A 61081-nucleotide genomic window follows, 5' to 3' on the forward strand; every position below is an offset into this window, starting at 1 on the left:
CTGAAACATGAAGTTTCGGCTTTTACAACAAAATTGTGGATTCTGGCTTCAGAAAGAAAATAAAACTAAAGACAACAATTTATTTATTTATTATTTATTATTTATTTATTTATTTATTTATTTATTTATTTATTTATTTATTTATTTATTTATTTTTATTTTTTGGAATGGCACTTACATGTTTTTGCAAATAAATGTACAACACTCACATATGAGGAGTTCGTCTAACTGAAGGACTGCTGTTTTTTTTTCAGGATGTTGATATTGTACATTTTTCTTTTCAAATCAACAATTAAAGAAAAGAAAACGGAAGCTCATACTTACATTTTTGAAAAATGTAAAGAAGATAAAAGGAGAGGAGAGAGGAGAGGAAAATGAAGTGAAGGAAGAGAGAACTGAAGAAATGGAAAGAGGAGTAGAGGTGAAGAGGAAAAAAAGAAAAGTGAATGACGCAAGAAAGACAGTAAAAGGAGAAGGAATGGAAAGAAGAAATGAGATGAAAAGGGGAAGAGAATGATTGAAATATAAGAGAAGAGAGATGGGAAAATGGGACAGCAGAGATGAAAAGAGAAAAGATGAAAAGAAGAAAAGATGAAAAGAAGAAAGAAGAGAAGAAGGGATGGAAAGGGTTTGCGGAGGAGGAGGTGACTAAGGTTGTCTGTCAGTCTATTTGATATTGAACAAATGTAAGTGTGACTGTGTGTGTATGTGTGGTACACACACCCACACACCCACACACACACACACACACACACACACACACACACACACACACACACACTCACACATACTTTGCAAACCACAAACCCCTCCATAAAGGGAATTCTTGTCAAGCAGCATTTGGTTCCTGTGTGTGCGTTTATGTGTGTGTGTGTGTGTGTGTGTGTGTGTGTGTGTGTGTGTGTTTGTGTGTGTGTGTGTGTGTGTGTGTGTGTGAGTGAATGGGTGGATTTTATTTACGTTTAGCACTTACACATCTGTAGGAATACAACAGCTCAATCTCACCATCCGTTAACGGGTAACCCACCCAACCCACACCCAACACACACACCCACACACACACACACACACACACACACACACACACACCCAACACACACACACACACACACACGCCCCGAGTCCCCTAACTCAAACTGGAAACCCACTTTCACTTCTGTATTTGATTTCCCATCAGCGTATCTGCTCTTACAATAAGACAGAGGTGTGTGTGTGTGTGTGTGTGTGTGTGTGTGCATGTGTGTGTGTGTGTGTGTGTGTGTGCAGGGGTCTCTGTGCAGACTTCCTCTTTTCGGTGAAGGCTCTTGTGTTTCAACTGAAGTTTCACAGCAGCCGCCTGATAAATAATCAACTCCGACACACAGCAGCAGAAAAACCACAAGATCAACTCAAGTAAACAAAATGTCACTGAACCAAAAACTAAAGATTCCTAAACCAAAAGCTAACTGTGGTTTTTGGTTTACTGTCAGGAAACCAGAAACTTCCCTAAACTTCCCTAAACTAAACTAAACTAAACCAACCATTTTATATTGGGTTTTTTTTTGTTTGTTTGTTTGTTTGTTTGTTTTTTTGGCTATTGTTTTATATTTACTTTACTGTATACTGTATACAGTTTTGAGTTGACACGTTACTTATTTATTTTTATTTTTTGATTATTTTGGAAGCAGTTGTTACTGTGAAAAAAGATGCTTGTTTTCTGTTTTGAGCTTTGCAGTGGAAAATGCAACGTTTTGTGTTAAGTATGTTATTGTGTTGCTGCTGATCTGAAAGCATGTGCATATGATGGAAATGTGTATCCTTTTGTCATCAGAGTTACATTTTGACAAAGGATTTTTAAGTTTTGATGACAGTGTTTCAGTTTGCCATGAATGTGAATGGTTTATTTCCAGGTGTTGTGTCTTTTTTGCTTGTGTTTAGAGGTTTGGCACAGTGAGCAAAGCATTTGCAAAATGAGTTCAAGCAATAAAAAAAAAAAAAAAAAAAAAAAAAAAAAAAAAGCTGTAAACTGAACTAAACTAAACTTAACCAAAGACTTCCTTAAACTAAACTAAACTAAACCTAAAACTTCCTCAAACTAAACTAAACTAAACCAAAAACTAAACTAAACTAAACTAAACCAAACTGAACCAAAAACTTCCTAAAACTAAACTAAACTAAACCAAAAACTTACTTAAACTAAACTAAACTAAACTAAACTAAACCAAACTGAACCAAAAACTTCCTAAAACTAAACTAAACTAAACCAAAAACTTCCTTAAACTAAACTAAACTAAACCAAAAACTAAACTAAACTAAACTAAACTAAACCAAACTGAACCAAAAACTTCCTAAAACTAAACTAAACTATACCAAACGGAACCAAAAACTTCCTAAAACTAAACTAAACTAAACAAAAAACTTCCTTAAACTAAACTAAACCAAACTAAACCAAAAACTTCCTTAAATTAAACTAAACCAAACTAAACCAAAAACTTCCTTAAACTGAACTGAACTAAACTAAACTAAACTAAACCAAAAACTTCCTTAAACCAAACTAATCCAAAGTAAAATAAACCAAACCAAACTAAACCAAAAACTTCCTTAAACTAAACTAAACTAAACCAAACTAAACCAAAAACGTCCTTAAACTAAACTTAACTAAACTAAACTAAACCAAACCAAAAACTTCCTTAAACTGAACTTAACTGAACTAAACTAAACCAAAAAATTCCTTAAACTAAACTAAACCAAACTAAACCAAAAACGTCCTTGAACTGAACTAAACTAATCTAAACTAAACCAAACTAAACCAAAAACTTCCTTAAACTGAACTAAACTAATCTAAACTAAACCAAACTAAACCAAAAACCTCCTTAAACTGAACTTAACTAAACCAAACTAAACCAAAAACTTCCTTAAACTGAACTAAACTAATCTAAACTAAACCAAACTAAACCAAAAACTTCCTTAAACTAAACTAAACCAAACTAAACCAAAAACATTCTTAAACTGAACTAAACTAATCTAAACTAAACTAAACTAGACCAAAAACTTCCTTAAACTAAACTAAATTAAACCAAAAACGTCCTTAATCTAAACTAAACTAAACTAAACCTAAAATTTCCTTAAACTAAACTAAACTAAAAACTTCCTTAAACTAAATTAAACTAAACTAAACCTAAAACTTCCTTTAACTAAACTAAACTGAACTAAACCAAAAACTTCCTTAAACTGAACTAATCTAAACTAAACCAAAAACTTCCTTAAACTAAACTAATCTAAACTAAACCAAAAACTTCCTTAAACTAAACTAAACTAAACTAAACCAAAAACTTGCTTAAACTAAACTAAACTAAACTAAATCAAAAACTTGCTTAAACTAAACTAAACTAAACTAAACTAAACCAAAACTTAAATGTTACTAAATGTTACAAAGCCAAAAGTCAATCATTAGCTTCATGTGTGCGGTCGATTCGTTGTGATTAACTTTATTCACCACTGACTGAACTGATCTGCCCATTCAGCAGCTTGAAGTGTGTGTGTGTGTGTGTGTGTGTGTATGTTTGCAGCACCAGACACCAGAGTCTGCAGCCTAGACATCAGCCTGGCTATGTGTGTGTGTGTGAAGCTCAACTAAACCAAACTTAACTAGACCGGTGAACCCCCTGTACAATGTAAAGGTCATTTTCACCTTTGAACAAGCAAAACATTGCACCTTGTAGCTTCCTGTGTCCTCCTCTGACACTCAAACCACACAGACTTCCTCCTCGCCGTGTTTAATGAAGTTTACAGGAAACGTCAACCACCGCTAACCGATAAAATCTGCTCATTCAGGCAGAACATGTTTAGCTTTCACCCACCAGGGAAAAAGTGCTCATGGCAGTGCATTCCCTTAAAAATCTTAAAGTCTTAACGCTTGTGTACGTAACTTTTTTTTTTGAGAATTTTGACAAATCATCGTCATCAAACAGAGACCGATCCAAATCAAATGCAGTGCGGAAAAAATCCGTTCCTCTGAGCTGATCCTGGGGCTGTGATCTCATTTGTGAAACAACCAGTCGTGTGCAGGAAATGCCACAATCTCAGTCCGATCACACCTCGGGCACACGCACGCGCACCGCCGCCGTGCACGCTCGCTTCCCCTCGAAAATATAGGTCGGCAACCTTTACCTTTAGAGGAGCCATTTCCTCCGTCTTCCACCAAATGAAATTCACCTGGAGCCGCAAAACATGTTTGATAACACCCCTTTTAAAGTTTTATGTACAGTTATGCTAGTTTGTTGCATTTATTAAATTATAGAACAAAAAAAGAGATTACTGTTAGCTTTATTCATATTACAGCACATATTTTAGAGACCCCCCTAATTTCTTGCATCATGTTTTTAGGGGAGCTCATGTCTTATTAACCCTATAAAGCCTGAACTATGAAAGAATTGGCAGCAAATTCCAATTTTTTGAAACTGAACCCTTTATTTAGTCCTATAACAAAATGTAAAAGAAAGAAAATTCAAAATATATGGTATTACACTACACTCTACACTTTCTGTTGTATGAAATATGATATGTACTTGAAGTGTCAATGGTATGGTCCAGGGTGAACAGGGGAAGTGTTCAAAGATATACAACAGTATTTTGGTCAAGTATTGATTAAAATGAAAACAGAATGTGTGAATTGATAATGTGTATCATGTATGATACAAATGGCTTTACAGGGTTAAGGGGAGTTTTTATTGATCAACCAGCTGCTTTATAGTCGACCTGCACTTCAGTTTGCATTTAACCAACCCATCTGACGGTCCAGCTGCTGGACAGAGGAAGGACAGGTATTTTTTCGATTCGAAAAGTGGCAGTCTGGTCGGGTCGGGTCGGGGGTGTTGGGCTGGACAAGACAGAGGACGTCAGGTTAGTCCTTCAATCCATCCTGGGACACCTGTCTGTTTACACCTCTAATACGATGCGGACACAAGTGTCCCAAACCATGCCTGAATGCATCCTGAGGTCCGGTCACTCAGGATGCATCGAGGACGCATCGCTGCTGTTTACCCCTGAACTCAGAGGAGTCAGCATGAATCCGGATTTCTCAGGCCGGATGTTAAAATCAGGCGGGAACAGCCTCGTCGTGTCGACATCGGCGCCTCGCACACGAGCGTGCACGAGGGTGGGAGGGGCCTGGAGGACAGGAAGGTCCTGCTGAACCTCAGGTGGGTGTTTGAGCTGGCTCGCTCCAACCTGGTGGCTTAAGGCTTCACCCAAAGCAGCTTTCAGCAAAGTGGCCTTGCCTCGTGTCGCTCTGCTGACACACAGATGACCCGCCCACTTCAAAAAGGGGAAACCACCGTTTGACAAATGCCTCCCTCCCCCAGTGTGACAACGTGACCGAGCTGCTGGGGGGGGACATCTGTGTGTGTGTGAGTGTGTGGGTGTGAGCATGTGTGTGTGTGACGACCTTAAACTTTACCTCAGTTCTTCCCCAAAGTGTGAGGCCGACAGATGGTTGATGCTTTTAGCTGCTTGAGCAGACAAGTGCAGCCCGATGCGATGACCCCGTCACCGAGCCCCCGAATTATGTGTTTAATCAATGGAGTCTAATTTTTTCAATTACTCACATTCATTTAATTCATTTTTATTCTATTCATTTAAATGCTATTATTTTATCATTATATCAATGATATATGTTTTATATGTATATAGATATCAATTTTTTGGGGTTTAAGGCAATTTTCTTGTCGTTGAATTTTAATTCTATAATCCTAAGATGAATGAATATACATTATTAAACTTTTTCGGGGCTAATTATATGGTTATTTATGGTGTTTTTTTTTCCTAACTTGAATTTCTTGCACTTTATATTTAAACTTGCAGTAAACAATTTCATAAACTATTAACAGTCCTGAAACTAAACTTTATGGAGACGTTTGTGCCCCTAATTATATAATTTGACCTCTGACAATTTTACATAGTGCACCTTTAATTAAAGGTTAAGTGAAACAGCTTCAATACTGACTGCTGTAATATATTCCACAGCTACAATTCTTTCTATATTAACAATGTTAGGAGATATTTGCAATTTTTTCCTTCGTCTTGCTGTATTTTCCAACAGACACCATGTTAATGTGTCAGGTCGGTCCCAGTAAAGAAGAGAGCAATTAATTTATTTTATTTTGGGGTTTTCTCTCGGCTCTCCCGGCATTCTTGAACGCATCTCAGCATGAACAAGCTGAATTATTTTTTTCAAAAAATAAAAGTTTTTATCTGGATGTAATCACTCTGATGCAGCTCTGCAAAATGCAACTGCCAGCTTCCTGTTCACACCTTCACCTGAATGCATCACACGTCTGCGGGGTCGTGAGCTGTTGTCTGTGCTGGTTGGAACTGGATGGAAATTTAGAAAAACTGATTAAAAAAAAAAAAGTCTTGAATCATAGAGCATGTGGCAGAAACTGGTCACAGTTATCGTTACAGGAACAGAAAATGTAAAAACTGGACCATAAACTCAAATCACAGTGGAATTGTCCTTTAAGTCTATAAAAACCACTCAATACGACCGACTGTGGGGCTTTGCACTTCGCACAAAAAGACTGTAAAATCTTTATGCTAATTTTATTTTACTGTCTATCTTGTCTGTTTAATGTCTTTTAAACCAAAACACGTCCGGGTCTCTGAATCTCTTAAAAACCAGCCTGGAAAGTCCTTGAAAGTCTTGAATTTGATGTGCAGGTGAGAGCGGGAAACCTGGATTTGTCAGATTTTGTATCTTTGGAAACCTTTGGATCTCCACTAGGATTTCAAATAAAAATGATTTAAAAAACTGTAATGATAAATCCAGTGATGGGAGCGTGCGAGCTGAAGTGGCTGAGAGCGGTTTTATCGCCGCAGTTTGTACATTTTGACAAGTTAAAGGGCCAAATTGAAACGAGAGGCTCAGTGGTTATTAATCCGGCGCCTGTTGGAGACTCATCCATCCTGATGTTTTATCATCACAATAAACTCATGAATATTAAACCCTGTAATAAATGATAAATCTTCAGTATTATGGCTCAAACTTGGAAGCTTTTTGGCCTCAACTGCGTCTTCCACTAAATCACCGAATGTTTTTTCCATTCAGATTTATCACTATCATCATCTGTTTTTATTATTATTTTTTTGATATATCTGTTTATTTTATCACTTCTGTTTATTTGCTTCGGCTGTTTTGAGCGTTTTCCTCCTGTTGGTGACCATAAACAAACCTCTGATTCACAGGATGAGAGGGAACAAAGTACGAGCCTGGTACATTGAGGCGTAAAAATTTGAGCAGGAAAATAAAATAAAACAAAAATAGAAAGAAATGCAAACAAGAGCTCGGAAGAAAAACTGAATCAAGACGAAAGAAGAAATGATCAAATCAGCTTCATCATATCAGACAGTGCTCAGATATTTGTGTGTTCAGGGAAAAGTGGTTGAAATATTGATGCATTATTTTATTCAAGGTTCCCAGACCATTATCACCACAAGAAACCAGTGATGTCACATTTTCTTTTTTCTTTTTTTTACTCTCTCGCTTCTCCTTTCCCCTGTTCTCCCCACTCAGGCTGCAGCAAACGGAGGTGAGGGGCTCTGGGGGATTTGGAGGGTTTTTTTCTTTCTTTCTTTCTTTCTTTCTTTCTTTTTTTGGCGTGAAGCGACCTGCCAAATTGCTCGCTGCTGTTGTTTTTGAAGTCTGCGTGTCTGTTTGTTTCCTGGAAGTTGTAAAACAGCTCAGGAGAATTTACAACCAGCTGAGCACAACTGGCCAGAGAGGAGAGAGGCCGTCCCAGGCCGAGGAGACGCTCACCGCTTCCCTCTGCCTCGGTTTTCCTGCAGGACGACGAGAGGAGTCGCACCGATGCTGTTGTGGCTGAAACACACCGTCTCCTTACAGTACCGGCATGTTAAAACACAATCTTTATTGTGTTTTTTCATGCAAAATTCTTCATCAAATGTCAAGGATTCCTTGTTTCCGCTTGCATTTTATTTCTTCGCGGAACAGAAAGTCTGCAAAAACAGCATTTAGCAATTTACCAAACCAAAAGTGTGCTTGCATTTCTATTTTTTCTTGTCTATATGATAATTTGCAAACTCCACATTTCATTACAAGCCATTTACTCCATTCACTCCATTACCCAGCACCTTAACTGTTTTTTATTTAGTATACATCACCCAGCACCTTAACTGTTTATTTATTATTTATTATCTATATATTACATCCTAGGTTAATTTACATTCACTCTGTTTTTCAGTCTGGAGGGGAAGTGGTGATTCCTTAAGAGGCCGAATCAAGTCGGTTAGTTCCTGAATCCCAGTACCCGGCGTCGGGTTCTGCCACTTGGTTCTTGGTTTCGTGGTTTCATACTAACTCTCCTTATCTATGCAATCATGTATATACTTAATTCCATCTGTATATTTCATTTTCATATTCATTCATGTATATTTTTAGTTTTTAGTCTTTATAGTCTTTATTGTATATATTTAGCCTTTATTCTATTTTATTTAACTTTATTATATGCTTCTACTGTTGCTGCTGGAACACCAGAATTTCCCTGGTTGGGATCAATAAAGTATATCTATCTATCTATCTATCTATATATCTATCTATCTATTTAACCTTCGCGTCATTAGATTCAGGTTCAGAGCTTCTCGTAGACAACCAGTGTAGGATTGAGCATTTGTACAAGCAGCATGTCATCAAACTGCATGACGTCCATCACATCCGCCAGGTCAAATCAGTGTAACCTGAACACACTTAACCTATAAGCAGCTAAATCATTAAATCACAGTGTCAGGACAAAGGATGGAAAAATATCCCGATGTCCCTGAAGTGATCATGCATGACAGAAAACAACTACTTTGATCGTGTTGGAGTCTTTTTTTTTTTTTTTACAGGAGGAGGCCGGGGTTTACTGGAGAGACATGCGGTGTCTTCCAGGAGGACGTGACGAGCTGGACGGCCCGTCTCTCTGTTTCCAGGAGCTCGTCTCCGTGGTATTTTGGCCCGAGGAGACGAGCACATCACAGACTCGTGCGGACGCAAAGCTGGAAAATGAACTACCGTGACGTAAAACAGGGATCAGCCGAAACTTGCGGTCCCACTGGAAGTGTCCTTTAAATAAAAAAAAAAGGTCATGAAAATAAAAGAAAGTGGGTCAGATTCAAATTTCAGAGCCCAAAACCAAAATTACCCGACAAATGCGGAGACGTTCAGAGCTGTAATTTTCCTATAAAGCCAAACAAAAGACTGCGAGTTATTCTGGGTGTGGCGGCTTAGCTTGTAATCTGACTGAGAATAATGCAGAGCCTGAGGCATCACACACACATACACACACACACTCCATGCTGGAATGTCTTCCTCCAGTCGACGTCCTGTTACTTTGTTCACAGTAAAACTCAGTAGCGGTGAAAATGTGGGATTTACAGTGACGTTGGTCGTAAAACTTGTCGAGTTAATTTTTTTTCACTGAGCCATGTTCTCAGCAGAATTATTGCAGTTTTGTATTTTTTTTTTTTATCTTAATTTTCCACTCAGTTCAGTTTCAGTTTAGTTTCCAGAGTCGGTTTGCTCATTTCAGTTTAGTTTTTATCGTTTAAAAATGTTTAGTTTTAGTTATTATTAGTTTCAGTATTAGTTTTAGGTTGTTTTTTTTATTCTAATCTGAGCCGCTGTTTGTCAGAACAGGTACTGACCCTGTGAAGGCGGTGTCCACGTCCCAGTCTCAATAAACATCAGCACCAACACACACTCCTGCTGCTTGTGACCAAACTGACCAACAGCAGCACTGAACACATTCACTGTACACTTTTATTTTATTTTAATTTAGTTTTGCAAGCGTGTGATATTGTTTCGGTCAATTTTTTCTTTTTTGTAAAGTCTAGTTTTTCTATTTATTTCAGTTAAATCAGTTCAGTTAAATGTTTTTTCACACCTACTTTTAGTTTTTAGGTCAGTTTTAGTGAACTATTAAAACCATTAAAATGTGTCTTGTGGACGGTTCAGGTGTTCAGGTGGGACTGAACGCAGGACCCACTGAGCTCAGGCGGCTCAGCCCACGCTCAGAACTCGTCTGGGTCACTTTCTTTTGGCGGTGTGTCCATGAACGTGTCCTGGGACTCTGACGTCCTCTGTGTAAGAGAAAGTACAGTGGTCCCTCGTTTATCGCGGGGGTTACGTTCTAAAAATAACCCGCAATAGGCGAAATCCGCGAAGTAGTCAGCTTTATTTTTTACAATTATTCTAGATGTTTTAGGGCTGTAAAACCCCTCACTACACACTTTATACACTTTTCTCAGACAGGCATTAACATTTTCTCACTTTTCTCTTTTGTTTAAACTCTCAAAGTTCAAACCTTCGTAGAAAAATAAGTCCAGTATTATAGAATGAACGCATTCTGTACTGTACAGGAGACACGGCACGGAGGAGATTGATTGACAATGGTATACAGTCCCTTAGCCAATCAGGACGCAGAACACAATGTGCGGGTTCTCCCTTAGCCAATCAGGACGCAGAACACAATGCGCTATAAAGAAAAAAAAAGAAAAAAACATGCAAAATTGCACTAAAAAAAAATCCGCGAAACTGCGAGGCCGCGAAAGGTGAACCGCGTTATAGCGAGGGACCACTGTACTTTCTCTTTTACGCACCAGCAGCATCATATCCAAGAGCAAAACACCAAGAAGAGGCAACAACAACAGGCACCACGCCGACGTCTTTGCAAACTTCTTATTATTCCTGGCAGAACTGAAAAACAACATTTGTAGGGTTTTTCTTCAGTGACACGTTTGTCAGGCCAAAGTGAGCGGGCTGCGGCGCCGTCACAGGGCTTCGCCATCACTCATTGGTCAGAGAGAAACTGAACAGAGCTTACAACCAGGAAGTCCCTGTAGCGACACGGGTGAAAGTTGTACCCTTGTCAATCTAACCTTGTAAAAAAACAAATAAAAATGAAGCGAATCTCCTAGTTATACCAACATTGTTCACGTGAAGCAGCCGTTTCCAGTTGGTCTTGTTGATCTTTTGATATCAAAACACAATAAAACGTCGTCATGGAAACAGGACTCCCATCCGGGCCACGCCGAGCAGAGCCAGGCCGGGGGGCACGGTGTGTGTGTGTGCACGGAAAACAACAAACTTTGTCTCTGCAAAAGTAAACGATGTGTGGGTTCATTTGCATAAACAACAGGGAAGTGAGAGCCCGTGACAAAGCGGTGGCTGGAGACGCCTGTTGATGCCAGGTGTGAACGGGGCCATTCTGACAGGACGGGGCCACCGAGTTCAAACTGGAGTCTTTGAAGTGGAAAATGGCTGGCGTAATCAGTGTGTGTGTGTGTGTGTGTGTGTGTGTGTGTGTGTGTATGTGTGTGTGTGTGTGAGCCTGAGTGAGAGTGGGACAGAGAGTGAGAGAGAGAGAGATAAAGGCTGCAGTGAAACATTTTTGTGCTGAAACAGATTTTGACCGATGTGGCCATTCATATTAAGTCCAAAGGCACCCAGAAAAATAAAATGAACTTAATCTGAATTAAATAAAATTGGCATAAAGCCTTTGTCTGGGCCCAAGCTGGTGCTGTGAGAATCAGATGCAGAGCTCAGTGGCTGCAGCCTCTGGCGTAAACTGGCCCCAAAATGGGACCCACATATGTGCAGGTTGTTGTTTTCAGGGGTTCCATCTGAAAAACAGCACAAACCCCCGGGCTGCTGAAATAATAAATGGTCACTGAGGGGCATGACTCCCTCCCACTCCCTGTGCAATATATATTCTCATGTGCAATTTCATGTGAAGTTACATCCCCCAGTGCAATATATTTATCCCCAGTGCAATATATTTATTTATTGTCACTTTAACTTACTGTATATGTGTTTATTGTTTTTCTTTTTTCTTCACTTGCTGTTTTTGTTTTTAGTCATTTCTCCTTTTATTCTTTCTGTTGAAACACTGGAAATGGAAACAATTTCGTTATGCTTTAGGTGTAATGACAATAAAGATTTCTGATTCTGATTCTGATACATCACTGTGCCCTTGCTCTAAAATCACATATAAAATCACATATAATGGACCTTGAAACTTAATAAAAATTGTGTCTGATCACATTTCCCAGCGGCACCAACATGCACTGAGAATAAAACACCAAAAACACATTTTAAATCCAAGGTGTGCAGGTTGATTCCACTGTTTTCAGGTGAAATGCTGAGCCGCTACACACCAGCATCGCTCACCGTTTTCTGCTGAGTCACATGAGGCCGGGATCGCAGCGATCTGACGTCTGCTGTTGATTCGACCCTTGGCGTATCGACGACGTCGTGCTAAAGGCAGGTTTTGCCGCACACACGTCTCGCTTCACCGCAATTTATCTCTGTACACAAACACATACATGTCATACGTGTAATTTTTCGGCATCTTTTTCTAAAGCGAACCATGCCAGGACTGAAGTCACTGTAACGTTTGTAGAAATTACAATAAATGCTGTAAAATAGCAACAGGAAAAGAGTAAAATTCAAAATGCCGTATCACTGTAGCAGACATGTTTCATTACGCTCAACCAATAAACAGCACATCACTTTAATTTCAACTGTAATAATAAGCAGAAAAAACACACTTTTACATTTTGGGTAAAATGAATGGGGAAATACCATCATTTCAAAAGCGTGTAATTACTTTTAAATTAACAGCATTCTGTCTAAATTACATATTTTGCTTTGGTGTGCATTTAAATTTCCAGTAGAAAACTTTTCTCCATTCAGCAAAAACATACCTGAACCATAACTGTAATATACTGTAAGCAGGTTTATATTACAGCTGTTTTAAAGAAAGTTATTGTAAACAGGTTTACATGTGTTTTTGTCAAGGTAGTTTAACGTAAAGGAAGAGTAAGTTTCACAGCTTTTTTCTTTTTTTTTTTACAGTGTGAATAAATGTCTAATTTGATCATGACAAGCTTTAAAATCGTTCGCCGTCGCACCGGAAGTTCCAGGACAAAGCGAACAAAGATGGCCGCGCGCTTGTTGTCATGAAATTAAGGCAGACCCCCCGCCCCCTCGGCCTGGCGGTTGGCACTCAGTCGATGAGTCACAGTGTTTTCCTGCTCGTGTGGACGGGGGGTCGGGGTTTCCCCCCCGCAGCGCCGTGGTTTCTCCTGCTGCCCTGGTGGCGTGGCAGTTAGCGTCATTAGCAGGGTCGCCCTGTGTCTCGCTCGTGCCTGGGATAAGCTGATCTGTGAAGCCCCGCCCCCGCAGAGCACCTAAAGGTTAAAGGGCCTGTTTGAGCCCCCCTCCTGTCCCCCCGCCCCCTTAACCCCAAGTCTGGGACAACTGACCCTGCCCCCCCTCGTCAGCGGCCCTGCTCATTAGCATCAGCAGTAATATTACCGTGCTTCATCCATTTCACACACACACACACACACACACACACACACACACACACACACACTTTTCCCATGCACATACACAGGTGTGCAAAAACATATGCACATACACACTCACACAGTTTAACAAACAGCTTCTCCTTGACATACACACACATTTTCAGCCTTTGTACACACTGTTGCTCTCTCTCTCTCTCTCTCTCTCTCTCTCTCTCTCACTCACACACACACACATTTACATAGGAGGGGTTTTTAACCACAAAAGAAAAGATATGACTTCTCTTTATGTAGAAAAGCTGTTGTGGGGAAATTATCTACATTCATTTTTCCACTCTCAGAGATGCGGCGCGGGACGTCCCCTCCTGGCTCAGTGAAATTGGGCTGAAAGATCACTCGAACAAAAGATTTGCCCCATTACAATGAAAATGAGTCACAGTTTCCTGGATCATGCAAATCAAATTTATTGCTGAAACTGAGATAGTAAAGTTGAGATTGTCACTCATCTCATGTGTCCCTCCTGTGGCAAACCACCGGTGGGAACGGCAGAGCTGAGCACGGTAAAAAAAAGAAAAAAAAAAAAAAAAGAAAGAAAAAAAAAGCAATCGATGCCCTAGCCTCAATGATAATAAAGTTCATTCACTATAATTAATTCAGGCCCTATTCTGAGAGGTTCTTAAGCAGGAAAATTACAGTCTGAAAAAATATAACTAAAAAAATAACTTTAGAGAAACTCTGATTCATGTATGTTTAAGTTCAACAGTGCAGAGTGTAGAGTAACAACAAAACAAGCTGTAAATATAAATATTTTACTTATGTGCTGTATAATATATAAACAGCTGTACTGTAAGTTCAGCTCAAGAGAAAATGGTGAAATCATGTTGTGTTTCTGGACGTTGGGCAGCACTTCTCCATCTGTGAAGAACAAACTATCAACTTTAAACTAGCAGTTAGCCTGACTGGCACTAGATGGCGCTGTTGTGCGGCTTGGCTTATCAAAGATACTAGCTAAACATTACAGAAACATAAATTAATTATAAAAATTAGATCCGTCAGTTTTCTGAAAGTGGGTTGTTCGTGCAACGTCACGGTGATTCGTGCGAGTTCGTGATCTACTAACATTTTTAAGAATTGCACGTACGAGTATTCTCAGAGCGAGCGAAGCTGAGCGCGACTGAAGACGACGTGATGCTTCGTGTTCATTTCATTTTTTTTCCACTGCACTGCCAGATTTAAGGAAAAAGAACGTGCAGGAAGGACACCATAAACACTGTGTGTGCACTCAAACCTGCACACACCGGAGTTTTGGGCTGCAGGCTGATGGGAAAGTGGTAGAAAACAACAGGGAAGGGGGAGTTTACGTGACTTTATTATTATAACATCATTGGTTCAATACACTAAGTCTCCTTAATGACCAGTTTCAATGTGCAAATATGACTTTGTACAAGCATCAGCCTTCATTTGTGGCTGATTGTGGCGGCAGGCGGCAGGCTCGTGCTCATGATTTTCTCTGTACACACACAGATTTGTAGAATCTCCAATCTTGAGTTTTATGCATCTGGCCGCAGGAGAGTAAATATCTCTGGGGACAAAAATATCTCTGTTTATTTGATCAGTTTTTTTATGTCATTGATTTATTTCTGACACTCATCAGCCAGTCACCGCTCGGAGACGTGCCGTGAAATTTCCCAAAAAACATTTATCTTGTGTGTAAGTGAAGACAAGAAGACATTTTCTCTGTATAAAACTCATTTACCAGGCAAATTACAGCCACACACACACACACACACACACACACACACACACAGGAAGACAAACATACACAAGTGTACACAGACAGGCAAACACACCCTCCACAGTTACACTTTCTTAGGATTCCCACTGGCTATGCTGTAGCCAAAAGGCACACACACACACACACACACACACACACACACAGAGTCCAGCTGAGGATCTCGTGCCTGTGACAAAGCTCTGATATAATAACCCCATTATGTTAACTTGACACACACAGACAGGAAACGTCATCGTCGGAGCTGGCCGGCGGCCTGGAGGGAGCTCCTGGCCGCGCACCAGAGCAAAGCCTTCTGGGTAATGGCTTCCAGATGCAGGGATGTAGGCCGGTGACTCATGCAGAGAGAGAGAGAGAGAGAGAGAGAGAGAGAGAGAGAGAGAGAGAGAGAGAGAGAGAGAGAGAGAGAGAGACGAAGACGCGAGCAGAACAGAGGGAGGAGGTGACTCACAGCTGATTGTTGGACGTGGATCTTCACTTCCAGAACAGCAACAACAGCAGCAGCGTGAATCACCTCCAGCAGAGTCCCAGTCCCAGTCCCAGACCCAGACCCAATCCCAGTCCCAGTCCCAGTCCCAGTCCCAGTCCCAGACCCAGTCCCAGACCCAGTCCCAGTCCCAGTCCCAGTCCCAGACCCAGTCCCAGTCCCAGTCCCAGACCCAGTCCCAGACCCAGTCCCAGTCCCAGTCCCAGACCCAGTCCCAGACCCAGTCCCAGTCCCAGTCCCAGTCCCAGACCCAGTCCCAGTCCCAGTCCCAGACCCAGTCCCAGTCCCAGTCCCAGTCCCAGCCCCAGCCCCAGACCCAGTCCCAGTCCCAGACCCAGTCCCAGTCCCAGTCCCAGTCCCAGTCCCAGCCCCAGCCCCAGCCCCAGACCCAGTCCCAGTCCCAGTCCCAGACCCAGTCCCAGTCCCAGTCCCAGTCCCAGTCCCAGACCCAGTCCCAGTCCCAGTCCCAGTCCCAGACCCAGTCCCAGTCCCAGTCCCAGTCCCAGTCCCAGTCCCAGCCCCAGCCCCAGACCCAGTCCCAGTCCCAGACCCAGTCCCAGTCCCAGACCCAGTCCCAGTCCCAGTCCCAGTCCCAGTCCCAGTCCCAGCCCCAGCCCCAGCCCCAGCCCCAGTCCCAGTCCCAGTCCCAGACCCAGTCCCAGTCCCAGACCCAGTCCCAGTCCCAGTCCCAGACCCAGTCCCAGCCCCAGCCCCAGACCCAGTCCCAGACCCAGTCCCAGTCCCAGTCCCAGTCCCAGTCCCAGACCCAGTCCCAGTCCCAGTCCCAGACCCAGTCCCAGACCCAGTCCCAGTCCCAGTCCCAGTCCCAGTCCCAATCCCAGTCCCACTCCCAGTCCCAGTCCCAGACCCAGTCCCAGACCCAGTCCCAGTCCCAATCCCAGTCCCAGTCCAAGTGTCAGTCCCAGCCCCAGTCCCAGCCCCAGTCCCAGACCCAGTCCCAGACCCAGTCCAGTCCCAGTCCCAGTCCCAGTCCCAGTCCCAGTCCCAGTCCCAGCCCCAGTATTTACCTTTATACCTGAAACTGGATTTGTGTTGCTGTTTTGTGTATGTGGATATAATCTGTAGTGAAAGAGGACGGTGACTCTGAGTTACCTTTTTAACGCCAAAACATGAAAAAAAAGTCTCGTTGTTTAGAGGCGTTGGTGTTGCCTCTCATAAAATTAATCATAATCAGCAAAATGTTCTAAAACTGGCCACTGGCGACCAAGAGGTGACTAAAAGGCTTTCTGTTTTTCACTCGTTTTTATTTTTATTTCGTTTTGACTTTTTGTTGTCAATATCAGTTTAGTTTTAATACAGTTTTAAAGCACGCTTGCTAGTTTTTGTTTCGTGAAATTGCTTAGTTTTAGTTTAGTTTTTTATTAGTTTTAGTCTCTTTTTGGTAAAATGGGCAGTTTGGAGCATTTGGGTGTATGGAGCCGGGGTGGTGGTGGTGGATGGGGGTAATACTCCAAAAAAAAAAAAAAAAAAAAAAAAAAAGGAGTCATAAAACTCACACACTTACGAGAAAATGCGTGAAAATTCTGAGATGATGATGATGATGATGATGATGATGATGACGTCTCACATTTATGAGGAAAAACGTGAGAAACAGGCCTGCAGCTGATGACCTCATCAGATTCTCCTCCTGTGGGATTCAGTCCGAAGGAGAAGCTGCTGATCTGAGTCCAGAATCACCGACTTCAGAGTCCAGATGCTGCAGCAGGATTTCCTTCTGACTGAATCCCACAGGAGGAGAAATTTAAAATTTCCGACTTTAATCTCGGAAATTATGTTTTTCTGTCCTGGGAATATCCCCCTCCTCCTCCTCCTCCGGCTCCGTATTTTTTTGTTCTTCCAACAATGGCCCTAACCCTAACCGTCATACATGGTTTCCTAGACTCTCTCTCTCTCTCTCTCCATTCACTGCTGCTGTCTCTCGCCCTCTTTCCATCTCTCTCCTCTGTTTTTCCGTCTTTCCTCCTGTCCTCTCCTTCCCTCCCTTCTTCACTCCTCGCCTCCCTCATCCTTTAATCCTTCCTTCCTTGCTCCCTCCATCCTTCCCTCACTCGTTTTCCGTTTCTCCGTCCAGTCACTCTCGTTATGTAACTCCAGCTGTGTGTGTGTGTGTGTGTGTGTGTGTGTGTGTGTGTGTGTGTGTGTGTGTGTCAGCGATCAGAATGAATGAATCAGACAATGTAGGTCACTAAACCACACTACACACACTCACAGAGTCGGCCACTGTACAGCACACCCACCCACCCACACACACACACACACACACACACACACACACACAGGGTCTGGTCTGTTACATGAACATTTGAGTTGTTGTTTTTGTGCGTGTGTGTGTGTGTGTGTGTGTGTGTGTGTGTGTGTGTGTGTGGTGGTCTGCTGACGACATCATCCACCTCTTTTCCATCAGCTCTTTTTCATGCACACTCTGCCTCATCGGACAAAAATGTCAAATTTCCAATAAAATCCCCCAAAATGTGACAAAAAGTGTTTCTACGAGTGCCTGACTAATCCCAAGAGCGCTATAAAAATAATAAAATAATCCCACTGGTCTCCAAAACGGATCCATTCCAGAATATTTCTTGAATCGGGTGTCATTGTCTTCCGCCTTATTCTGCCTCGTTTCGTCAGATTTACACCAGCTCCCGTCTCCTGTCCTCCTTCGTGCTCAGGGTCCCTCTCCTGTCTGTCGCAAAAGGAGCCACGTGGGATTAACTTTAGATTTGCTGCGCTGTAAATCCAGTCCTGTCCCGGCAGAGACTGTCAGGCTCGGTTTGGTTTGGATTAGTCTGGGTCTGGCTGAAGAATTATTAAGGGTCTAAGTTTAGTGAAAGGAATACTCCAACGTTTTAGGTAAAATCCCCTTTTTCCATCTTAGCCAGGCTGAGACCAGTGGGGTTTGGATCCTTATGGGTAGCATTTTGTGTTAGCTTAGCATAAAGACTTGCAGTCTATGGGAGTCATTAGCCTGGCTCCATCAAAGTGAAAAAATAAACCTTACAGCCACTCTGAAGCTTTAAAAAAAAATAATTTAATTTGTGGTGGAGCTTCCTCTGCCTTCAGCGGTGCAGATCACTGATAGACGGAAGATTAAAAGTGTTCAGTGGTTACAGCGCCACCATCTGACTTCTACTAAAAAATAAAATTAAAAAAAAGCAGAGCTGATGTTTGGCTCGGTGGTTACAGCTCCGGTTTTGCACCAAGTGGTTATGGTTTGTCTTAGTTAAGTCTCCAGGAAATGAATGTAACTTTACGTAAAGTCAGCAAAGGTGACCCAGGTCAGTGTGTGTGTGTGTGTGTGTGTGTGTGTGTGTGCGCGCGTGTGTGTGTGTGTGTTATCAGGCGTCGCCCTGCAGCCTCGTTCATAAAACGAAAAAGTCTTATCTGTCGTTCACTGATGAAAAGCTTTTTTATGGATCTGTTAGCGGGCTCACCCTGACCTACATACCTCACACACACACACACACACACACACAGAACACTCTATTGCTCAATATGGCATTTACTGAAGTACTTGTTTACCTTAATATCACACACACACCCTCTCTTACACACACACACACACACTCTCTCTCTCTCACACACACACACCCTCACACTGCACCCATCCTTGTATTTCTCAATACTGAAGAGACTTATTTGCCTCCTTTATTTTGTAATTTGTCATTTTTCCTCTTCAAAGAATCGAGTTTCACCAAAATAAATCAATAATCCAGTGTGACTCGGTGTGATGTTTTATTTTCATGCAGAGTAAATTATAATCCATGTAAACAGGCCTTTAGCTCTCACTACATATTAAATCACACATTTTCTTTCACTGTCACTGCAGCAGATTTTTAATTTAAGCACTTTAACCTGAGGTGGGACACCAGCGGAGGAACAGGGGGGCGTTTCTTGAAAAAAAATTCATCCTGAAGCCAAACGTGAGCCGAGCTGGACGGCTGCTGTCGGGACAGGCCCGCGGGTCGTTCGCTGTCTTCTGTCAAATCTCCTCTCCAGACGTGCCGCGACGTGAGCGGGACGCCCGTCCCAGCAGAGCGGCCGGCGTGGAGCTCGCAGCGCCTCCAGGCCTAATCCGCACTTTCTGTCCTGAGTTTATTTTATCACATCAGTTGCACACACACACACACACACACACACACACACACACACACACACACACACAAAACCTGTTTCTGTAAGTCATCAGTCTTATCTTCAGAGGCAAAATCTTGTTTTACCTCCAATAAGATAAAAAAAAAAAAAAAATCTGCCCGTTAGGTGAGATAATCCCACTTGTTTCAAATCCGGTTTCACTTGTTGCAGGATGTTTTTTTTTCCTCTGTGAACGTGTAGAAATGTGTTGAAACGAGGCAGAATGAGGCAGAGCAGCCACCAGAAAAATCAAGAAAATGTCACTTGAGTCAAGAAAAATCTGGATAGAAGTGGAATATCATTGGAAACAAGTGGGATTATCTCATCCCACTGGCAGATTTATGAACTCGTTGGAAGAAAAAAACAGATTTTTACACTGAGGAGACTGAAGGACTTTGTAACATGTATTTTTTATGTGTTATTACTATGGCCATCATTATTATGTTCTCCTTGTGAACACAGTCATCCTCAGGGATTTTCTCACTGAATAATCTGAATAATCTGAATAATTCAGTGTTTGAGGATAAAATGTGATTTTGAAATGAACCGTGATGCATAAAAATCTAAATGGATTAACGTTTTGAAATGTTTTGAAAGGAAACCCTTGAAACACTGCAGTACAAGATAACACACACACACACACACACACACACACACACCCTTCCGGCACATGTCCACCTGCTCCACATGTATGCTGGAACACATGGACGGGCTGCAGGTTGCACAACACAGTTACCTGCTCCAACCTCATACTTTGCCCTGAGAAAACACATGCATATCTCTCAACCTGCACAGGTGTGTGTGTGTGTGTGTGTGTGTGTGTGTGTGTGTGTGTGTGTGTGTGTGTGTCTTGTTTGTTAGTGGAATGTTACCAGCTCTGCGCCCTGCTCACTGTTTGGTGTGAGAATCTAAACTTCAGTGCATCACATCTTGTTTGCATGTTTACACCCTGAGGTGGAGTTGAACCCGCATCCTCAGTGGTAGTGCCTTGCTCCTCCCACTGGGAGCACTAACACACACATTATATTGACATTCACTTACACCACGGTCTGGGTGAATGCTGCTTTCTGATTGGCCGGCAGGTGTGTGTGTGTGAAAACCGTGTCTTGCACACTTCGTTTTTCTGAATTTTAACCACCGCTCTAAAACGTGTAACCATGGCAACAGTAAAAAGCGTGTGCTCCTAAACTCGTAAACACGGTAAGTGCGACGTTTTCCGACGAGCGCCTGAAGGCAGCTGTTACTGTGACCGAGTAGGTTTTGTGTGTTTGTACTTTTTTGAGTTTTTTTTAAGTCAGTAATTTTACTTTTGGCCCATTTTCTTCTTTAGTTTTGTCGTTTTCTACATTTTAAATCAGATCCATGACAGAGAACAGATGATCAATGACAGACTGTGGAACCTTTCACAATAAAAGCTCAGTCAGCAAGGATGAGAAGAGGAAACCTGCTTCTACTTTGTTGGATCTACTTTTTGTCATTTTCCAAATTTCACAATAAAAGCTGCACCATGAAAAACTGCAGCGAGGACCATTTAGACTCAACGGGCAAAACAATTTGCAATAAGTGTGGAAATTTGGAATAAGGGGGGAAAATGTTGAGTCTACAGGGTCCTCACTTCAGTTTTAGCGTAATGCCCCTTTAAAAGCATGTAGTGTGCAGCGTGTTCTCTCCTCCTTTTCTAACTGCATGGAAAAGATCCCAGCTAACACAGTTACTGTTTGATAAAAGGAGCTCAGTCACTTTTACTGCCAGGACATTTGACATGAGACACTTTGGACTTTTACTGCAGGAGATTTTTACTGCACTACTTCTACTGCAGTCACATACCAGCAGAGGAACAGTACTTCTACTTCTACTGCAGTCACATACCAGCAGAGGAACAGTACTTCTACTGGAGGTACTTCTACTTTCAAAGTAAAACAGCCTCCTACACAACGGCTTCTTGCTGTTTTCCATCCATTAATATGTTCAAATATATACTAACGTTGTCCTGTCACTTTTACTGATGTTGCTTCACCCATTTTAGGCAGAGAGTGACTGGAAAACCGCATCCAAAAATCTTTTTTTTTTTTTTTTTTTTTTAAAGAAAAGGGGGAAAAAAATCCCAAAAACCCAAATAAAATTTAAGGACAAGAGTAGAATTTGACCATACTATTAAGAATTATGAATGTGTGTGTGTGTAATAAAAACCACAGACAAGCCAACTTTTTTTTTCATTTTTTAATTATAACATTAATATCAAAAAACGACCAAAAAACAAAGTGCTGCTTCGGAAACAACAGAACTCATCGTTTGTTTTTTTCGTCTCAAAATTCAAATGAACAAAAGCAAAAAAAGAAAAAAAAAAACACTAAAATAATTTATTATACATTAATAAACAAATATTTACATATTTTAGAAATCTGTACAGTAAATTTAACCTAATAAAAAATAAAGACAAAATAATAAAAAAATAATAATAAAATAAAATAAAATAAAATAAAATAAAATAATACAATTCCGAAAAAGGCCCAACTGCAGCCAGGTGGAGGTAGGTTTATCATGCTAAAAAATCCTTGGTGCTGTCGCGTTAAAACCTCTCAGGGTGGGAGGCGCTCAACTTCAGGAAGGTGGTCCTTTATGTGCAGAGTTGTGTGCGAAACTCGCCCACAACCCGTTCTACCATAATCAAAAAAAAACAGAGCAGAAACATGACAACAAGAGTGGGGGAACATGCGGTGGGGAACGTTGCGAGGTTTTGACCCGACAGCGACATTAAGAAAAAAAAACATAGACAAGAAAATATCGGACAAGAGCAAGAAAAAGTCCTTAACAAACACAGAACAGCTTTTCTCCATTAGAACACACGAAAAACAAAAAAATAGATATATATTCTCATTATTTCAACCAGGATCTTTCAAGTACACTAATGGAAGAACTCTCATAAAATAGGCTGCATTTTTATTTTTAAGACATCGGACACAAATAAGCAAACGTCTGCTATTTGAAACGTTTTCCTGACAAATAGCACATCAATGGATAAACAAGACTGAGAAGAAACGGCATTAACATTCAACCCCCGTTTATCGATATGTCCCAAACTTCAGATCCAGCCTAAAGTGAACCAATTAGGTATGAGCAAGATATTCCTGATGGACACTTTGCTTTCATTTTCTTTTTTTCGTGTCTGAAATTATACCTGATGTCACAACCCACGTCATGTCCGGAAAAAAACGGATGTATTTAACTGAAAGCAAAAACAGCCGCTCGTCTTTTAAACTGGGGGAATGTTTGTCGAGACTCGCGAGCGTCGGCGCTGCAGAAAATTCAATCGGTCACCCCGTTCAAAACTGCAACATGGCTTTCTTCAAGCTAAACCTTTAACCTTTTCGACACCGACGGCGAGAAGCGATGATGCCTCTCGACCTGTTAACGTTATGGAAGCGGAGCGGAGGCGATGCTCGATGGAACGCGGCGGCGGCGGCGGCGTACGAGCTGCAGACAGACGGGCTTTGGCTGGTTTTGCAAAGGCGGCACTGCTTTGCCATTTGGCGCCGGTTTTCTGCTTCAGTTCAGTCACTTCACTGCAGAAACATGAGCTTTAATTAATGATCTAGACAGAAAAAGTAACTGGTGAACAGCGCCTGGCGATTGATTAGTCGACAGATTAGTCGAAGCTTCACCGAGAGGCTCCGGCTTTTCTCCGATCATGTATTTATAAAATACTTTGGGTTTTTTTTTTAAGCCACAGGTCAGACTAAGACATGTGAAGATGTCACTTTGAGCTCCGATCACCTCCTGTCAGACTTTGGCTTTATTTCGACTCTGAATTGATTATTCTTCCATTTAAAAAAATAAATTAAAAAAAAAAAATCATCATCTGCAGCCCTGCTCGTGAAGAGGAAGCTCACAGCAGCTGAAGTGACTGAACAGAGAGAGCTGAGGCTGAGCAGTGTGTGTGAGTGTGTGTGTGTACAGTATTGAACCTGGGTTATACAGTGTTGTGTGTTAAACACACATGAACCTGCTGAACAGAGTGATGCTGGGTGTGCCTGAGGCCAGCGAACAGGTGAACACACACCGAAAACGTGACTTCACTTTGGCCTCCGCCGCCTCCTGAACACGTCATGAACAAAAACAATCAATCGATTAAAAACTGAAGTTCAAACTACAATTAAAAACAAGCCTCGTTCCTTCCTAATTAATTGATCGATTAATGTACCGTTCAGTGATGATCAGGTCTGACCGCTGAATTAATCTGCTCTCTCAGGACGTCGTGCCTCTAGGAAACCTGGGAAACAAAGCAGCACCACGGTGTTTTTTTTTTTTTTACGTCGATTTTTTTAAAAAGAAAATGCCGTTTTTCAGTGTGTGTTCACCTGGAGAGAGGAAACCCTCCTGACTCACAACGAGGATTAACTGTCCTTATAGAGCTACTTTAACCTTTAATAACCTCCTACCACAGTCAGCAGTCAAGGCATGAGGATGATCACCTCTGAGGAAAACTGTGTGTGTGTGTGTGTGTGTGTGTGTGTGTGTGTGTTGCATTGTTTGCAAATGTCAAGTCCAAGGTGTCTGTGTGTGTTTTGTGTTAGTTTCTGACAGAAGTTCATAAAGTCCAGACCTGCTTTTGTTACCAAAAAAAGGTCGAAGAAATGAAGGTTTGTGCGCTCGTCTCTGGCCCCGCCCACTTTCTCGTGTCTTTGCAGCGTCTTACTGTCTTTAGGAAAAGTCCGACAGGTCTTGACGAGCGGAGGCGGGGCTCAAACTCGGCTCTGCGCCCCCGAGCCGTCCCATTAGCTGCGCAGCCGCTCCAGCTTGGCCTTCAGCGCCTCCTGCTTCTCTCGCAGTTTGTCCCTGCGCGCCCGCAGCCTCTGGCCCTCGTCCTCCAGGCCGCGGATGCAGTCTCTGGCCTTCTTCAGGATCACCACCTTGGACGCCTTGTCGTTGTGCGTCAGCTCGGGCACGTTGTCGCGCAGCCGCATGAAGCAGTTCTTCAGCTCGTTGCGCCGCTGCCGCTCCATCACGTTGTGCGTCCGCCGCCGCTCCTCCTCGTCCTCCGTCTCCGCCGAGTGCCGCGACGAGTACTGGCTCCGCGAGGAGGAGGAGGACGACGTGGACGACGACGGGGAGGAGGCGCAGGAGGACGAGCGGGAGGAGTAGTGCAGGCGTGAGGGGCCGTCGCCCCCTCGCGGCCGCTTGTTGGACGAGGAGGAAGACGAGGAAGAAGAAGAGGAAGGTGGCGGCGAGGCGGGGCACGGCGCGGCGTAGTTGTGCTGCTGCTGGATCTCGAAGTTGTGGCGCTGCAGAGCTCGCTGCTCCTCCTCCTGCCTCTGCTGGCGGACAGACAGGTCGGCCAATGAGGGCAGAGGGGAGGGGCTGGAGGGACGCCGGGCCACCGTCACCACGTCGATCTCCTCCTCTGTGACAGAAGAAGAAGAAGAAGAAAGAAACAAAGAGGCGTGTTAGATGTTTTCGTCTTGTTTCGCCTGTTTGGGTAATTCCATCCTGAGATGCTGTGACGTGACGCCTGACATTTCACTGACGACTGTTGACACTGAAAACAAGAGGCAACGTATGTGCACACACACACACACACACACACACACACACACACTGAGCAGCAGTACACTCCTGTCTCCACTGCTGCTTTGAAACACACACACACACACACACACACACACACAGTCACAAACTTGGAAATAGTTTTTTAAACCACAAATTATAACTTGGTGAGTGTTTGTAGGTCACGTTGAGGAAGGCCATCAGTTAAATGCAGAGTCAGTGATAGTTAATGTCCCACAAGAGTCAAGTGATTTGGGGTTACTGGAAAACGACATGCAGTTACAATCAAATTGCCGTGGTGGTGGTGGTGGGAGGGGGCTCACGGCCAGAAAAATATAAAAGTCTGGAATTTATTTTTTTTTTGTTTTTTTTTGTTTTAGCGCTGACATAAAACATAGCAGGGAAAGCTGCGCTGCCACTTCCTGTGTCGGGATTACAGCCAGGAATGCCAGAGGGCTGACTCGCTCAAATGACTCATTAAGAGTTAATGGACAGAGCCGCAAACTGTAACCGCTGAACATGACTCACACACACACACACACACACACACACACACACACAGAGAGCCACTTATCTCTCCAAAAGCCTCTCATCCAGTCATGTCAGTCAACGGCGGTGCGCCCCCCCCTAACACCAACACCACCACCACCACCGCCAACCTGCACTCCTCCAGTTAAACTGCAGTTGACTCATTTGATAACACAGGAGGTGGGAGGCTGTTATCGCCTCCCGGCTCCTGATAACACTCCACCGGGAGGAGCACAATTCAGCCGCTCAACGCTGCTAAACATTAACGGGAAGTTTGTAAAGGAAACGCAGAGAGGCTGAAGTCTGAACTGGTGATAAAAAAAAAACTAACACGCCAGAAAAATGAAGCATGAGAAACAAAACAACTGGCTCAGATAAGATTACAGGCAATGAGGCTGAACTTCAACAGATAACTCTTTAAAAAAAAATCTGAAATTTGGATTTTCAAGCAAACATGCACCACTGAGTCAGTCACGCTTTGTTTTACTTTACTTTGAGCATCATTAATAAACAGCTGCAGACTCACCGGAGTCGCTGGAGGAGTAGGTGGACAGCTCCCCGCCGGCTGAGCCGTAGTCGGACGTGGCCTCGCTGGGCTCCTGAGCCTCCAGCAGGTCCTGGCAGTCCAGCGTGGAGCCGGCGATCTCCTCAAAGATGCTGGTGTCGATGTCGGACAGCAGCGGGCTGGTGCTCAGCACGGAGGACGCCGCCTTCTCCCCCAGGATCCTGTCGCCGCCCAGGCACCTCCACAGGCTGTCGTCGCTCTCCTCCAGGGCCAGGGGCAGGCAGGCCGACGGGGAGGTGGAGAAGGAGCAGGACCGGCCGCACTCCTCCTTCTCGGCGGCGGAGGAGGAGGAGTGGAAGAAGTCGTAGTTCAAGCCGAGGTTCATGTCGTGGTCCTCCAGCAGGATGTCCGACACGAAGCTCAGCTGCTCCTCCTTGGAGAGCGGCTGGCAGCCCCCCAGCCCCAGCTTGTTCGGGGGCGACTGGGGGGGCGTCGGCAGCGACTGGAGGTCCTTCATCAGGCTCTGGCAGAACTCATCGTCAAAGAGCAGCGGCTCCGAGTAAAGCCAGTCGTGTGGCTGCGCGAAGCTTTGCAACATGGTTCTTTTTTCCACAGAGGAGTCTGGAGGGGAAAAGTTAAAAATAACCAAAAATGAAAAATCAAAGCCAGCAGGAGAGAAAAAGAAGCCTTCAAATCCCGTGAGGCTGCTGCCAGTAGTGTGTGTGTGTGTGTGTGTTAATTTAAAGCAGCACTCAGAGTTGACAGCAGCGACGCGTGTTGTAGTGAAAGTTTACACAAGTTCCTCCCAGACTGAGACCCCGACCGGCAAGGTGCCACCTTATATGCTTGTTTACATCACAGTAGCTCCGCCCCCGCCGGGAGGCCCCCGTCCATCAACCCCAATGACACCCTACCCCCTTCTCCTCCCCCCATGACATCACAGGAACAGCTGGGAGAGAGACGAGGGGAGAAACCCAACACCTCTTTCCACAATTTACATTTTTTCCTTCACACAAAAAGTGAACAAAAACAGCCCAAACGGCGCCTGGTCACCTGCTGCCATGGAAAGTGATGCTTCAGAGTGGGAGGAGGGGGGAACTTTTCTCTGTTCTCTGTTATTTTATTTATTTTTTTAACCCCTTCAGGTGCGAGTCCATGTTAATACTTTCTACTTTATTGGGCAATCACTTTGACCTGCTGCTGCTGCTGCTTTCACATGACAGGATATTTCTGTTTCAGCCAGCCTGCAGGAATCAGAGCTCTTGCACAACTTCAACACAATACACACAAAAAAAACAAAAAACTGGCTCAGCACACCGCCTCTGCATTAATTATTTAAAAGTCACAGACGATCCTGTACAACAACCTGGCAACACATGCTGGGACAGCCTCCTCGGCATAAATAAATAAATATAAAATAAAAAGGAAAACCTGCCAGGCAACCAAATCTCACAAAGCATGCAGAAAACAGACATTATAGACGGCTCAGCTCACTGTTACCTCACAGGGTTTTGAAGTTAAGGAATGAAGGAGGAATTTCCCCGGGGGGTAAATGCTTTAAGTCTTTAAAATGTTCCCATAGGGGCTCGTAGGGTCACCTATGGCGTTTCGTATGGAGCATGACAAGGTTAATACAGCGAACAAAAGTGGCACTGTGGAGTTAAAAGCAGCTTTTCTGCACACCGGGGCTGAGAGAGCTGACCCAAATCGGAGCTACATGATCCATAATTTAACATAAAAACGCACATGGGATCAAAAATCAGCTATATCATGTCAAGTCAGAACGTTAAGAACAAAAGCATTGGCTGTAATAAAACAAAACAAATCAGCCTGTCAGTGACCGGCTCTGACCCCCTGCACACACATGAATACAGCTCTTTCACTCTTTAACTCCCCACGCCGTGTTCATGCATGAGTGCATGGAGACAAAAGTGCAAAGTCTTGGAAAAATGCGGTTTTAAAAATAGCTCTTTTTTTCCAGAAAACCACCAACCTTTTCCCAAATATAAAAAAAAAAATAACGGGGGAAAAAAAAGCTCAGCCCAGCAAGAAAACACTGTTTCTTTAACGAGAAGTCGACTTGGCTGCAGGACTGTACAGAAAAGAAGCAGCCAGCCAGTGTGTGTGTGTGTGTGTGTGTGTGAGAGAGAGAGGGAGGGAGAGAGAGCTCCATGTGGGAAGAAGAAGAAGGGGAAAAAAAGCCAGCCGGCATTCACAGCGTCTTTTTTAAAAGAATCACTCCACGGTCAAATCTCAACGTGCAACTGCGTTTGTCTATTCCAGCTTTTCTATGTGGAATTCAATTTTAATCATATCAACACCTCAATAAACTTAAAAAAAAAAAAAAAAAAAAAAAATCACTGCAAAAATCCACAGCTCAGCCCTGCGTTCAGGCTCGTTTAAAGCCCACAGGTGTTAAGCAATGCCACTTCACCTCCTGCAGCCGTTTGATCTCTCTGTCGCACTATATTCTTAAAAAATACCTCGAAAATACACGAGGAAAACACACCAAAAACCAGATTTAACCAAACACTCCATGCATGTGGTACTAATGTCAGCCTCCTCATGTGAAAATCGCCTTACCTTCAGTCGAGAAATCTTCAAAAAATCGATCAGGAACAAATCGATGAAGCGTCCAAAGATCCAATATTTCCAATTTGGGTTTTTAAAAAAAAAACAGCAACACCAACAAAAACAACAACAACAACAACAAAGGCAGCTACAATATTCTGCTGTAGTGAAATCTCATGTGTGTGAAGCTGGAGTCGGAGCACGGCAGCATGGTGTGTTCACTGTGAGTGTGCGTGTGTGTGTATGCGCGCGCGTGTGTGTGTTTCATCCCTCTCCGTGCTACAGGAGGAGTGGGTGTGGCCGAGGGAGGTCGCTTGGTTTATACGGCCGCGACGCACCGTTATCCTTGCGCCGCCAAACTCGCGCCAAAAACCAAATCGGCAACAAGGTATCAATATCAAACCAAAGTATCGATGATAGGTTGATCTCGTCTCGGCGTTTCGATAGAGTCCAAGCGGGATTGGCGCGCGACAACGGGTGCAGGTGTAATTCGGTGTGTAGTGAGGGACTATCGGCGGAGTGATATCCGGTTAGCGCAGCGGCGGCCGGGATTCCAGGAAAGTGGTGGCGGGTAAAGTTGGAACAAACACACGTGGACTCCGGCAAAAGCCGGGTGTCTGTCTGCCTGTCTGTCTGTCTCCCTGTCTGTCTGACTGCCAAACGGTGGCCGCAGCGGACAGTAAACGCACCACAGCACCGTTAGCACGCCTCGACTTGTGGCGCTTATTACATTACGGTGCGTTTACGGGAACGATATTCGCCTTGTAAATGCGAGTGTTTCTCACAAAAAGGGTGGGATTGTGTACACATGCGCGGGTTTATGCGGGGTTTATGCGGGGTAAATGGCTTCACTGTTAGCGAACTGCTGTGTAATGCGACACACAGGCTGCGCCGCATGCTTTCCGAGCCACGTCGTCCCCGGGTCGCCAAGTCTTGCAACCCGATTTCACCATCCGTGCACAGTCTCCTCCTCCATCTGATACAAACTCAGAATGGAGCGTGCAACACAAGAAGAAGAAGAAGAAGAGGAGTTGAGAGATGTGGGTTAAACCGGGATCGGGATTGTTTTATAACCCGGTTCTGCTAAAGGGGGTGAAAGGTTACGGCAGGACTCCGCGGCGAGATGCGTGAACCCACACAACCCCGCTTTGGAAACTAGTTCTGCTCTCGAGCCCTTACACGTTACATAACGGCGGGTGGGTTGGGGGGGGGGGGGGGGGGGGGGGGGTGCATCCGCCGGTCCACGTGCGCTGCTGTGCGCCAATCAGAGCGCGAGTCAGCCCCGGTTCACGTGAGACCTCGGGTGCTCCGAGGAATCTTGTAATAGCAGCTTCACAGATCTGGACCATATACAGTGTATTTATTTATACCGGAGGACACGGTTTACCCGTTTATTTATGTTTATATATACACACTCCTTTTTAAAATGCGATCATCAGAGGGAAACAATGAGCACTATGAATTAATATGAATAGAAATACATCCATTTATGCTTTATTCCAACCCGCAGAAGAGAGCATCTTTATACCCCGTGCATCAATCTGATGTGTAATTATGAGTGTATGTAGGAAAAAGTCATGATTAAAATGTGGAAAAAGCACTTACGTATGTAAAATCAATGTTTATTTGTGTAAATCAGCTCCAATACGTTTCATTTTCATCCATACATGCATTGCATTTTTTTTCCTGTCACACTGTTATTATGAATAATCATAACCCTGGAAGTGTGAGTCAAACTGGGAATGATATTTTACTGCCCATTATCCAAATTGCCATCAATCAGGGCAAAAAAAAAAGTACCCTAATCCAGTGCACAGGCACAGAGTGTTTTAAATAATTATCCCGTGTTACATATTCTAATTTTATTTATTTATTTTTGGAAGAGGAAAAAAAAAGGCCCACCAGCTGATGATGTAGGGCGGCTGGCAGCAGTACAGCGGAATAGAACATTTTGTAATAACAGAGGGTACACACACACACACACACACACACACACACACACACACACACACACACACACACACAGGGAGGTGGCAGTGAATTAGTGGGTTATTGTGCCACCTACAGGCCGACTGACTGACTGGCCTGCTTTCTGTTCCAGTGAAGATAAACCCACTGACTGACTGACTGTCTGCTGGGCTCAGTTACTTTCAGAGTAACTAGTTACGTTACTGAGTTACTCTTTAATAAAAGTAACTTATTGTGGTATTTTTTTTTTTATTTTGATTTTTTACAGCATGCTTTTTAAATCTGTGTTTTGGTGAAGTCTCTGCTGCTGGTGCAGACAGACGACATCACAGGCAGGAAAACTCAGATCTGCAGGATCTCAGACCGACTGGAGGTTTGCTGTCTGTCTGCTGTCCAGCAGCAGAAAACAACAGTCAGCAAGGTGTGTACGGCTGTTCTTTATCACCGACTGACTGACTGACTGACTGACTGACTGACCAACCAACTGACTGACTGACTGACTGACTGACTGACCAACCAACTTACTGACTGACTGTCTGGCTGACCGACTGACTGCCTGTCTTACTGAATGACTGTCTTACTGACTGTCTGACTGTCTTGCTGACTCTCTTACTGGCTGACTGACCGACTATCTTTCTGACTGACCAACTGACTGGCTGACTGTCTGTCTGACTGACTGCCTGTCTGGCTGTCTAACTGACTGACTGATTCTCTGACTGACTGACTGACTGACTGTCTTACTAACTGTCTGACTGTCTCTCTGACTGACTGTCTGTCTGGCTGACTGACTGGCTGACTGACTATCTTACTGACTGTCTGTCTGACTGCTGATGCTGGATGGTGGTGGTTCAGTTCCTGTGGTCAGTATTCCCTGTTAGTGACTGACTGTTTGTCTGACTGACTGTCTGACTGTTCACACGCCACACAGCATTACTGACTGGTTTGTTGACTGACTGGTGATTGGCTAATTGGTCGATCGGTTAAATTGATGACTTACTGACTGGTTACTGAATGGCAGGCTGACTGACTAACTGCTCAGATTGACTGACTGACTGACTGACCAACTAACCGACTGACTGGCTGCCTGGCCTAGTGAACTCAGTGGCATCGTCACCACACACACACACACACACACACACACACACAGGGACACACACACACACACACACAGGGACACACACCGTGGTATTGCCATTCCCTGGCTGTCTCTCGCTCCTGGAGTTTTGGCTCTGTCTGTGTGTGTGTGTCTGTGTGTGTGTGTGTGTGTGTGTGTGAGTGTGTGTGTGTGTGTGTGTGTGTGCGTGTGTGTGTGTACTGTGATCTCCTTATTAGGCCGGCTCATTCAGCGATGCAGCTGCCTGTCTGCTGCTCTGCTTTAATTAGACAGCAACGTCCAATCAGCTGGTACACGCACACACACACACACATCTCTGCAGCCATGTTCACACACACACACACACACACACACACACACACACACACACACACACACACACACACACACACAGTTTTACCCAGAAGTCTTTGCATGTTGAGTCATGTGTGATGAAGTGGGAATCGGTATCCAGGCCTGATAAAATTCCCAGGAATCCTCTGTAGTGACAAGAGACCGTGTGTGTGTGTGTGTGTGTGTGTGTGTGTCACGCTGCGACTCGCTCGCTGCAGTGTGTGTTTGGAGCTTATCTTTTAATTTTTTTTTTTTTTTCAGTGACTTTTGAGACGCCTCCGAGCAGCAGCAGCTTCTTTTTTCAGGTCATCCCAACATTTTTACATTTAGGTCCAATCAGCTAAACTTTTCTGTAACGTCTCACAAACTGACCAATCACAGAAGAGGAGGCGGGGCTATTTCTGATGTTGTTCTGCTCTATAGCCACATTCAAACCCAATAAAAACACAGTAAAAGTCTGCTGGCCTGTTAACCCGCCCACTAACTCAGGGGTTGACTCACCTGGGGGGATTTTGCTCTCTGGATCCTGATACGAGAAGATATTTTGATTTGGTATTAAATTGTTCAGGTGTTGAACGCTGAAAAACAGATTACAGGTTCATGTTCAAATAATCACTCGTTCATTTTTGTGCATTGTAATCATTTCTGGTGGACTAAATTACAGTGAAACTGAAACCTGCGCAAATTCACTTGATTAAAAAAAAAATGAAAACATGGGAAAAAGGTGATTAATGAATGAACACAAAAGAACATTAGTTTAAAAAAAAAAAAAAAAAAAAACAAGAAAATTTAGAACAAAATTTTACCTGAATATTGGCCACAAAATGTTTTAAAATGACAAGAAAACTGTATGTTTAATTATATAAAAAAAAAAAAAAAAAGATATATTTAACGGTCAGATGAGTGATGCTGGATCTGATTGCTTGTGTTCAAATGCTTATGAAAGGCGTCATGCATTTTGCTGAGGACCCCCCGGGAGACCGTCAAGGGCCCCCTGCGGGTCCCCGGACCACACTTTGAAAACCAGACTGATGGCTAACAGCTTGTTCAGGTTAAGTGAGCTACAAGTCAACAGAGACAAGACACTCTACTGTGTCACCGTGACCCCCAACACACACACACACACACACACACACACACACACACTCATTGGCAGGGAAATACACACACTATAAATCCACAAAAAAGCTTCTTCACTTTATTATTTCATTATTTTTAAACTCTGTAATGGATTTTTTTTTTTTTTTAATTTAATTTTTTTTTCATTCTTCCACCATGTCATATCAAAGACACACTGATACACTTATATTTTATTACTTATATTTATGAATGCATATATTTGTATAGAGCCCATACCATAATGTACCTGAGCAGATGCGTTTCCCCACAGGGATCAATGAAATGTCATATATAATTTTCAGAGGAAGTATGCTACAAAAAAATTAGGTATTTAAATGTGTAAACAAAATAAAAGCTCACTGCAGAGTTTGTAGACTTTTAATGTGAAGGTGAAGCCTGGCCGTGGATCACATGACCTTCCAATATTCACTAATTAGGCGAATTAAAACTACCACTGTCAGTTCAACAGAATGCACCAGAGCTGATGGTGTTTAGCGATAAGTGTGATTCCCAAAGGTGCTGCAGTGAAAGGACTTTGAGATTGCACGGATGCGTCGTTATCAGAAGTAAGGAGGGGGAAATGGGACAAAATTAATGGCCCGTAACTTTCATTACTGCAGGTCAGCCGGGTCACCGAGAGAGAGAGAGAGAGAGAGAAACTCGTCCTCGTCCTCCCTCCATTCCTCTGAAATTACAGCTCGCGTACAGTGTCACCGCAGGAGCTCAGCACACTGTGTAATGATAGACCGGGACACACACACACATACACACAGTCTCACTCTCTCACTCTTCTCTTCATCGTTCCATCTCTCTCTCTGCCTCTTGCCCTTTATCACATAATTACAGACGGATAATCCCACTTGTTTCCAGTGCAGTTTCACTTGTTGCAGCATATATATCTATATATAGATATATTTTTTTTGTATGAAGTATAAAAACATTGAAACAAGGCAGAAAAATGCAGATTAGCCTGCTGGCATTAAGAAAAAAAGGACATTTCATTCAAGAAAATTATGGAAACAAGTTACAAGTGGGATTATCTCATCCCACTGGCAGATTATTTTGACCTTGTGGGAAGAAAAACAAGATTTGAACCCTGCAAGATGAGACTGAAGGACCTGACATGGAGATTTATTTAATTACTTATTTGCAGTGGTGCAGTTTACATTATATATTACATTATAATATATTATGTATTATATGTTAATAGAAAATCTCTCTCTCTCTCTCTCACGTCTCCTCTTCCTCTCTCCACCTCTCAGCTCTCCTCCAGTCACCTTCATCATCCTCAGTGTTTGTCCGTCTGTGCTGGGAATCTGGAGTGCAGGGTCGTCCCGGTGGTTCGTGTGAACGTATGAAAGTCATGAAATTAACTTCCTCGGTTAACGTCCTCGGCCCCGCTGGCTGCCAGAGATCCCAAACATGCCCCGCTGAACTCCAGGGAAAGTGTGTCTGCAATGATGCACGGAGCAGGCAGATAATCTCTGTTTGATGTGACGCTGCAACTCTGAGATCCACAGTGTGGAGGTGACACCGTGCTACAGTGGGCAGGAGGGTCAAAAAAGAGAACTGAAAACCGCATCAGTCTCCAGTTTTCCCCAACAGGCCAAGGTGAGTTTCACTTGTCCTCAGTTAATCTGTAATCTGTAATCTCTGTCCTGCTGAACAGGAAGTGATGGGTCTTACGTTTCCACTTCATTTGGAATAAACAGAGGAAGAAGACGACGACGAACGAACTCAGAACAGACGGAGAAAAGAGAGCAAGTCCCGCCCACCCTGTTTGATTGACAGCTCATGGATTTTACCGCCGGCGCCCCGTTTTTTTCGCGACCTGCCTCATCTGGTCATTTCCTACATTTCCCAGAATTCCCTCTCAGTGGCCTCCAGAGAACAAACATGAGCTTGTCGCATTCAGCTGCATTCAGCGTTCAACCTGTCCTACTGCAGCAATGCATTCTGGTCCATCGAGGCTGCTGCATTGCATTCTGGTCTATGTGCAGCTCCTAGAAAGAAGGCCTTGCTTTTTGATTGTGAGGAACTGAACACCAAACCTGTTGATGTTTTAGATCAATGAATCATTTTCTGATATCCAGCTGCTGGAAACATCTGGACATGACGTCACCTCGTCTGTGATTGGTCAGTTTAAAGACACTCATCAGCTAAATGAGCCCAGAAATGAAAGAAGCGACGCTCTGGAGTGAAGACGCGCTGCAGGGCTGCAGGGCTGCAGGGCTGCAGGGCTGCAGGGCTGCAGGGAGCCGTTTCTCCGCCTCAGCTCTTTAAAGACTTCACTCTGCAGCCGGCTAACAGCTAGCATTCCTTCTGGGAACAGCTTTCATGTGGTGTGTGGCTCATGTGGCCCAGTGTGTGTGTGTGTGTGTGTGTGCGTGTGTGTTAGTGTGTGTGTGTGTGTTAGTGTGTGTGTGGTTCAGCATGCTTGGTGGTAGTCATCAAAGGGAGTAACCACAGCTTTGCCAGGAACATGTTAAAGTGCATCCTGCACTTTCTCAGGGCCAGTGTGTGTGTGTGTGTGTGTGTGTGTGCGTGTGTGTGTGTGTGTGTGTGTGTGTGTGCTCTCTTATGCTTTTCTCCTTATAAGGACCAAATGTCTTAAGAATAGAGAGATGTGGAAAATCTTTGTCACCTCTACAAGAGACTATTCTAAGGTCGGTACAGTAATGCAATTGTGTGTGTGTGTGTGTGTGTGTGTGTGTGTGTGTGTGTGTGTGTGTGCGTGTGTGTGTGTTCCAGTCCGAGGGCCATAAAATGTTTCTAGAACAATGAAATGAAGGGATCATGTTGGGTCTGGAGGCTTAAGTGGGATGAAAATGTTTGGCCTGAGGGAGATGAGGAGTCGTCTTAATGCCGCCGGTTTGAAGTTTTGAAATGTGTGTTTGCTTTGGTTTCTCTTTCTTTTAGCACCTCGCGTCTTCGTCTCCTCACTGAGTCACACTCACACTCCTCCTCAGTCTGACTGCTCAAAAATCCCTTCTGCCGCTCGCCCTGCTTCTTATTTCTTTGGCTGCTGACTAAAGGAAAGAAGGGAGAAGCTGGAAGGTGCAGAGTCATGAAAGTTAACGGAGATACTCAGTAATACATGGAAGTACATGGAAGTACTGCATGTACTGTAGTAAGCTTGTGTAGTAGAGCGTGCTTATCCAAAAAATTTAGGAATTACGTTCAGGTTCGGGTTGGGTTCGGTAATCTTGGCGTTATTTTAGTGAAACTCTAGTCTGAAATAAATAAAATGATGGCGCCACTGTCTGTTCTGGGCAACTTCCTGTACAGTACTGGAGTTTACATGACGTCACTGAAGGCAACACGCAGACTTTTTGGTTAATGTTACCCAGCGATGGAGAATGAGCAAAATCTGGGGCTCGGGACAAAAATATGTGTCACTCCAGTGTGCAGGAAACTGCGGTCACTTGTGTATTTTCTCTCAGTTTGTCTTCAACGAAATGAGACTGAAGACAAATTATGACTGACTTTGTCTGTTTCTCACATAAAAATGTACAAAATATATTTTCTCTCATCTTTTATCAGATTAAAGAATCCTTTTTTTTATTTGCTAAGGTAGGACATAAATGATGCAAAGCAATATTTCCTTTTTTTGTAAAAGTGAAACTGAAAAAAAATTGTCTTAAATTAATAAAAATAAAGAAATAATTTTTAAATAATCAAACTTGAAATCAAAACCCAAATCAACTAGATAAACGAATAAATAAATAAATGATTTTTTTTTTTTTTAAATCTTCAAATGAACAATTGAAGGCTTGGCCGGTGTCCGTGCTTGAAATTAAAATGTAATATATATATATATGTATGTATACATGTGTATATATATATATATATATATATATATATATATATATATATATATCCACCAAAAAGAACCTGGTGCTAGTTCGGTGCTGGTACTAGAGCCGGTGCTTAACTGGATCCAACAAAGAACCGGTTTGCTTTTCCACCGGCCAACAGCCAAGCGGAGCCAAGTCAGAGCCACGTCATGACGTCATCGTAAAACGTGATCACGTGGGTGTGGGGACGCTCACTCGGAATCACAATAACCAACAAAGACGACAAATGGATGACCTCATCGTAGTGATGCAAATACTGCTCGTGTCTTTACAAGCCTACACTGTGATCCAGAGGCGAAAAAGGCAATTATTGCTGGCTACCCGTCGTATTCGTGGTAAGAACAAACGCCGACTACATTTAGCTGTACGTTTATAGTGTTCGCTGTTCCCGTTTGGGTCTGTAACCCCGCCCACCAATGACGTGGTGGGTCGCGTCATTGGTTCTTTCTCTGGCCCCTGTTCAGCCCCTGCTCGAAGTTGGTGCTTGCCTGGAACTGATTTGGAACCAGTTTGGCCGGTGCTTGGGCGGTGGAAAAACAAAGAACCGGTGCTAAGTCAGGCACTGGCTCCGAACCAGCCCTGGAACCTCTTTGGTGGAAAAGGGGTAACAGTGTCCCCTGCTGTCATACATGAAAAAAAAATCCTTTCACTCGGGACAGATGTGGTTGGAGCCTCTTTTTCAGCACCGGCCTGTGAAAACATGACGTGAAAACACTGCAGGCTGCTGATTGGTCAGAGAGAAACTGAACAGCTCGACCAGGAAATCCCAAAGTGACACTGACAAACTTGTGTCGCAGCTGATCATTTTTCCAGTGAATCTCCTGGTTACACTAACATTGTTCACGTGAAGCAGCCGCGTTGTCTTGGCGTTCGATAAATTTGAGCTGCAGCCTCTGAGTCGAGCCACTGTGAGCGCCCCCTTGAGGATGAAATACAAAACTGTTGATGCCGATTTGTTTTGAAAGAGCAACAATCAACAGGGAAAAGGTGTCATATTACAAAATTAGGTTTTTTTTGTTGACTTATAATCACTGAGTTATCCACGTATTCATGATGAATGCTTGAATGTTACTTTGTCATATATGGTGTCAGTTATTTTACAAAAATGAATAGTGAATATTAATATTTAACTTTTTTCCCCCTTTTTTGGTTTCATTTAAAAACAGAAAAGAACCATCTCAATATGTCTGACTCTGCCAGTGCAGGGTTTCGACACAGGGAATCAGTTGGTGTGTGTGTGTGTGTGTGTGTGTGTGTGTGTGTGTGTGTGTGTGTCTGGTGTTGCTGATAGCGCTCTGGGGAAGAGCAGTGTGTGTCTGTTTTCCATTGATTGTCATTCTGGATTCGTTTATCTCCTCTGAGACAGCAAACAACTCACTACACACACACACACACTCTCTCTCTCTCTCTCTCACACACACACACACACACACATACACACACAAGTTCATTGATAAGGAAGCTGATATGTCATGTAATGTAGGACATCTGATCTGCAGTATAGGACATCTGATCTCTCTCTCTCTCTCTCTCTCTCTCACACACACACACACACACACACACACAATGATAACTGACCGCAGGCGACACATCCCACTTCCTCCAGCCCACTACCACACACACACACACACACACATGCACACACACACACTGGTATCAGAATGCTGTTGAAACTCCGTACTTCTCTGTAAGTGCAGAATCGTTACAGGCGGTGGTTTTTCCTCTAAAACACACACACACACACCAACCCCCCCAACATGAACAAGCACACACACACATACACACACACACACATACATGTATTACATGAAGAATTTAAGAAGAAGAAGGCAAAGCCCTGTAGTGTAATCCCTGTTGGTTGGTTGCTGAGATGTAACAGGATACAGATTACTTGCTACCTTGTTAAAAATGGAATTAGTAATGTAACTATTTTAATTACTTCATCAAAGCAATATAACTTGTTACATCTGATTACTTTCTGAACAAATTGCATTATATTTCTGATGGAGAGATGGTGTTGTCGTCTGGAAATCTGCCAGAGGAAACGTTCCTGCACGGAGAAAAGATGCAAAGCACGAATGATTATATTCCACATTTCACATTTTTTCTCAGAAACTGAAAGTGACTGCAGTTACATTTATGTTGTAATTTCATTACATGTAACTAGTTACTCCCCACCACTGGTCACATGAAAGCCCTGAGCTGCTCAGTCTGTATCGTCCCCCTTCACTGAGCACGTTTACATGCACACCAGATTCCTGTATTATTATGAATATCCTCAATATTCCAGTCATGCACGAGTCATGTAAACACACTGAACCAGATTAAGGTCATATTCAGAATCAGACCCCTGGCATATGCCTGTTTTAACCAGAATATTGTGCCATGTAAACACCTTAATCTGAAAATGCCGGAAATTCAGTCACGTCTGCACATGCTCGATTCACAAGGAATCCTGGGGCGTCTTTGTTGCTATGGTTACTGCAAGCGGGGAGAACGACATGGCGACCAGCAGCGAGAGCCAGGAGACTGCAGTCTGCCTTCAGCTGATCAGAGACTGAAAATATCATGGAGGATATCGACGGGAGAAAACACAGAAATAGTGACAGCTTCTTCTTCTTCTTCTGTATTTCCGGCAGACCAGACGCCTATACGCGTACTGCTGCCCCCTGCAGGTTGAGTGTTGCATTACATAAGAGAGTGGAATACGCCGAAACACGGGAACATGCCAAGTAACATGTAAACAGAATATTCCAGCTGCTGCAGCGAATTTAAACACCTTATTCTGAAAATTACCATAACCAGAATATTGACCCGAATCAGAATATGGTGTGCAGGTAAACGGAGTCAGTGAGGAGCAGTGAAGCTCCACTCTCACAATATGAAGGAGTTAATGGACTACATTTGGAGGCTGTGCCTTCTCATGCAGCAGAACAGACTCGGCTCAGAGGCCACAGAGTCGTCCTGCTGAACAGGAGCTCAAGGTTCGTATGAAACATCACCGTACAGACGGACCGCTTCACTGGTTCTCTGCCGTGACACGCCTCCGGCACGCTGGACGCCCATCTTTAATACCAAACCTAACTGTAAGCCCTTACCTTAACCTTAACCTTAACCTTAACCTTATCCTCCAACAGGAAGCACTTGAAAATCTGCCGATCTCTGATCTGTTGTGGCTGCGTTCCATATGATCTGTGTTTAGTATGGATGAACGCTTCTTCTTGTCTTTAACGTTGTGATTGTCTTTAATGTTTGTCTTCCCAGAGAGGCACTGACTCGCCGCTGCAGGGTCAACACAGGATCTGGGATCGTGCGTGCGGCTCTCCGGGCACGCCGGGGAAACACGGCACCGCGGCGGCCGCTCCGAGTCTGCAGCAAGACTCTGCTGCCCTGCATGTGTCTTATCATGCTTTTATCAGGTTCTGTTTTTTATTTATTTATTTTTTTTATGCGACTCTAACTGTGCAGCCGTCTTGACGAGAACTCCCTGGAAGAAGAGATCTGCTATCTCAGTGGGATCTAAATGACAGATAAACTATAAATAAAATAAAACTGAGTGTGGAACAGCATCATCTTTTGGCTTCAGAACACTTGCGGTCATCTGTCTCTGAGCTGTTTGCATTTTCAAGACATGACGTCCACAACATAGAATCGATCCTCTACCAGAGAAATGAACGCAGTTTTCCCAAAGCCATCAAAATGATTTCAGAAATTTAGGCAACAGTTTGCGCTGCGTGTCACGTGTGGCTTCTGCTGCCTCTCGGTCAGAAAAACCAGACAAAGACAAACCACTCATCCTTCATCCTCATTGTTCATTTTGTATTCTCACTGATTTTGAAGCAATTTAAAAAAAAAATGTCCTTGTGTCTGTGCTCTTGTTAATGTTGCCCTGATAAGGCTGTTACTTTGTAATTTAAATGATACTGACAGCAATAAAATAATAAAAGGTTTTTGTGCAGATGCAGCTTTATTTAGAGGCACATCTACCATTTCCAGGCCGAGTGTGAGCGCTCGGGTTTATTGCAAAAACACAGCGGCATGTTCGGTTTCAGAAACGTCACGTCAAAACACCTGCAGGCCTTTCAGAGGAGCCACTGCAGACAGAGCCGGCCTCCTCGCTCCTTTAGGGTCCCGCCGGGGAAATAAGACCATTTTTTCCCCCCTTCATTTTTATGTTTTTTCCATTTTTACAGGCGACTTTCATGAGACAGCGAACAGCGGAAAGTGACGGAGAAGAAAGAGAAAGAGAGAGAGAGAGAGAGACGAAGGTGAAGAGAGAGTTGGACACACGTCCACCGTTTAATATCCCTCACTAAACATGTTGCATAAGAGTGCGGCTGAGGTCACGGCAGTCCGTGTGTTTTGTCAAAATGACCCACTGACACTAAATTACATCGCTCCCCTGCTGAGAACACCATCAGCGAATCGAACAGGTTTCAATCCTTCAGCACAGCACATCCACTTCAGAAAGCTGTTTTTTTTTTTTTTTTTGGTTTTGCTTACTCAATTTCCTGAGTCAGTATTTCAGAAATGCAGATGATTTGTTCCTGATTAACAAAACAGACCGGTTTGGCTTCTGTCATGGTTTTAAAAACAAAACAAAAGAAAAAAAAACACCGGTGTCAGTCTGTTTTCCCAAGCGGTGGATCTCACTTCACTCCGGAATAAAACTTCATAACTTCCTTGTTAGACGAGGAAACATTTAATTCATGCAAGTGTCAATAAAGCCCTGTTAATATTTAATGCAGGCAAATATTAGTCCAGTCATTTCTATTTGCTTTTTTGCCCCGTCATGAGCAGGAAGCATTTCTTCATTTGGCATTCCACTGACAAAACATTATCAGCATGAGTGCTTTTATTTTGTTAGGCAACATACAATGGAGAGACAGGAGCACAAAGAACAAGGCGTTGACTGTTCATTGTGAGTTTATTAGCTATTACAACAACGGCACTAATCACACATTAACTACAGCAACTGGCAGGATTAACTGTGCATCTTTTCTTGTTTTACAACAGCAACAATTTAGTTAAAACCGATAAAACCAGTTAATTATTTGCAAATCACATGAACAATTTATTTCATTGTACCTGACAGTTAAAAACTCTTAATATATTCAGAGCATATAACAACTTCACTCTAAAATCGAGAGAAAAATAACTAAAAACAATTAAAATATCATAACAAGTCAGTGAAACACTCCACAAATGTCCGTCTTGTACAAAAGGCGAGGTTAAAACAGTCGACATTTTACATTTCAGTCAGAAACAGCGATTACATCAAAGACACAGATTACAAAAAAAACGGTTCATTTTGTACCCAATTGCCGCTAAAATTCAGTTAAAAGTACATTAGATCTTTCCGAAATCAGTTCAAACCCCAAAACAGATCCCCCTCAGTTCATTCCTCAGCTCATTTATTCATTTAATCAGTCGAGTACAGAACATTGTACATCACAGAAACAACAAAAACCATGGAGAAGACAATGGACCCTTTGACTGAGGTCAGGTTATGTTGGGTTCTTGTATGAAGGGGACATGAAAAAAAAAAAAAAACCCACTCCACTACAGAGAGATCCAAACACACTGGGAGCACCAGGCCTCGTTAGCCATTCGCAAAAACAAATTTGTTCTTAAAACCAAGAAGAGAGAAGATTCTGGCGTCCACCAGCGTTTTCTCAGCTGGGTTTGGGTTAGTTAGGGATCTGTTCTTCGATACTCAAGATCACACATCTGACCACTGACATGCTTGTGCAAAATAATTGGCTACTGTGTTTTCTTCAGTTCTGTAGCTGTATTATATTTTTATGATCTGAATTAGGAGTGGTAGTCCTGGTCAAATGAGAACATTAGGGATCTAATGCTCACTATCTGGGCAGAGGACAATGTCCAGTGTCAAATTTATGGTGTTTCCCAAAATGAGGATGTTATGCAATACACAGTGAGAGAGCTGGTCGTGGTGGGGATCCAACTCACAACGGGAGGCTGCCGAAAACTGGAAAAAAAAAAAAAAAAAAAAGCTGAAAATATGGTGTCAAGGCAAGGTACAATGCAGTTAAAGCACACAGGTAGTTTGTCTGCCGACTTTAACCACTCACTTGCTACTTCTGACTTACGTGCATGGACGGGATTATTTAAGAAATAAAAAACTTGAAATATTTGGAATACAGGCAGCAGCCCTGAAGCTCAGCCCCTCTTCACTGAAGCTGCTGCAGGAGCTTCAGGATCTTCATGAGCTCCACGAGCCTCAGGAGCTTCAGGATCTTCAGGAGCTCCACAAGCCTCAGGGGCTGCAGGAGCTGCAGGAGCTTCAGGAGCTCCACGAGCCTCAGGAGCTCCACGAGCCTCAGGAGCTTCAGGATCTTCAGGAGCTCCACAATCCTCAGGAGCTGCAGGAGCTTCAGGATCTTCAGGAGCTCCACGAGCCTCAGGAGCTGCAGGAGCTTCAGGAGCTCCACGAGCCTCAGAAGCTTCAGGATCTTCAGGAGCTCCACAAGCCTCAGGGGCTGCAGGAGCTTCAGGAGCTCCACGAGCCTCAGGAGCTCCACGAGCCTCAGGAGCTGCAGGAGCTGCAGGAGCTGCAGGAGCTTCAGGATCTTCAGGAGCTCCACAAGCCTCAGGAGCTGCAGGAGCTGCAGGAGCTTCAGGAGCTGCAGGGGCTCCATGAGCCTCAGGGGCTCCAGGAGCCTCAGGGTCTCCAGGAGCTCCAGGAGCTGCAGGATCTTCCCTTCACCACGAGGAGATGTGTTCTTCTTTGGTGGATTTCAGACTCTGTCCCTACAGTTTCACATTGGATTCAAAGTGTTATGGAACTTAATCCATTTAGAGGCCATGAGCTTCTGGCTCAAGGGCAAACTATTTAAGTTTTTCCATGTGTGGGGCCCCTTTTGGGAAGGGGCCCCCGGCCCTGTGGAGTCTCCACATACCAGCATGCACTGAGATCTCCAGGTACGTTTCCAAGAAGGTCTTAGTGTGTGGGTCGCCATTAACCCTTTATCATGATGGATTACCTTGGTTATATGTGACTGTATATTTAGGTTATGTTTTGTTTTGTTTTTATTATTGATAAATTTTTGTATCTTTTCTTTCATTTTAATTTTTAAATATATTTTTTAGATAAACATTTTAAACAGTTTTTTTTTTTTTCACTTTAAAACATTTGCTAGAAAGGTAATCAAAAAGTAATCAACTGTAATAAGTTACATTACTTTGATGAAGTAATTAAATTGTTACTTTGCTTATTCCATTTTTAACAGCGTTGGTAATCTGTAATCTGCTACATTTCAAAAGTAACCCTCCCAACACTCCTCTTGATAAAAGAGTCCCTACAGGGACAAAATCACTTCAGCTGGGGGTCAAACAGCTTTTGAAGCTCACCTTTGGGGTCCAGCATCTGAAAGTTTGAAAACCCCAGTGCTGTTTAAACGAATTTGACTTTTCTGGCGTCTCACAGCTCAGCGGATCTGTCGTCCTGCTCCAGCCGCTCATTCACACGTTCAGAACGGGACGTGGGACGAAGGTCATGCTGCACCCGAACCCGTGACCTCCCACAGACACGGGACCGCTGGCCCGTCCACATGCAGGAAACGCGGCGGTCACCCTGCTGGCTTCCCCTCGCCGCTGCCAGGAAGCAGAGTGTCTTTCACTGAGTGATGACATCATCAGACCGGCAGGGAGGAGGAGGCCGGGGCGCGGCGTGACATACATCATGTGCTTCTGCCCACACCAGGACATTGTAACTTCACGGTGCATCAGCACAACAAAAACCATGAAAATTAATTTACAGAAAAATGAATTCATCAGTCAGTCATCAAGCCTGCAACAAGCTGCAACAAGCAGCACCAGAGGGGCGGCTAGAGCGGACTGTGAAATACCATTCAGGAAAACCTCATTTGGACAATCGGTTTTTTCTTGTAGGGCAGGCAAAGACTGGAATACAATACCGCAAAGCATAAGGAAGTCCCTCCCATACAGCTCTTTTAAAGTCAAATTTAAAAAATGGCTAATCGAAAACCAAGCTTGTCAACACTAACCTCTGAACCTGAGCCCTCTGTAGCACATGGCCTAATCTTAATTTTACTTGCAGTGTTGTTGTTGTTGTTGTTATTCTTGTTACTGATAATAGGATTGTGACTGTGATTATGATTGATGATGTTAATAACGTGAATACTGTTTTTTTTTTTTTTTTTTTGGATAATATGAATATTGCTACTGTAATCTGTTGCTTTTAGGTATAGCCATAATCCTTCTGGCAGGGGGACTACCAATGGAAATCAGCCTTTTGGCTATAATTGGGTGCATTTACATTTTACTGTCTTTTAAAATGTTTATTAATGTACACTGTCCCTCTCTAACAAATAAAGGTTCAAGAAAGAAAGAAAGAAAGCCGACCCTCCCGTCCGGAGCGACTTCACAAGTTAGAACAGAAGAATAAAATTCAGTTTGACGCACAAACATCACATCTCACTTTAAAGTGTTTCATGTTTTTATTTTCAACCAGTGTCTCTTTTGAACAAGCCCCCAAATCTCATTTTAATGTTTTAATTATAATGTAAGATGTTCTAGGCCTGCATTTTTTGTTCCAGTATCTTCATGAAAAGCACTTTGCAACTTCAGCTTTTAGAGATAGATTCTATATAAAATATGATTAGTACTGCTGCTACTTTTACTTCAACATTAATAATATTATGTAAGCAGCAGTCAAAGTGCTTTAGAATGACACTGAAGCTTCATTATATCTCACTGCATGTTATATGACAGGAGTTTTTTTGTTGATTTTGTATTGTTTATTTTGGCACTTTACATAAAAATCAATTTTAAAAAATTTGATCGCTATAAATATTCCTGCATATTATATTGCACCACAGACACTCACACACACTCACACACACACTCAAATACGTTCAGACAGGAATCAACTCATTCATGTCTCAGCTGAAAGAGGAAGTCGCTGTGATGATCTTAACTTCAAAAAAATAATCTTTTTTTAAACAGCGGTCGGTGTGCAGTATTTCAGCTGCACCTCTTCAGCTGTCGTGGACTTTCTCACATCAGCTCTGCTGCTACAAGCCTCCAAAGCTCAAATTCAGACTTGAACTTGTTGGCGAGGAAAACATCATTAGTTATAAAAACATTAACTTTAGCTGACATGTTGTTCTCTGGGAAAGCATTACCGAGGAACACATCAGATAACATGTTATTAGCCAGGAAAACATTACGGAGGAAAGCACCTGTGGAGGCTTTACAGGTGATGCAGCCTCAGCCTCAGATCAGGTGACATCACCCAGGTGACTGACAGGTGTTGGACCAGCAGCTTACACCTGTCAAGTATTGATAAGTGGTTTAGCTCCCACAATAACACGACAGAGTTTAATTTGAAAATCAGTGAAATGCTCCTTTAGGACTCAGCTAACTGCAGATCAAAGCCGCATAAATTTTACTTTTCATTTTATCCAAATTAAAGGGCAGAGAGTCTGATTTAATGGGGTTTTATTTCAGGCCTCAGGGCACCAAACAGCCTGTAAGTTTGAAAACAGAGAGCAGGTTTTTGATATGATCTGCGTGTTTAACCCTAACAGCTGCAGGATCTGCACAAAACTGGGGCCAAAGTGACATCACATGTCATTCATGCATAAACACAGTGAATCTAATGTGCAGGGGCGCTGTATATGGGGGAAAAGTTAGGACAATTGCAAGGGCCCTTGCCTGACAGGGGCCCCAAAAAATAGGTAAAAACTCATATTAAAATTATTAAACCATCATCGAGTAAATATATATGAATGAATGAATGAATGAATGAATTATTTACATGTCCTGCCACAACTGTGGTCCGTTCCGCAAAGGAATTATAAGACACCAATTAAAAATATATCAACATCCATAACAAAACAAAAAACACTGCTTGACACAACAAAACAAAGGAAGCACACAAGCAATAATTCAACAAACTCCAGGCTCTCAATGGTACATAGCTATCTTCCTCTCTCTCTCTCTCTCTCTCTCTCTCTCTCTCTCTCTCTCTCTCTCTCTCTCTATATATATATATATATATTTTTTTTTTTTTTTTTTTTTTTTTTTCATGGGGCCCAAAATTCCTGGCAGCGCCGCTGCTAATGTGCATTTTAACCCTTTCATGCATGAATTATGAAAGCCTGAGTCCAGATTTTTTTCTAATGTGCCTTTACTCTTCTTAGGGCATGAACACTTTTGTGAGTCTCCATACTTCTTTAAGGATGCAGGACTGGTATTACCATGTCATGATACTGGTATTAATATGTTTTCAGCAACAAGAGCTGACAGTCTCTGCATAAATGCATTCTAACAGCTGATATGCAATTCCACCATAGAAACCATTGCATTTAGGAGAAATGACTTTAAACAACTGTCCACTGGAGTGACCGCTCTGCGTGAAAGGGTTAAAGCACCGTGTCGCAGTGGAGACAGCGACTGATTCTCTCATCCGACACACATTCGACACGACGATCGTGAATGCCAGCCGAGGGAGAAAAAGCTCAAGATGATTCCTGCGTTTCAAAAACGATTTCTGTTGCTGCGAGAGTCGGGCGCAGTGCAGCTCACAGTTAGAACGGATGTGCACGCTTACACAACCAGGAGGCACCGCTTTTCAATTTGTAACACACACACACACACACATACACACACATTCGTACATTTGTTATATGAATGACCCAGCAGAGATCTGGTTTGACCTCTGCACACACACACACGCACACACACACACACACACACACAGATACACACGGGGCACTTCTCCATTCAGCCGCGGCGTGCCGGGAACTCATTCATGACTCGGCTGCAGGAGGAAGGCGAGGAAGAGGAAGAGGTCTCGCTCGTCTCAACTGCTCGTCTCTCGCTTCCTCTTTCACCGCTTAATAATAGAAGGAGAAGGACGTTCTGCACCCGAAGTGTCGCAAGGACGGAGAACATGTTGCATGCAGACCGCAGGGCGAGTGCCCCCCAGTGTGTGTGTGTGTGTGTGTGTGTGTGTGAGAGGGGAAGCAGCAGCAACACAACAAGCAGCTCAGTGGAGAGGAGCTGCTGTTGGTCCGTATAAATAAATGTTTCTCTTTTGTCGTGACTCACACGACAAAACCCTGATCCGGTCGACGTCCGGCTCGTCCGTCTTTTCCACCGTCTGGTCTGAGGCGTCGCTGTCTGGAGGCTCTTTCCTGCCGCACAGGAAGTGATGCCTTTCATGTGCCCGCTTTGTTTGGAAGGAATAAAAGAGGAAGCGGCGCTCGGTGGTCAAGTCGTGTTCGAGGCATCGTGGGAGCCTGGACGGGCCCCGGTTAAAACGTCCCTAGCCCCCCTCGGTGCACGCTGCAACAGCAAATGTGGCCGACCCATGCAAGGAAACACAACCTATTACAGGGGTGGGGGAAAAAAATCACTTTCCAACAAGGTCCCTTGACCTCTGACCTCTAGATGTGTGAATGAAAATGGTTCTCTGGGCTCTCAGCTCTCCCCTTTGCAGACATGCCCACCTTCTGCTAATCCCATGCAGTTTGGGCCCCAAAGCCTGCAGTCCACATGTGTTCTTGTGGCCTGTTGTAAAATGGTGTGTGTGTGCAGACTGGGGCCTAAACAGTCTTGGAGCTGCATCAGTTGGCTTTGACTGGAAAGCTGAGACTCTTGTGGATTCAATGAGCCACGTTTGATTCCTGTGTGATGATGTTGGCCCCCATAACAGCCATTTCACTGAAAGGAGACCTTTTTTGAGACTCGGTGTCACTGTATAAATTGACCTCTAGTGACCTCTAGGAGAACCACAGCCTCATCAAACTTTACAGACACAAACTAGAGGAGAATTCAAAAATGATACTATTGCATCGGTAGATAAACAAATCGCCCCAGGCCTAATTTATTGTGCCAGTTTCTGCTACTGAGAGTAAAATCTAACTAAATAACAATCAAACTGATCGATATTAAGAAGGAGACAAGAGGCAGAGGGTTTTTTTTTTTTTTTTTTTGCATGTTCATTGCTTACTGCAGCCCAAAGCCTCACCCCACATTTTTCTGTCCGATTAAAAAAAGCCAGTGGTGCAGAAAATGAATCGGAGCAGTTGAGTAATAACATCATTTGCTGTTTCTTTGATGAACTGAGGGGGTTCAAAATCGCACCGTCTCCTAAGGCGACCCGGGACGTGGGCCTTGAAAGCAGCGTCGGCATGAGCAGCGATACAAGCAAAGAGAAACTCAAACTCCATAACGAGAAAATCCAATCTCCGCCCTGATTTCTGATTGATTGACAGGTGATCTCTGTGCAGGAACAGCCGTGATGAAAAGGCCGAGCTGTTTGAGCTGAAGTTCCCTTTACTTCCTCAGACATTTCATATTTTCAAAACATTTTACCTTTCTTCCTGAACGCTCAAAGTCAACGGTTGAACAACAACAAAGAAGAAAAAGAAGGAAAGACCCAAAATTCCAATGAAATGGGAAAATAAAACGGGGAAGTTGCCCTTTAGCCTTATTTAAAAAAAAGTGTTTTGACATTAAAACAGTGTGGAGTCAGTCTCTTTTCAGTTTAATGGTTATGCTCAGTGTTAGTTGGTCAAAGGGTCCATCCCACTGATTCTGCATGTTCAGTTTAATATCCACAAAATATATAAATGTCACCTTTCTGCGAATCTCTTCCCAAAGCGAGGAGTCGTATTTCAGAACTGCCACGTCATTTCTCCTCCCTTTCCACTTCCACTACGATATCATCAAGTCCTCCACATCAGTTTCCCTAAAAGCAGCGGCACTGTTGTGTTTTCAGGACTTTTTCCAATTGGAGCAGAGTGAAAAAAAAAAAAAAAATCCCTCCGCCTGGGAAAATAGTCCCCGTTCCACAGCCAGTTATCAGCTGTGTGGTTTCTGACATTGTTTGCTGCAGCAGCAGAACGTTATGAGGCGGCTGTTATAATACGCAAAAATTCACATTTTCGATTCTGTGTTCCGTGATTTTGTGATTTTGTGATTCCGTGATTTGCAGAACGCTTTGCTGAGCTGTAAAATGTGGGGATAAACTGAGGTGAAGGGGCTCAACATTAGAAATCACTGGCATGTTAAGTTACATAACCTATAAGCTTATGTAACGTAAGTCAGGCAAGTTGAGCAGTTTAGATGAGGTCAGGGTTGAGGACGAGCTCAGGGCAAAATTTAACTTTGGATTTAAAATTTAAAATCTAACCCTAACAAGCAGAATTTGATCTGGGATCTGCATCGATGGGCGCCTTCACCCGGGATATTTTTATATCTTTTATAATTTGTAATTATATATATATATTTTCTATATGTTATATTTTTCCAGCAGGTTTTGTTCAGCTGGATTTGAACACTTTGTTGGCTCTTCCTCCCTCTGAGTCCCGGTGTGTTTGGGTCTCGTTCTGATCTCCCGCCTGTCCGAGGGCGAATAATAAAGTTGGATTGTTTTGTAAACAGATAAAAGAACGTGGAGCCGGGTCTGAGCTCGCGACGCCCGCAGCAGTCTGCCCTACTTTCAGAGTTACAGTGCAGCCGTTTACACACACACACACACACACACACACATTCACATACAGAGAGAGGACTGGATGTGCTGTCGAGCTGAACTGACCCTGCAGGCTTGTACACACACACACACACACACACACACACACACACACTGCTGCTTTGTCTGTACAGTGTACAGCCGTGCAGACATGTGACTCATACACACACACACACACACACAGGAAAACACAATTAGGAAACTCCTCTGTTTTCCGGTTCTCTTAGTATCATTACCATGATCCTAATTTACGGCCCGGCCTTGGTGCCGGCGTCGCTCCGTGGTTTTGTCGCCTGAGCCGGGCGATGCTGCTGACGGGTTTTGGTCCAGAGCTGGAAGTTTGTCTGTCCGGTAGCCGAGGAGGCCGCTAAACACACTGTTCTCCTCTTGTTTTTGGGGGGCTTCTGCCCACACTAACACACTGAAGGCAACTGATTTTTGAATTCAGCGTCGGATTCAGTCGAGCGGTCAAGCGTTTTGTGTGATTTTCATGCGATGACACTCAGCTGTGATTATCAGAAAGTTGCAGCAGAGAAGTCAGTCTTCCTTTTCTCTGCTCAGATCTTTGTAGAGTTCACACTTTGGGGTGTTTTGGGCCTGCTGGTCAGACTGGAGGACATCTAAATCACATCCCATTACACTATGGCTTTATTTTTAGACACTAAATTATTCATTATTCATCAGAAAAGATGGTAACACTTTACACTAAGAGTACAACAATTAACGTTAGTTAACGTTAGTTAATGCCGTAATGGTTAATTAACTATTAGTTAATGATTATGGCATTTACTAATGTTAATAATATCTACAATAACCCTTAAATAACATATAAATTAATACCTTAGCATGAACACCATTAGTAGTACATGATTCTTAGAGACATTAGTTAATGGTTAGTTAACTGTTACTTCATGTTTATTACGGCATTAACAAACGTTAATTGTTGTACTGTTATTGTAAAGTGTTACCAAAAAGATGAATCAACAATATAAATAACCAGGCACAGGCCTACTCCTACAGAAATATATATATATATATATATATATACATATATATATATATGTGTGTGTGTGTGTGTGTGTGCGTGTGTGTGTATAATGTATATGTATATATACATGTATATATACATATATGTATATATACATGTATATATACATATACATATACAAGTGTATATATATATATATATATATATATATACACACACATACATACATACATACATATACACACATACATACATACATACATATATCAGGGACGAGTGGTCGTAATAAGCTATAAATGCAGCGCATGCCCAAGCCCTTCAATTAAAATCTTTAAAGAGCATATTGCAGGTTAAATTTTTTACAAAATTTATACTTAACATTGTGTGAAAATGACCATGTGAAAGGTTAATCCAGGATTTCATATGTTTTACAAGATATTAGGGCACATATTCAGAGGAAAAAGTGGCCGTTTTGAGCAAAGCGCCTAAAAACGCTCTTTTTTTCAACATCGCGTCATATGACGTAACAAGAGGGAGTCGGTCTCCTCAGCTCTGCTCCAGCTCAGTGCGCGGCAGTAGGTGGCAGTGAGTCTGAGCGGTCTTGGTCTAATGAGTTGGTCTGTTTTCAGTAGTTTTACATAGCATTTATTTATCATCATCATGGTAAATTATTGTGTTTGTGCTGGCTGCACAAACTCCAACCTGTCAGGACGTCGGCTCCACCGTTTTCGAGGAGAGAAACTCAGTGCGACCAGAAATGATAGCAAAACACAGTAGACGCTCACACTGAGCCTAAATGAAACAAGTTCACATAAATTAGGTAAATAACATAAATAAACAGGCCCTATTGCGTTTTGCTGTCATTTATGATTGAGCTGAGTTTCTCTCCTCTCCTCTGTTTGACCGCGGGCAGAGCTGAGCTCCGTGTGTCTCCACGGAGCGAAGCAGAGCAGAGACAGTGAACCGTGTTGGGTTGACAACAACTACACTCTTTACTGTACTGTTAAGGGCTGCTCACACAGGGCAGTCACATTACCTAAAGCGATCGCCCCGGGAATGCACGTCATCACGTTGAAATACGACAACAGGCATGGTCCGATGTCATCATAAATCAATATAGGTCAAATACATTCATCATGTCTTCTTTTTAGCTAAAAGACGTTTTTGTTTCTCTTAATCAGACATGGGATGTTTATTTACGTTGACAGTTTCGGAGGTAACTTCCTCCTTCTTCAGAAAGCGTCCGACTGACAGCCGGAGCGGCACCTGTCAGATCCGGCAGACCGGGTGCCGCGGACCGGGGGAGCGCGGTGCCGGAGTGGCATGTCAGCTGGCTGCTACTTTAAACCTGGTGGCGGTGCACACCGGCTGGCCCACCTGATGCCAGCCGGCACCGCGCACACCGGGTCAGGTGTGCCGGATCTGACAGGTGCGCGACGCACAGAGACTGCCATATATACCTTTCATCATAAATCAACTTTTGTTTATACGCGGCTGCAGCAGCACGACAGCGACAGACGACAAGGCGGGGGCTTTAAAATCAGTTTATCATTTATCAGGAAGCTGTTTATCTCTCTCCCTCCTGCTGTAACGGTAAAGCACTATACGACGCAGTGTGGAGTTATATGATGCAGTGCGAAATACGACTGATAGAAGCTCATTAGTTTCCGTTATAGGTAAGTATCAATACTCCTGCTGGTATTAGACGATCATTACTAGTTATAGCCTGATACGTGATAGCAAACTTTACAGTGTTGTGATGTGAACACAGTGTTAGATAACGCTAACGTTCATAGATAAATGCGTATATATCTCCAAGCTAACCCAGGTCACTGACCAACACACCTGCCCAGTCCTCCGCTGGTTCTCCTCGCAGCACAGCTGAATCTCTCTGTCCGTTATTTCTTCTGACTCTGGTCTGTTCCTGGTCTCTTTGACGCCTAACAGGCTCGTAATTATAAGGCTGTGCTCCGTCATATTGATATGAATACACATTCACAGCCTCTTCAGTGTCACAACTAGCATTAAGATCCATTATATTCCTATTGTTCAAACTGACCAGACTCCCTCTTCCTACGTCACTTCCGGTTTAGCTTTTTCAGATGCGGAAGTAAGATTCTGCCACAAAAACAACTCCACAGGTCACTGTAGAATATATATATGCATATTTCAATGAAAATTCAGTTCCCACATCATTTTCCTACACATTTATTCACTGGGGTCTCCAACCTGCAATATGCTCTTTAAAATGTTGGTCTCCTAGTGTGTCCTTTTATAATAAACCTTATTTCTATCATTTTGTCTGCAAACCGCTGCCTATATACAAGTATCTATCTCAATTTGCTAGTGAAATGCTGGAAGGTTGACAGCTTGACGCCCATGCGCTCTGTGATACGAGTACTTACAGTAGTTTAGTAGCCGGTGTTTCCTGTACGTGGGCGTTTTGAATGGAAAATAAGCGAATCAGCTTTTCAGAAGACACATGAGCAACACGAGCAGCTACGCAGCAGCTCGCTTGAAATGTTCAGCGGCAACAGCAAGTCATTCACTTGACAGCTAGCTACCGTTAACGTCGTTAGCTGGCTAGCTAGTACGGGAACGTTAACATTAGTTTGTTCTTTCATCTGCATCGTGCCAATCAAAATGGGTGAAAATACAACTTCAGTTGAGTGACCTGGCATGTTTCATCGATTTAGGCTGTTGCAGGTGTTCTGAAAAAGAGGAGTTCTCTGACGTTTATCACTTTGGTGCGTAGCCTGATGGGCAGCTGGGCATGTCTGTGTCATTTCATTTCATGTAGGCTAGCTGGTGACATTGCTGTGTTTTCACCCCGTGGCACGTCCCAATAGTTCAGATCTCACGGTAAATTCCAACATGTTGTTGGTAACATTGTGAGCATGTTCATGTGTCATTTGCTCGACTCTGTAACTGGTTATTACTGCATCATCCGTCCGTTCTAATAATTTCTGCTTTCATTTACTCTGTAAATTGCAGCACATTGTTGTTGGTAACACTGGGGCAAAATGCACACGCGTGTCTATCAAAATCGAGTTGTCGAGTTGATATAGTTAAAAACCATATTATGCGTTTTTATTAATAAATAAATGCCTAAAATTTTCGTGCTCACACCCTCGCGGACGCTCGCATGAAATTGGGACCACAGCATGACTACACAAAAACGTCACCACTCACCAGTATACATATATATATATATATATATATATATATATATATATATATATACTGATAGATAGATATTAATAGATAGAGGTGTATAAAACATCATGTAAATCTTTCTGCATCTCCTTCCCTCTCTTTAACTTTCTTCCATCTCAGTTCATCATCAGTTTCCTCTCTTCACTCCTCTCTTCCTCCTTCCAGTAGACTGTACATTGTGTGTGTGTGTGTGTGTGTGTGTCTGTATGTGTGTGTGTGTGTGTGTGTGTGTGGCAGGAGAACAGAGGAGACTCAGAGCAGAAATGAGAAACAGACCTTCAGTTCAGGACCTGTCTGTCACACACACACACACACACACACACACACGTGCAGACACATAAACACAGTGTGTATACATTCAGAGTACAAATCTTTATTTATCTTGTAAATGCACATGCAGACGAATGTAAACACGGCACAAAACACATCCAAACCCATCGTTATCTCACACACACACACACACACACACACTGTAGGGCCACCCTTGGCTGTGTGTGTGTGTGTGTGTTACATGTGTTTCTAGCTAACGTGCCTCGGCTCTCTGAGGAACAGAGAGGCCTTGTAGTTTGATGAAAACTGTAAAAAGTGCCGACTCTCCAGCAGAACAGCGAGCCCCATGTTCCGTCTGACAGGAGAGTCTGAAGGCTGCCCGGCGTCACAGGAGGCCTGAAACACGGCTCGCTCGATCTGTTTGTGGACTCCTGACCACGTCTCACTTCTCCTCCAGGAAGCTTCTTCACATCCAGCTCCAGAGTCCGGCTGCTGTTTAACCTGCGGGACGTCCAGCTCCAGCCCCCTGAACCCACTGGTGCTCCTCTCCGGTGTGACGAAGGTCTTCAGAGTCCAGGAGTGACGCCGGCCGCCGGGGTCACATGGGGTCATCAGGTGTGAGCGGTTGGTAAATGTCCTGGGAAGAGACCTCCTCCTCTGTTCACAGATGGCTTCTCCATCCTAACGTCGAGCGCTTCCTTCACTCCTCTTCCGAACCGTCTGTCCTCCCTACTCAAGACATGAGCGCTGTGATCCTCGTTGGAGTGTTCTCAGGTCATGACTCAGCAGTTTACCTGCACCTGAAGGAAAGAGACGCTCCTTTGAGAACCATGACTGTCATATCTTTGACAGGGAGGACAGATGGTGTGACAGAGGAGTGAAGGAAGCGAAGACAGAGACAGTGAAACCAGAGGAGGGGGTCTCTTTATCTCCATCCTACAAGGCCGTCCTGTCATCCCTTCCCAGGACATTCTCAATCTGTACCCTCAAATTACTAAACTATACCCACAGATGTGTAAACTGTGCCTGTGAATTATGAATCCGTGCCTCAGATTTGTAAACTGCAAACTCAGATTTGCAATCCATGAGCTTAAATGACTTTTTCCTCCAAAGAAAGAGACAGCAACTGTAATCTGAGGGCACATTTACAAATCTGCAGGCATGGATTTGGGCATGGACTTGGATTATGAATCTAGGAGCACTGTTTGAAAACTGCGTGCACAGATTTCCAAACTGAGAGTTCAGATTTTTTTTCCTCCTCAGCGGACCCCAGAGGTCTCCATGCACAGCTGATCACTGTGTTTTATTGTCCACCGGCATGAGTGTTAAGCATGTTAGGAGACCTGCTCCCTAAAACTGCAAATATCTGCCAAGTCATCCAGGCTCATCTTCAGTGTTCAGTTCTTGTTTTTTTTCTTCCGACAAGGTGAAAAAAAAAAACATAGCGGTGGGATAATCCCACTTTTTTCCAATGCAGTTTCACTTTTTTCATTTTCATTCTTCTGGGAAAAAGTATAAATCTACAGAAACGAGGCAGAATAAGGCAGATTAGCCACTAGGATCAAGAAAATGATTCAAGAAAATTCTGGAAACAAGTCGATTAGTGTTGAAAACAAGAGGAATTATCTCATCCCACTGGCGGATTTTTTTTTTTTATTTTTTTATCTTGTTTAGGAAAAACACAAAACCCAAAAAACAAGATTTGAACACTGACGATGAGACTGAGTGACTTCACATGAAGATTTTTTGAAGTGCATAAAAAAAAACAACTGCACATTTTGCAAACGCTGCCCCAATCAACCAAGTTTCCAAAATGGAAAACACATAAACGGCTTTCAGAGCGCAGCAGCAGCTTCATTTGCATCGAGGCTGTAATGTCGAGGCAGACAGACAGAGAGACAGACGGGTGTGTGGTCCGCCAGTGAGGCGGCAGGACGGACGTACAGCCGGCCAATCAGACACGCAGACAGACAGACAGACAGACAGACAGACAGACATATAGATGCAGTGTTTGGCAGCGGAGCGGCTCACATGTATGTGACATGTGGAGAGGGGAAACAGAGACGGAGCGGGACGCTGCTTGGAGGCCGACCGTAAATTTCTTGGCCGGCAGCTTCCCGACGTTCCCTGAAACTGGAACTGTGGAGGATTCTAGGAACTTCAGGAACGAACAGGGAGGAACTGAGGAGGAGGAGGAGGACGAGGAGGAGGGGGAGGGGGGAGATCGGGGTTAGTGTGGTGGAGTGGTGTTACCAGAGCGTTTTATTTTTAGGTCTACGCTCACCCTGTCAGCGCTCAGAGAGAGAGAGAGGGAGAGAGAGAGAGAGAGGGAGAGAGGGATCGTTTCAGGCCGGGTTCACACTCAGGGTTTTTTCCTCGGCCTCCTCACTCCTAAAGAGTGGCTCTTAAACTTAAAGAAAAACACACACACACACACACAAAACTGAAAAACAATGTATGTCAGCCTCTTTTTTTTTTTTTTATCAACCGACCAATGACGAAAAAAAATCAGTGACAAAACTCAGTCATGGTTACATCGTCAGTGTCATCAGCAGCAGCTTGTTAAACCCTCTCGGCATCTTTTTCACTCCGAAAAAAAAAAAATGGTGGAAACTTAGAAGTAAAAAAAAAAAAAAAAAAATCGATGCTTGTGGAAATGGTCATATCAGTATCCAACTCCCTCCTCATGTGCTTTAGCAGCTTTACTCACTGTGAGAGTGAAGGTCCAAATTCATTTCACCTTTATTAACCTCTTGACCCATTAATTTTTCCCCTTAAAACTTTCATTAAAGGGATGCTTCACCTATTATGCATCATTTTTGTATCAAGCGTTCACCGTGTGCCGCCTTCAACCTCGAACTCCAAAACCACCAGCCATCTCTGACCCAAACGTTTAAAAAAACTGCGGCTGGATAATTATACGATTTCACACGGATTTTCGCTCCGATCTCGCTTCACTTCACACACGAAATCCTCTCGTGCACGTTCAGTCTGAGCTCGACGCTGGCCTGCAGCTGATGATGACCTTTGTGGCGAAGTGATCTTTGGATTATTTTTCCGATAAATCAATTAATCCCAGTGGAGAAAGAGTGAAAAACTCTGAGAAGGAAGACAGTCTTAGCACTTTAGTGATCTTGGTGAAACGAACATCCGGCGGGTGGTTGGTGTTTTTATCGGACACGTGACGAAAACTGCCAATCGATTTGTCTTGTCTGACTACGTGACCGATCGTACGGCGCTTTTCTTGGTTTTAGCATCGGGGTAAACGTGTGCGACAGCTGACTGGTTTCACTTTTCATAATGAAGCAATCGTCATGACGCTCTTTAAATTCACAGCTCCATCGGCTTACATGTTTTCATCTTTTAGTGAGGGATCGCTTTCATTCCTACAAAACGCGATGTATATTTATGAACCTAAACGTGTGCTGCAGCGAACCAAAAATCAGAGCTGCTCCGCCATTAGATACATTTTCTGTACGTGTCCTGAGTGAGCTACAGGAACAAGAGTCGCTTGTCTGACACGTTTTTGTTCGATTTGCTCCCGAGCTCAGCTGCTGGAAAATGCGTCTAATTTCCTTTTGCAAGTTTTGGCGACGTTTCAGCCGCCTCTGAAATTACCCTCCACTGCCGGGTGGAAACACAAAGAGACGGAGTGTGAGAGAGAGAGAGAGAGAGAGAGAGAAAGCCACTCCGTTACTCACACACACACACACACACACACACTCACACACACACTCCTCACCCAGAGTGTGAAAGGCAGATAGTTGTTGGTCATGTTTGGTCGCGCGACTCCCTTCGCCATATTTGGCAGCCCCGCACTGCCGAAATGCCCTCCTCCCCCCTCCTCCTCGCCTCTTCCTGCCCGGTATTGAACCTTGGGACCTCCCCTCCCCCACCCCCCACCCCCACTCCAGTTCACTGGCTGACTTTCTGGGAATCGAACTGGCGCTGCTTTTTTCCCCTCGAAGGTTTCTGCTTGATGGTCAGGAGGGGGTTTTTGTTTTTTCTCATGGCGGGTGTCGCTGCTGTGATGAAACGTCTATGGACCCTTATGGAAAGAAAATATATTTACCAATATATTACATGACATATATTACAATATATTACAATATATTACATTTAATATATGGAATTACAATAAATTTATATGTTATGTATTTGAAAATGTCTTAGCAATCCATGGAATAATATATTGGTGAAACATATATAATGCAATATATTTATATATATTGCATCAATAATTTTAATATATGGAATAATACATAAGTAATTGCGCATTTCAGATATTGCAATATTGGAAAATATAAAGACTAGTTCCCATATGTGGAAATGTATTATCTAATATATCACATATTTTCCAATATACTGCAATATATTTTTGTTTTGTAAGGGGAGCGGGAGCGAACGTTTTCACTGCCGCTCTGCACACAGAAAATCTCCAATAAGTCCATTCAGTCTCAGCTTCAGTGCTCAAATCTTGTTTTTCTTCAGACACGGTGACACAAATCTCCCAGTGGGATCAGATGAAAACAGCTGATTCAGATTTTTCAGGAATGTTGTGTTTTCTCAGTGGCTGATGGCCTTAATCATCATTTGGCATCAGATCGAGCATAATAGAAGTTTATTCATGTTCCCTATAATTTTAAAGGATCATCCTGGTGATTTTTAATGTTTGGCCTATTTCTCCACATTTTACATGTCAATAAACCATTTTGCAAATTATGCAGAGGAGCTAAAGAGTTCACAGTATATAAGAAGAAGATATTAATCATTTATTTAGCGACGTTAAACACTCAGTGGGGCCAAATTGACCTCAAAGATAAAGGTTAAAATACTGCTCGCTTTGGGAAAAGACTAGCAGAGAAAGTGAGGCATGTACATTGTGTGCTTATTACACTAAACATGCAAAATCACAGGAATCTCCAGCAGGCTGAGGACTGTGAGCTGACGGAGGGCGGAGGAGGAAACAGGACGTTTGGAAACGTCTGCGTCTGCAGCCTGATAACCACAGACAGATAACACGCACTGGCATACTGCTGATAGCTAACGTTAGCCAGTGAGCTAACGCTGCACTGACAGATGGCCTAATCTATGTGAAGATTAGCAAAACTAACCTCCAGCTCTTTCTGCAAGGATTAGAGCCCAGCCTCGCAAAGCACGGCCTACAACACCATCGTTTCCGTCTTCCGCCATTTTTCTGTGCAAATTCCTGCAGAAACTACGGCAGCAAGCATACAAATAGAGCAGTATGGCATCCATATTTATTTTGGTGTCAGAATACCATGAGAAATACATTCTCACATTTGTTATTATGTGTGTGCAAAGGAGTAATGTAGCCCTGAAGCCAGTCGATAAAAGTTTGCTGCTCAAACTTTATATTGTCATTGAAAAAAAATCATATAGTCCAATCCTGGCTGGTGAAAGTGATGCAAAAGCAATGGAATAAGTTTTGCCTTTCTTCAAACAAAAGGTAATATTTTATAGTATTACTTGTAATTGTCAGTAGTGAGTAATATGCAGTATATTACACAGTGAAAGTGACTTGCTCAGCACTGCTGGAGAGTCTGGATCAGAGCTTAATGGTTGAATGAGAGCGTTGAACTCGGTGGTGTGAACCAGCTGAGCGCTCGACCTCCTGCAGCCTGACGGCAGCTGGGCCACAGGGACGCTGCTCGTCTCATGTTCACAGGCTCCATACTAAGAATAAATGTGCCACTATGCCATCACCGCGGGGCTATATGTGTGACATAGCCGAGGAGGTCGAGTCC

General features: G+C 43.4%; 1 protein-coding gene and 1 long non-coding RNA gene across 2 annotated transcripts; both read right to left on the reverse strand.

Annotated features, from left to right (window-relative positions):
* Nucleotides 1-22024: 22024 nt before the first annotated feature.
* LOC115359774 (uncharacterized) lies at nt 22025-39757 on the reverse strand. The gene is made up of 3 exons (XR_003928278.1): nt 39746-39757; nt 33360-33370; nt 22025-22350 (listed from the first exon to the last, which is right to left on the reverse strand). It is a non-coding gene; the product is annotated as an uncharacterized LOC115359774 (long non-coding RNA).
* On the reverse strand, nt 22716-29191 carry mych (myelocytomatosis oncogene homolog). Its single transcript, XM_030052387.1, has 3 exons — nt 28933-29191; nt 26371-26970; nt 22716-25173 (listed from the first exon to the last, which is right to left on the reverse strand). The coding sequence occupies exons 2-3, from the start codon at nt 26945-26947 to the stop codon at nt 24548-24550; spliced, it is 1203 nt and encodes a 400-aa protein (XP_029908247.1). The 5' UTR covers nt 26948-26970; nt 28933-29191; the 3' UTR covers nt 22716-24547.
* Nucleotides 39758-61081: the final 21324 nt, after the last annotated feature.

The sequence above is a fragment of the Myripristis murdjan genome, chromosome 5 (assembly GCF_902150065.1).
Source record: "Myripristis murdjan chromosome 5, fMyrMur1.1, whole genome shotgun sequence".
NCBI lineage: Eukaryota > Metazoa > Chordata > Actinopteri > Holocentriformes > Holocentridae > Myripristis > Myripristis murdjan.

Bases quoted from the DNA above. Each gene is read 5' to 3' on its own strand.
- mych (XM_030052387.1), bottom strand. From the start codon at position 26,947: ATGTTGCAAAGCTTCGCGCAGCCACACGACTGGCTTTACTCGGAGCCG. The intron at 25,174-26,370 runs GTGAGTCTGCAG...CTTCTGTCACAG, and splicing joins CTACTCCTCCAGCGACTCCG to AGGAGGAGATCGACGTGGTG.